Source organism: Chiloscyllium plagiosum, unplaced genomic scaffold (genome assembly GCF_037043375.1).
Source record: "Chiloscyllium plagiosum isolate Xiang-an unplaced genomic scaffold, Cpla_swu_hap1 HiC_scaffold_31, whole genome shotgun sequence".
Lineage (NCBI taxonomy): Eukaryota > Metazoa > Chordata > Chondrichthyes > Orectolobiformes > Hemiscylliidae > Chiloscyllium > Chiloscyllium plagiosum.
Window position 1 is genome coordinate 79,035,765 of NW_028270169.1, and position 72,089 is coordinate 79,107,853.

At 40.5% G+C, this 72,089-nt stretch overlaps 1 pseudogene; it reads right to left on the reverse strand.

Annotated features, from left to right (window-relative positions):
* Positions 1-24,627: 24,627 nt before the first annotated feature.
* Positions 24,628-27,212, reverse strand: LOC148142082 (putative G protein-coupled receptor 139; annotated as a pseudogene).
* Positions 27,213-72,089: the final 44,877 nt, after the last annotated feature.

Genomic DNA, 72,089 nt, shown 5'->3' on the forward strand with positions numbered 1-72,089 from the left:
TTAGTTAAAAATCTCTGTATGTTAATTTATTGAATCTGTACTGAAAGTGCTTATAAGCAACATCCATAAACATTCCACACCTCAATTTTCCACCTGGTTCCAAGGACTCTTCCCGCAAGAAATCGATGAAATTCAGCACTTCCGCTATCTCCGTCCCTGATCATCACGTGCAACGAGTGGGAATGTTTACGAGGATTCTTGCAAACTGGTGGAAGGCCAACGGGTTTGGAGGTATGAGCTGTGATTAGGTCAGTGTTTCAACTCCTGTCATTGTCTTCTTTGCCTCCCTGTGAAAGGGCAGATGCCAAGGTGTACATTCGGATATAAAATTGGAGATGCATTAAAACAATCAGTTCGAGTTTTGGTAACTTTCTGCAGTGTTGATTTATGAAGGCTATTTCTCTGAAATTTTTGGTATAATTTTGGTCAGAAATGGACAACTCATTACAATTCATTTTACAAATAGTATATTTCACTTGCATAATGAGCAAGCCTTATCGTTGTTTTCATCGTGTTCTCCAATATATCATCAAAGTAGCAGAGACAGCTAATTTTTAAGTCGTTATCTGCTTTGTCTAATGGTCGAGACTGCCTTTGCAGTTGAAACAAGTGGCATGATTCTCTTCAAATTTGGACACGGTTGGATGATAATCTGAAATACCGAATGGTTGAATTGGATAATGTGCTTGGATAACATTACATGTTCAAAGACTGAACGTACTATATAACTATGTTGTTGTAGCGGAGTGGTGCAGCTCAGAGACATCAATAGCTGAAAAGCCTCCTCAGGATTATATTATACTTTGAATTTACGATTGAATATTCCATACGAAGGTTCGTTCCAAACGTGCTAAGAGGGCGGCACGGTGGTACAGTGGTTAGCACTGCTGCCTAACAGCGCCAGAGAGCCGGGTTCAATTCCTGCCTCAGGCGACTGACTGTGTGGAGTTTGCACGTTCTCCCCGTGTCTGTGTGGGTTTCCTTCGGGTGCTCCGGTTTCCTCCCACAGTCCAAAGATGTGCAGGTCAGGTGAATTGGCCATGCTAAATTGTCCGTAGTGTTAGGTATGGGGTAAATGTAGGGGTATGGGTGGGTTGAGCTTCGGCGGGTCTGTGTGGACTTGTTGGGCCGAAGGGCCTGTTTCCACACTGTAATCTAATCTAATCTAAAAACGTCGAAGTAACTAATCACAGTTGTTAATTGCCTCACAGTTGCTAAAAGGAACACATACTGGGATCCATTTGATTTTCACAGTAAACATTTATTGCATGTTGTTTCCTCCCTTGGTACGTCACTTTTATTTCTGTCTCTGTTGTACGTTTGAACACGGACTCGCATTTCACGTAGCAAACACCACCGAGTCAGTTATCATGGATACTGGGCGTAGCATTCAATATTTGTCTTCAGGTCCAGCTACTTAATCTCTCCGCCCAGTCAACGTCAGAATTATTTTCTCCTCATGTTTAAATCCAGCTTCCCTAATTTTCTAAAATGTCCTGGTCCTGGACCAGCATTACGAATTTCGACGAAATACACATTTAACAAGTGAGAACAGCTGTTAGCGGTTCAGGCTGTTGAGCCTGCTTTCCCATTCCCTACGATTTTGGCCGAAATGGCGTACATCAGTTTCACGTCCTTGCCTTTCACCATGATCGAACAATCCCCTCCTGATTAACAATTTACAAAGCAGACTCCAATATACGAAATGGGACAGACCCCACAGCTGTCTTTAGCAAGGTGTTGCAAAAAGGCACAACACGCAATAACTCTGTTTTCTTGCCCTGATTTCCAAAGTTGTAACTTTGAATATTCGTACGTTTTCTGCGATAAAACAGTGCTACGTTTTCTTAGCAAAGAGGCTTCTTCAAATCTACAGATTGCATTCGATCGTGGGAGTTTTATGATGGCTATTTATCGGATATATGGAATATTCAATCGTAAAGTCAAAGTATCATATAATCCTGCGGAGGCTTTTCAGCTATTGAGTCTGTACTGCGAACAATGCGATAAGGCATAACCTAATCCACAATTACGACATTTCAAGACTCATGTATGTGTGTCTGTGCGCGCACACACACACTTGTATATGTTATATATATATGTATATATATACACACACACACATATATACACAGTTCTTCCAATCTATTCCAATGCATTTTATAATTAGATATATACATATATATTTTGATTATTCGACTAAATGTGGGAGGATTGTAAATTGCTTTCTATAAATTTTGCACACTCCTGTCAAGATCTAATGCAACCGAATAAGATATTCCCTCAACATTCTCTGCTCCAAATAAATAGCCAAACTTCTTTTCAGTGCTGAACATGCTCTAACTTCGGCAACGTCATGGTGAGTGTCCTTGGCAACCCATGAAGTGCAATCACATCTGTCCCGAAGGCCTTAAGATATAGGGACAGGAACGATATTGTTTGGTCCATCGAGTGTTCTCCACCATTAAATCCACGCTGAAAGATATTTCAAACCCATTTTCTGGCTACTCCCTGGAACCATTGATCCATTTGGCAATCACGAAATCTGTTTTTGCTTTAATTTTTCTTAATGACCTGGACTCCACAGACTTCTGTGGCTTTGAACTCGATTGATTCACCAGTTTATGGCGACAGATCTTTCTTCTTATCACTGTTCAAAAGGGCATTCCTTTACTCTTAGCCTGTGCTCTCGTGTCCTTATTTCTGTGTCAATGGGAACATCTTCCCAATGTCAACTCTGACCACATCGTTCAGTATTCTGTAAGTTTCAATCAGATTCCCCCTCATCCTTCTAAGACCATCAACATCAATAGCAGAGTCCTCAAATGTTACTCATATATTAAGCCTTTAACTCCTGACATCATTCTTGTGAAGCTCGACTGGATCAGATCTGGAACAAATCCATCTATCCTGAGTGTAGGGCTCAAGGTTATTCACAATATCTGAATGTGGATCGTCCATTGCCTTGGAGAAAGTGACGACTGCAGATGCTTGAGGTCAGAGCTGAAAAATGTGTTGCTGGAAAAGCGCAGCAGGTCAGGCAGCATTAAAGGAGCAGGAGAATCGACGTTTCGAACATAAGCCCTTCTTCAGGAATGAGGAGGGTGTGCCAAGTAGGCTAAGATAAAAGGTAGAGAGGAGGGACTTGGGGGAGGGGCGTTGGGAATGGGAGAGGTGGAAGGAGGTTAAGGTGAGAGTGATAGGCCGGAGAGGGGGTGGGGGCGGAGAGGTCAGGAAGAAGATTGCAGGTCAAGAAGGCGGTGCTGAGTCCGAGGATTGGGACTGAGATAAGGTGGGAGGAGGGGAAATGAGAAAGCTTGAGAAATCTGCATTGCCTTGTCAAGTCTGAGCAACATATCTTTTTTTTCCATCTTTTCGAGACAAATGGCAACATGGTATTTGCCCTCCTAACTATCGACTCCAACTTCAAGTTCAATTTAAGAGCAACCTGGACAAGGTTCCAATCCCATTTGAACGCCAGATTTCTGAATTCTTTTCCCCATTTAGAAAATAGTATATGTCCCTGTTCTTCCTATCAAAGTGCATAACATCATATTTCGAAACATTGCATTTCATCTGTGAATGACTGCATACTCTCCTAACCTATCTATATCTTTCTGCAGTCTTTCTCCAAATCAACACAATCTTTCACTCCACCTCCCTTTGCTTCAGCTGCTAACATGGCAAGAATACTCTCAGTTTCTTCATCTAGATCATGAATGGATGAAGCGAAAAATTTTGGATTCAAAACTGTTTCTTCTTTAACACCACTAATCACCACTTCCATCCTGAGAAGGACACTTTTTATCCCCCTTCTGCCTTCTGCAGATAGCCAATCTTCTATCCATACCAGTACGTTGTTCCTTTCACCATGGGCCTTGATCCATCTCCGCAGCCTCTCGCACCACCCCTTATCAAAGGCCTACTGGAAGTCGAGACGAATAACGTCCGTTGACTATCCTTGCTCTAAGCTGCTCGTTAACGTCTCAAAGAACTCTAACAGTTTTGTCAGGCATGACTTCCACTTGATTAAACGATGATAACTTTGTCTCATTGTACCACATATTTCCAAATATTCGGATATCTAATCTTTCCAAATAGAATGCAAAATTCTACCACCAATTTAGGTCAGGATAATCGGCATGTAAATTTCCATTCCCCCCTCCCTTGTTTCCTACTTAAACCTGGGGATACTTTAGCGATTCTACAGTCTTCTGCGACGCTGCCTCACTCTAGTGATACCTGAAAAATCACGATTAAAACATTCATTTTCTCGTCATATACTGCTTCAGAGCTCGAACCTATAGCAGATTGGGTTGATGTGAATTGTTTAATAGTGTGGTGATCAGAACTGCGCACTTCTCTGACGAAAAAAGTACAGTCTTCTTCAAAGATATCAACCCTCCTGTTGTAATCTATCTCTCGACTGTTCAAGGCAAGCATGCTATTTCGTGTAGATGGACACTTTATCGCCGCATCATTACTAGAATGGCAAACTCAAATTGGCTCTATAATACTTTCTATGTTGAGGATAATTCCTATGCATGCACTATGTTCAGATCAGCCCGACGACGGGAAACCAATGTCATATGACTGATCTCTACCCGCTAAAACATTACTTCCCACACGAATGCCTCAGGAAAAAGGAACAATCACGATGTTTCAAAAACACACCAGCTGTCAACACCCAATCAGCCAGAAACACAGCAGAACAGAATTGCCGCAGGATGCTCGGAGAAATAATGAATAATGCCAACAACCCACTCTAAAACTATGAAGAAGAACGGTCTGGGCAAGAAAATGTTCGTGACAGAACACCAGCGCTTCATCACTGGCTAACTGGTGATTTAACATAGCATGGTGCTGATACGTTTGAGAATAGATCTACCAGGTCAGCAAAGAAACTTACAGCCGGACTCTACATATACCCCTGGTAAAATCAATGACTGCAGATGCTGGAAATCACATTCTGGATTAATGGGGCTGGAAAAGCACAGCAGTTCAGGCAGCATCCGAGGAGCAGGAAAATCGACGTTTCGGGCAAAAACCCTTCATCAGGAATGCAGGCAGTGTCTGAAGCCTGGACAGATAAGTGAGAGGAGCGTGGGGGTGGGGAGAAAGTAGCATAGAGTACCAAGGGTGAGTGGGGAGGGGATGAAGGTGATTGGTCGGGGAGGGAGGGTGGAGTGGATAGGTGGAAAAGAAGATAGGCAGGTAGGGCAAGTCAGGACAAGTCATGGGGACAGTGCTGAGCTGGAAGTTTGGAACAAGCGTGAGGTGGGGGAAGGGGAAATGAGGAAACTGTAGAAATCCACATTCATGCCCTGGGGTTCGAGTTTGTTTCAGGACATGGTTGAAGAGCTTCATGGCAGAGGAAATGACCTGGCAGTTGCAGTGGGAGAGGGACTCCCTGAAATTCTAGTAGAGAGAGGAGGAAAACCTCTTCAAGGCAGGCATCCTTGCAAGAGTGTTCGCAATAGGGTTAAAAATCAACTAGGTAAAAACAATGACTGCAGATGCTGGAAACCAGATTCTGGATTAGTGGTGCTGGAAAAGCACAGCAGTTCAGGCAGCACCCGAGGAGCAGGGAAATCGACGTTTCAGAGAAAAGCCCTTCATCAGGAATACAGTCAGAGATCCTGAAGGTGGAGAGATAAGTGAGAGGAGGGTGGGGTGGGGTGACAGTGAACAGATTGAAACGGAACCAGCAGACAATGCTGGGATCCCCTGTGTCCGTTCCCTCATTAACAAACATATGATCTTGGACAGTGTTGAGGGTTTCGACCGAGCGGAGGCAAGTTAGAGTGGTGTGTTCACTGGCACTGAGCCTTACTGTGCGTTTCAGGAGGAAGGGATGAAGTAGGGTCGGACAGCGATCGTGACTGGAAATTCTGTGGTCCTGAAGGAAACTCCCAATGGCATGTTGCCTCCTCGGTGCTCGGGTCAGGAATGTCTCAGATCAAGTCTCCAGGAATGTTAAAGGGTAGGGTGAGCACGCAGAAGTCGTGGTACAACGATGTAGGTAGAAAAAAAGCATGAGGATCTGAAGTGAAAATTGTGGCAGTCAGGTTGTAAGGTCGGAGTTAGAACGAGCAGAGAAGCGATTCCAGGATTACTCCCGGTGCCAATAGCTAGTGACACAAGGAACAGAGAGTGGGTGCAGCTGAACACGTGGCTACAGTGATGGTGCAGGAGGGACAACTTTTGATATGTTTCGATATCATTGGGATATATAGGGGGAAGGTGGGATCTGTAAAAGGAAGACACCTTTCAACTCAACTGGAACGGTAACAATATCCTTGGTGGGGGATTTGCCAGAGGCCTTGGCAAGGGGTCAAATACTTTGGCAGGGGCATCGGAGCCGGAGCAATCACGCAGAAAAGACAAATAGTTGAGACGTTAAAGTTCCAGTCAGTGTGATAGGTTGAATTGTGCACATTCTGAGGCAAAAAAACTGCCAGAAATAAGGGTGAAGAACTTCGAGTATGGACCAGTAGTGAGAACTGCAACGTTGTGGCCATTCCAGAGATTTGGATATCACAAGGACAGGATGTTTGTTGGATGTGCCGGGGTTTAGCTATTTCAAAAGGAATAGAGAGAAAGATGAAAGAGGTGATAGAGTGGCTTTGCTAAATAAGTATAACATCACAGCAACATAAAGTGAGTTAATCGAGGAGGGTTTGTCGACTGAGTCAGTATGTTTGGAAGGCAGACACGGGAAAGGAGCAGTCATGAGATTCGGGGTTTTCTATAGAACAGCACGCCCACCCCCGCCCGCTCTCAATAACAACAGAGACTCGGAGGAGCAGATTGGGAGGCAGAGCTTGAAAATTTGCTGAAATGTAATGATTGTTGTCGTGGGTGACGTCAACCTCCCTCATAATCTTGGGACCTCTTGGGAGTCATCTACAGGCCCCCAAACAGTAGTCTGGATGTCGGATGTAAGTTAAATCAGGAACTGAAATTGGCCGGTCGCAAAGATATCACTACAGTTGTTATGGGGGATTTTAACATGCAGGGAGACTGGGAGAATCAGGATGGTATTGGGCCTCAAGAAAGAAACTTTGTGCAGTGCCGCAGAGATGGATTCTTAGAGCAGCTGGTGCTGGAGCCGACCAGGGAGAAGGCAATTCTGAATCTGGTATTGTGTAACGAACCAGCATTGGTCAGAGACCAATGCATGGAGGAACAATGGCGGATATTTCTGTGTATCATGCAGAAGTTGCAGGATCAGTTCATTCCTAAAAGGAAGAAAGATCCCAGGAGGAGGCATGGGCGGCCATGGCTGACGAGGGAAGTAAAGAAACATATAAAGTTAAAAGAGAAAAAGTATAACATAGCCAAGATAAGTGGGAAAACTGAGGACTGGAAAGCTTTTAAAGAGCAACAGAGGATTACCAAGAAGGAAATACGCAGAGGAAAAATGAGGTACGAAGGTAAACTGGCCAAGAATATTAAGGAGGATAGTAAAAGCTGTTTTAGCTATGTGCAAGGCAAAAAAATGGTTAGGACAAAAATTGGGTCCTTGAAGACAGAAACAGGGGAATATATTACTTGGAACAAAGAAATGGCAGAGGAATTAGATGGGTACTTCAGATCTGTGTTCACTGGGGAAGACACAAGCAATCTCCCTGAGGTAACAGTGGTTGAAGACATGAACTTAAGGGAATTTATATTTGCCAGGATTTGGTGTTGGAGAGACTGTTAGATCTGAAGGTTGATAAGTCTCCGGGGCCTGATGGTCTGCATCCCACGGTACTGAAGGAGGTGGCTCGGGAAATCGTGAATGCGTTGGTGATTATTTTCCAGAGTTCAATAGATTCAGGGTCGGCTTCTGAAGATTGGAGGGTGGCTGATGTTATACCACTTTTTAAGAAAGGTGGGCGAGAGAAAGCAGGAAATTATAGACTAGTTAGTCTGACGTCAGTGGTGGTAAAAATGCTGGAGTCTATTATAAAGCATGAAATTACTGCACATCTGGATAGTAGTAACAGGATAGGACAGAGTCATGGATTTATGAAGGGGAAATCATGCTTGACTAATGTTCTTGATTTTATTGAGGATGTAACTCTGAAGTTGGACGAGGGAGATCCAGTAGATGTAGTGTACCTGGACTTTCAGAAAGCTTTTGATAAAGTCCCACACAGGAGGTTAGTGAGTAAAATTAGGGCGCATGGTATTGGGGGCAAAGTACTAGATTGGATTGAAAATTGGTTGGCTAATAGGAAAGCTGGGTGGCAGGGTGAAATGTGATGAGGATGTTAGGAGATTACAGGGTGACCTGGACAAGTTAGGTGAGTGGGCAGATGCATGGCAGATGCAGTTTAATGTGGATAAATGTATGGTTATCCACTTTGGTAGCAAGAACAGAAAGGCAGACTACTACCTCAATGGAATCAATTTATGTAAAGGGGCAGTACAGAGAGATCTGGGTGTTCTTGTACACCAGCCAATGAAGGAAAGCATGCAGGTACAGCAGGTAGTGAAGAAGGCTAATAGCATGCTGGCCTTCATAACAAGAGGAATTGAGTATAAAAGCAAAGAGGTGCTTCTGCAGCTGTACAGGGCCCTGGTGAGACCATACCTGGAGTACTGTGTGCAGTTCTGGTCTCCAAATTTGAGAAAAGACATTCTGGCTATTGAGGGAGTGCAGCGTAGTTTCACGAGGTCAATTCCTGGAATGACAGGATTATCTTACACTGAAAGACTGAAGCGACTGGGCTTGTATACCCTTGAGTTTCGAAGATTGAGAGGGGATCTGATTGAAACGTATAAGATTATGAAAGGATTGGACACTTTGGCAGTAGGAAACATATTTCCGCTGATGGGTGAGTGCCGAACCAGAGGACACAGCTTAAAAATACGGGGTAGATCATTTAGGACAGAGGTCAGGAGAAACTTCTTCACCCAGAGAGTGGTGGCTGTGTGGAATGCTCTGCCCCAGAGGGCAGTGGAGGCCCAGTCTCTGGATTCATTTAAGAAAGAGTTGGATCGAGCTCTAAAAGATAGTGGAATCCGGGGTTATGGAGATAAGGCAGGAACAGGATACTGATTAGGAATGATCAGCCGTGATTATATTGAATGGCGGTGCAGGCTCGAAGGGCTGAATGGCCTACTCCTGCACCTATTGTCGATTGTCTATTGTCTAATCATTACAACCTCATTCGTGCAACTATTTTGAATGTGAATGACTTTGTTCAGTGCATCAGGAAAGATACTTGACTCCTAATGTAGTTATGCCATCGGGAGGGATGTCTTATTTGAATTGGTGCTTGGAAACGAGCAGGTCAGGGGTTAGATCTCTGATTGAGTCGTATTTCAGCGATAATGAACAAACTCTCTGATCTTTACGATAGTCATGGAGACTGATTGGTGCAGACGATGAGAGACTTACTTTTAATTTGGGGAGGGTGGTTACAATGCTATGAGATAGGAACTGTCATTCACAAAATGAGAACAGGCATTTTAATAGAAAGGCACGACCGAAATTTAGAGGTTTTTTATGGACTGCTGGCTACGAGTGTTGGATAGGTTTGTCAAGTGAGTTAAGGAAGAAATGGTAGGGTTAAGGAACCATTAATGACAAGAGATCTGTAACATGCAGTCAAGAGGATAAAGGAAGTTTACTTAAGATTTTGGAAGCAACGACCAGGGTGGTCTCGAGAGGGTTACAAGATATCCCGGAAGTAACTGAAGAATGGACTGAGGAAAGCAAGATGGAGACATGAAAAATAAACCTTGGATGGTAAGATTAGGGAATACTGCAAGGAGTTCCAGGTTTGTCAGAAAAAGAGAAGTATGTCCTGAGTGAGAATCGTGTCTATCAGTAACAGTGCACAACAAAGATTAACGAAAAATGAACAAAGAAAATTGCAGCACAGTAACAATTCATTTGGCCCTCCATGCTTGTTGCGATCCAAATTATTGATAAATTATTACTTACCTAAGTATGTTGCCTATTCTGCAAGACGATGTGTCCATTCGCGCCCTGCCCATTCATATATCTGTCTTGTTTCGTCTTCAATGACGATATCTTGGCGGCCTCTACCATCTCTGCTGCTAAAACATTCCAGACACCCACCGTTCTCTGCTTAAAAAAAACTTTCCCGGCATATTTCCATCAAATATTTTCCCCTCGCCTTGAACTCTTGACCTATAGTAATTGATTCCCCAAGTCTTGGAAAGAAAGCTTCTTACTTTCCACTCTGTCTATACCACTCATGTTTATGCCAACTCAAACCAATTCTCCTCCACCTCCGCCTTCCGAATGAAAACAATTCTAATCTACTCAATCTCTTTCATTGCGAGCGCCCTCCATATCAGGCAACATCCTGGTGAACCTCCTCTGCACCCTTGCCAAAGCATTGACATCCTTACTGTAATGTCGTGTCCAGAACTGTGAACTGTATTCTAAGTTTGGCCAATTTGGAATACGCAGTATTTCAAAGTCCTCTAGAACTGTAGCATGATCAGTCATATTGTGTACGCAATACCCCGTCTGATGAAGGAAAGCTCGCTGTCTGCCTCCTTGAATACTATTAAACCTGCATAGCCACCTTTAGGGTACAATGCACCTAAACAACCAAATCTCTATGTGTTCATCAATTTTATCTAGGAATTTCCCATTTACTCTATTGTTAGCGCTAAACTTTGGTCTTCTAAAATGCATCACCTCCTATATGGTCGGATTGAACTCCATCTGCCTGTTGTATGCCCAACTCTCCAATATATCTATGATCTGCTGCATTCTCTGGCTATCCACTTCAAGATCTGCTCATCTACCAATCTTACTGTCATCTACACACTTGCTAATCAGGCCACCTACGCCTTCCTCTGGATAATCTATGCATATCACAAACAACAGTGGTCCCAGAACTGATCCCTGTCGAATACCACTGGTCACCATCCTCCATTTTGACAAACTCCGTTCCACAACTACTCTCTGTTTACTGTTGCATAGCCAGTTCTCTATTCATCTAGCTAGTACACACTGAACCCGACGCAAGGTGACTTTTTCCACGAGCCAACCATGGGAAACATTTTCAAACACCTTCCTAATATCCATGTATATGACAACTACAGCACGTCCCTCGCCAATCAACCTTTTCACTTCCTCAAATAATCCAATAAAGTTATTAAGAAGTAACCTTCCCTGCACAAAAACATGCTGCCTAACACTGATAAGCCTACTTTCTTGGCAAACGCATATAGATTCTACCCCGAGTTCCTTCTTCACTAGCTTCGCTTTCATTCACATTAGATTCTCGTCTTTATAATTAACTGAATAAATTATTAATCATTTTACCATTATTGAAGAAGGATGCAACATTAACAAAACTTCTGTCCGCCGGAAACACACCCGTCTTCAAGGATTCTGCAAAGGCATTAGTTGAAGGCCCAAGTATTTCCTCTCTGGTTTCCCTCGGCATCCCATGCTGACTTGGAGACTTTTGAAAATAGGCAACACTTCCTCCCTACTTATATCATCTTGAATCTGAGTAATCAACAATTAATTCCGAACTCAACAGCTGTCATGTCCCTCTCGTTTGTAAAGAGTGACACAACGTATTTATTAAGAGTCGCACCTTTTTCTCTCACTCCACACTTATCTTCCCTCCTTTGTCGTGGAGAAGTCAACCCCTTTCCCTATTACTTTCCATTACTCTCTATTACTCTCTTCGTTCCCATATACGAATAAAAAACTTCATGATTTCCCTTAATTCTGTTTACTAAAAAAATTTCATTACTCATTCCTGATCCTTCAACTGATCTTTTCTGATTGGTCCTATTTTCCCAATGTTCTTCCAAATCTGCATGTGTCGCCTTAACCATATGAATGCTTCCTTTTTCCTGTTAGATGGTCTCACAATTTCAACTGTTATTCATCGTTCGCTAATGTCGCCTTTTGTATCCCTAATTTTCACTGGGGCATGTCTGTCCCGCGCTCTAATCAACATCTCTTTAAAAGCCACCCACATATGAAATGCGGATTTAACTTCAAAGAGCTGCTTCAAATCCAAATGCTCAAGCTCCTGCTGAATCATTTGCATATTTGGCCTTCCCCCAATTTAGCATTCTTCATTTTGGACCATTGCTGTCTGTTTCGATGAGATTTCTGATACTTAGGGAATTGTGATTATTATTGCCAAAGTATTTGGCTACTGAATCTTCAATGGCCGGCAGGGTACATTCCACAAATTCTGGTGCATAATGTCCCCTTCACGAGTATGACGTCGTATACTCGGCTCTATCAAATCCTCCTGGATGCTCCTTACAAATTCTGCTTCATTGAGATCTCGACCACTATATGAATCCCAGTCAATGTTGGGAAAAGTATGAAATTCCCATCACCATCACTCTATTGCCCCTACATCTTTCCATTATCTGTCAACATTTGTGTTCCAACATCTCATGATCGCTGTTACGAGGCCTATGCAACCCTAACATTCTGTTCTCACCATTCCTATTTCGGGACTCTACCCATATTCCCTCACTACTCTAGTCATCCAGAATGCTGTCCTTCAGCACAGCTGTGATATCCTCTCGAACCAGTAATGCAACTCGCCAAATCCTTTTTCCCACCTCTGTCTCTCCCAGGATGGAAATCTGTGCCTTTAGTCGCAGGAGATAGGCGAAGATCTCAATCCAAATGTTCCTTCTGTATTCACTAGTGAGGTGCTCTTGTCGTTTGTGAGGATAGTGGGAAATAGACAGATAAGCTACAACAGGTTCAGACCGACGAGAATCGAGAGTGCAGTGCTGGAAAAGCACAGCAGGTCAGTCAGTATCAGAGGAGCAGGAGAATCGACACTTAGGGTATGATTCCTTCATCATGAATGATGCTTGTGCACTGAGGGGAGCTGCGAGATAAATGGATGGGGTAGCACTGGAAGGATGGTAACTCAGAATTCAATAGATGAGTGAAGGTGGGGGAGAATGTCATGGATCGGCGAGGATCGTGCAGTGGATAGTTGGGAAGGACAAGGACAGGCCGCGTGGGTGTGACCCAGTTGTAGGCTTGAGACTGGGATAAGTTGGGGGAGGGGAAATGAGCAAACTGGTGAGATCCATTAATTCCGTGTGGTTGCAGGGTCCCAAGGTTGAAGATGATGTGTTCTCCTCCTGGCGCTGAGAGTGAGGGTTAGGCGATGGAGGTGCTCCCAGGCCTGCATGACCTGGGTCGAGTGGGAGGGAGAGTTGAAGTGTTCACCCTGGAGGTCAGAGGACAAACGTGGCACGTGCCACTGTGGCTGACCGCTCTGTAGTTCTGTGTTTAAATTCTAAGCTTTTTGAGTAGTGGTTTTGAGTCCAAACACTACAACACTCGTTGATGTAATATGTTACTTCACTTTCTTGACTCGAATCTCCAGCATTTACAGTCCTCATTTTCGCTATACTGATGTCTAACATCGGCAATCTCACTTTCTAGACTCTAATCTCCACCAATTTGCAATCATGACTTTCTCCTACACAATTCTTTTACGTTTACTTTAACACCGGAAATGGGTTAGTAGATACCGCAGGACAAGAGTTACATCGAGAGGAAAGGTAATTATGGGTGTGACTTAGGATGCACAGACTGGATAAGGCAACTTCTAGGGATGGGCATAATTGAAATGTGTGGGTTGTTCATGGAACAGCTTCTGCGTGCCCTTGATAATTATGTACATGTTAGGCAGGGAGGAGGTGATCGACTGATGGAGACGTGTTTTATGAAATAAGTTGAATCTCTTGTCAAAAGGATGAATGGAGCTTACGTAAAGAGGACATGTGAAGGCTCAGTGAGTGCAGTTGAGAATTACATGTTCGCCAACAAAGACGTAAAGAGAGAGCTAGGAAGAGCCAGAAGGGTCCATGGAAAGTCTTTGATAAGTAGGAGCAATGAAAAACCTAAAGTATGTCAGAACTAAGAGAATGACAAGAGAAAATTTAGGGTTAGTCAAGGACCCTAGTGGGAAGTTGTGCGTGGAGTGTGCGGAAGTTGAAAAGACACTGACTGAATGTGCATCGTCAGTTTTGCCACTGGAAAAATCTTATGTTGTGGAGGAGAATTTTGAGATTAAGGCTATTACACAAGACGGGATTGAGCTTGACAAGGAGATGATGTCAGCAATTGTGGAACGTGTAAGGATAGATAAATCCGCTGAGCTGGGAGTCAACCTGCTGCACTATGGGCAGCCAGAGTGGAGATTAGGGGAAGTTTGATGTTGCTTTTTATTCCGTCATTGTCTAGAGGGGTAATACCAGAAGACTGGAGAGAGGAAATGCTGTCACCTTGTTCAATAAGGTTAAATGAGACAACCCAGTTAACTATTGACCAGCGACCCTTACTTCAGTTGTGGCTGAAGTGTTGAAAAGGATCGTAAGAAACAAGACTTATAATAATCTCTAAACGGGTAATTGGATTGGGGATAGTCAACAATGTTTTGTGAAAGTTAGGTCGTTTCTCACAAATCTTCTTCAGTTCTTTCAGAAGGTGATTAAAGCGGTTGTTGTGGTGCATTTGGATTTTCGTAAACACTTCGATAAGGCTCCCGTGGAACTCTATTGCAGAAAGTACGGTGGTGTGGGACTGTGGGTAATGTAGCGGTTTGGATCAGTGATTGGTTGAAAGAAGACAGAGGGTGGTGGTTGATGGGAAATGTTCATCGTGTAGATCAGTTACTGGTGGCGTACCACAAGGCTCTGTTTTGCGGCCACTGACGTTTGTCATTCTTATATAAGATCTGGATGAGGGTATGAAAGGATGGACGAGTAAATTTGCGGATGACATTAAGGTCCATTGAGTTGTGGATAGTGCTGAAGGATATAATAGAGTTACAGAGACACATAGATAAGCTGCAGATTTGGGCAAAGAATGCAGATGCAGCTGAATGCGGAAAATTGCGAAGTGATTCACTTCAGAAGGAGTTACAGGAATACAGGGACCTCTGCTTATAGTAAGTTGCAGGGTAGTGTGGTTGAGCAGAGAGGTTTAGGCGTCCATGTACGTAGATACCTGAAATTTGCCACGCAGCGTGATAGGTTTATTACGAAGGCATAAGATTTGTAACTTTAAATTGGTCGATAGATTGAGTTTTGAACCATAAGGTCATGTTGCAGCTATACAAAGCTCTGATGCTGTCGCACGTAAATGTTGCGTCCAGTTCTGCTCACTGCATTATAGGATGGACGTGGAAACATTGAAAAGTGTGCAGAGGAGATTTACCAGTTAATATCTTATGAGGAAAGTCTAAGGGATTAGAGGCTGTTTTCGTTACAGAGAAGAAGTTTAAAGGTGACTTAATAGAGACATACCAGATGATCAGAACATTAGATAGGGTAAACAGTAGACAGCCTTTTTTCCTCGGTGATGTCTAGCACGAAGGGACAAAGCTTAAAAATGAGAGGGGCAGAGGCATGACAGATGTCAGAGGTATTTTCTTTACGCAGAGATTTAACTGCATGCAACACTCTGCCTGTAACAGCAAGAGAATCATTAAATTTACGAGCATTTAAATGATGATTGGATATACATAGGATGACAAGAAAATAATGTCGGTTCGATGAGCTTCGCATTTGTATCTCAGGTCGGCAGAACATCGAGTGCCGAAGGGCGTTATGACGTTCTATGTTTTGTCTTCTATGATTCATTTGTGAACGACCACTTTTGTTCCCAAAGCCATAGCAGTTTTGCTTCACTGAGTTTGATGCGTATCCCTCTGAAAATTTCCCTTTGCTTTAGTTATCCAATGTGAGCAAACGTTATAAATGTACCTGGACTCACTCCTTCCTCTAGTAGGTCAGTCCACGTCCATATGTTTGTGAAATAAAATTGCCTCTGTTTTTCATTAAAAATCTTCCTCGTCTGACCTTAAAATTACTCCTTGGACTTTTTAGGTCCACACGTAGGAAAATGTTCTTGTTAGTCACCTGGTCTTTGCCAAGAATCCTATCACAATTCTCCACGGGTGGTCTCACTCGCACTTTGCATTCTAATTATACAACCAGTTTCGTATAAGAATCAATATTCGTTTCACCTTACTGATTGCTTGCTTCACACGTGTTAGTTTTCATTGTTTCATGCGCGAGTGACCCGACATCCCGATGTGTTGCAAATTCCTGCATATTTCCACAATTAAATCATCATGATTTTACTCTTTTTATTTTTCCACCATGGTCAACATTTTTTCAAAGTACAGTCCCTTTGTCAACTTTATGCAATTTACATGAACAATCGAAATCACTGTGCAAACTTTCTTACCTTGCAACTTAAGGTTACAACTATTTTTTGCAGTCTGAAAATTTGACTACGGTGCGTTTACTTAATTCTTCCAATTGATTAATACATATTGCAAACAGTTTAGATTACGGAACCGTGTGGAATTCCACTGACTAAACGTTGACAATCCGAAAAAGAAGACCTCTTGTTCAGTTCCGGTTTCCCGCATGTCAAAGAATTGTCCAACCAGACTGAGATACTTCCTTCAACATTCCCAGACCTGATCTTAAGACTTCACCATGTAGGAACATGCTTTTAACCTGCACCCGTAATACTGCACGTCATTGCTTTCCAAGATTTGTTCAATTGCTTCTTCAGAGTTTCTGTTGACCCACCCTCGTACATTATTTCAGGTCCAAGATTTCCCTGTGCAAAACACTTACAACGTGAAATTCCGCCTTATTCAAATGTTCTCGTATCAATATTTATTTACATCTTTGCCCCATGAATTTTCTTCATAAATCTGTCAAAAGATGCATTGTGTGGAGCGTAGCAACTTGACAGGAGACGTTATTAAGGCTTATAAAATAATGATATGCATAGATAATGTGATTATCAATAGTTTTTATATTCACTCAGGTGGGGCAATTCGAAAGTATTCCGATTTTTTTTAATGGAGAGGAGAAAGAATTAAAACTGAAACAAAGCCTTTTTTGCAGAGAGTAGTTAGTATGTGGATTGAACTTTCAGACGAAGTGATGGATATGGTAGAGTTACAATGTTTAAAGTATTTTAGATAAGGACACCAATCAGAAACGTGTGGAGGGGTGAGGGCCAACCACAGTCAGTGGCATCTAACTTGGATTGGAATTATGGTTGGGCATGGAAGGGCTGGATCAAACGCTCTGTATCTGTGCCTTCTGACTCGATGATTCGATAATCATTTCAGGTTTCGAAACAATCTCTACATTTTTTGCACTCCTCTCACAGTTCTGAATATTTCAATTCGATCTCTCCTGTGACCCTTCTATTGTTCAAGGAGACAACTTGAGATTTCCCCATCTATTGCAGAAGTTCGAATTGTATAAACCTTGCTTCATTTTCTGAAAGCGCTTCTTAACCATGTCCAATACTTACTAATACTTAATTCTGGATACCAGAAAGTGATACGGTAATAAAGTATTGAGGAAATTTTGATGTAGGTACAGAATGATATGGATTACATTGGCACGTGTGATTCTGATCAAATAACTGGGGAAAGTAGGAAGTAATGTTTCTCTTCAATGCTCATGTCCTGAAATTCCTGCCAAGTTGATCTGATAATCAAGATAACCTGGCCATGGAGTGCTCAGTTATAATTCTTTCTTCAAATGCAAAACAATCTATGGAAGGCAATCTCATCTACATCACTTGTTGAAAGTGCTCCTGATTATTTCGCTTTAATGAGCAACTGCATGAGAGAAACTGAGGAGCAGGTGATTGAATTCAAGTTGCTTCATTTGATTGATCCAAGATTTCACATTCCCGAAATAGAATTCCATGACCCTCCTGTAGAACTGTCTATTCTTCAAAGTCACGAACTGTTTATGCAATTTTAGAGATGCTTGTGTGGGACTGGATATAACAAAGTTCAAGATCACATGACATCAGGTTTTTTGTTCAACGTGTCTTTTTGGAAGGACAAAGGAAGCGCTGCTCCTTCGTCATGTAGCTGTTGCAGTCGGATTATAGGATACAGAATTTTTAGCAAAATATCAATAATATCATACACTGATGCAATATATTGAACTAACCTGGATTGTTCTTCAGTCTTTCATATTTTCGAATGGACTGCAGGTTTCAATTAATCCATATATGAATCCCAGAACCTCTTTCACGCCATATGCCTGAGATTACTTAAAGTTTCATAAAAGGAAGACCACACCTTATTTCAGAAAATATATTAAAGGTGTGTTGTCAGAGTGTGCATATATTCCAATCCTGACTATTTCTAACGTAGGATTTTATAAAATGTCTCATGGCTTATAAAAAATGAACCTGACTGCATGCGGATTTTATGCATTTTCAACAAAGTTGAATGGTTTCTGCAAATGCAATTCATCCCATCGACTTACATGTGTGTGTCTGTGGTTGTGTGTGTGTGTGTGTGTGTGTGTGCATATGAGGGAGAGAAAAAGTGAGAAAATGTGTGTGGTAGCGTTTGTATGCATGCCAGATAGCGTCTTTGCGTGACAGTGATGGAGAATAAGACTGCAAGATTTTGTGTGTGTGTGTGTATCTGCCTGTGTGTCTGTGTGTGTGTGTGTGTGTGTATATATATATATATATATATATATGTGTGTGCCTAAGAGAGAACGTGCATATGAGGGAGGGTCTGCGTGAGTGTGTGAGTATGTACCAGTTTGTGGGTGAGTCTGTTTTTATTTGTGTGTAGATTATACTATGTATGCAGCTTAATTAACTTGGCAGAATAATCTCGGTTTCTTTACTTCAGAGCATAGAAATTTGAGTGAGGGACCTAAACCATTTATGGATCTATAAAGACCATGTATCAGATAAATAAAATAAAAGCGAGTTCTCTTAGCTGAAGGATGAAGACAAGGTGTCGCAATGGAAACGGGCCTTTCATACAAACAAATGTATCCACCAACACATCCCGCTGTCTATACCTGTAACCCTGCATTTTGCATGGCTGAGTCATCCATTGTTTCCCCTGAAACCATGGGTAGATCAGCTTGGCCATTCCAGCTAAATTCAGGGAGATTAAACTAATGCAACAGGGAGATGGACACTTCAATTGCAGTTCCATTTTACAGAAGGTTGAGAGTAGTGAGGTCAAAGACAGGTTTGCAGGATGTTGTGTAAATGTGTTGCAGGATGTTGTGTTAATTCCAGCAGCATCCAGAATAGGGTGCATGAACATGGGTTGGGACCTGACATTTCGAATTTGTGACCAATTCATAGACATGGCTCGAGGAGGGACAGGATTCGTTGTTGCAGAATCCAGGAATTAAATGTAACCACAATAACAGAGACGATGATAAACGATAAATTTTGCCATGTTAATCAAGTGTAGTATTATAGCAGCTGAGAAAATGGTTGAAGACTCGCCCACTGAGGTAGATTGGGCTCAGTTTAGAATCAGGAAAGATCAGGTCACCTGTTGTAAGGTTTCTACTGACCTCTGAATTGTTCCAGGGATGGAGAGGAGAGGATAGCAAAGATGATTTTCAAAGGAATGCTTGTAACAGAGTAGTTGTCGTGGGTTCTTTACCTTTACCATATTGAGTGGGAATAATATAGTTCAAGTTTTTTTACTTGGGTCAGTTTTTGTTGAATGTGTATTGGAGAGTTCTCTGACACAGCATGAGTTTTAGGCATCTAAGAAGGAAATCAGTTAAATGGAATTTAAAAGAAGCAAACAACGCAATGCCTTCATAAAGGCATTGAAAATCGACCAAGCATTTGACGCTTTTAGGCACTTATTTTGAAGCAGTTATAAAAATCAGTTTTTGAAGCAATTAAAACTCTTGTGAAGAGCAGACAATTAAGGCTTTAAGATTTGCAGTTGTACTGGAATATGATAAGGAGCTGTATCATAAATAAATTTGGTGTTCCAGCACCAATTTTGGGGAATATAAATTGGTGAAAAGAGAAATCCTCTGGTCTTAAAGGAAAAGCCGATCTCATTGAAGACAAGCTGAAAATTGGGAAAAAGAAAACTATGAGGCCCAATGGGTGGTAAGATATCTCGAGTGTTTTCACTGTAATAACGTAGACACATGAAATTGAAGCATTGAATGCTTCGAAGAAAACCAGGTGAGAGCCCGACAGGTTTATGCGAAAACATTACCTTTCGGTGTTGTGTGGTTTCTAACTTTGTCCAACACAGCCCAACACCGGTTCTTCCGCATCATAGAAAAATACACTGGGAAGACAAATGCTGGAAAACAGGATTAATTGCAGAGTTTTATTGAATTCGCAAAGAACAGTACATTGAAAGTTAAAAAGCTGCGAGAGAATATGCAAACTTATCAGGAAACTGGTGAGAATAAAGTGACAGATCTCTTTCCAGATTTCACTTCCGTAAGCAATGCTTACTCACTGGCATCAAATAAATAAGCATTTTTTTAAAAGTGCTATTACAATCAATCTTTGAAAGTGTGAGATAAGGAGACATGTAATTCGGAGGATATTTTGCTAAAATAATGTTGAGCTTTATGGAATTCATGGCGAGAAGAGCAGTATTCATGACGTGGAATGGAGTTCAAAGATATGCGTTTTAAAGTAAAAATGCGACAGCTACATTTCAAACATGGCCAGTAATGTCATTTCAGGATTACGCAGTTTTGTGGTGTGGTGTGCATCAACGATCTGGCAATTTTCAGTCACACGTGTAATAATTAACTGGAGCATCAATCAGAATTGGTACATTGATTTTGGGAGGTGTGTCTGGTTATAAAGATGCTGAGGAATGAGTCAGCACAAGTCCAGGTTACCTCCCTGACGATATAGTTGGACATGGATATATGACACCACGGGATGTGAGAAGAAACATAACTGGAGAGTTTCCAGGATCATTGATGAAGCGGAAAATACCACGATTTCTGGGAACGACTGATTTAATATCCGAAGTTTGGACTGAGGATTAGCTGTCTGGTTGTTCTACCGACCGACGGTTTGAAGAAGTGAGGAATGTGATAATGCATTCAAAGCTGTGAAAGCTACAGTTAACATTGACCCAATGTTAGCCACACTTAATTGCGCAAAGCCATTCAAATTTGCTATTCACATGAGTGATATTGGTGTCATGGCGATACCTCGAATGAGGATGATAAGAAGCTAGACCTACTGGATATTTTTTGAGGAAAATAAATCATCATTAAGAGAAATATTCTACAATTGAGAGGGACATCTTGAATTTTGTGTAGATGTTTCAACATTTCAAAATTTACTTCGCTAGTATTGTGTGGGAGACAATTACTGATTTATGACTGATTCTATCCCTTAACGTTTTGGTGAAAGAAACGGTAAATATACAAGGATATAAACTTGGAGCTTACAATTGTAAACATACAATTTGAAAATTATACAAACGGCAGGTTGAGAGAACAAAATTGCCAACGCATTGTCGTAATGTGGATGAACATAGACGATGATATTCAGGGGTGTTAGATACAATGGATTGACATGGACTGTAGTAGGTATAACTCGCATGCCTACCGTCAATATAATGTGCATGCATTGTCAGGTTCGAAAAATGGCAGACCGATTTTGCTTAGAAAGTGAAGCAATCTTTGTTTTCAACGAAGGAAGCATGGATGTACTATGGCTTTAAGCGCTGTATGTTTCTTAATAAAGCGTAGTTGAAAACATCGAGCACTCTGCTTCAAGTCAATTAATTCAGCAACCTGTGAGTGTTTGGTTCTTTATCCTTTCAAAACTGGAACAACTAAAGTAAGCTGAATGCATTCGACCATGCTTCGCGATCTTCAGGACTTTTAGGTTAGCTTCCAGTCGCAGCACTGGGCACTTGACGCTGGAAGTCGAAGCTCTGTTTCGACCAGCTAAAAGCTGGGGTTCTCATAATGTTGCTAGAGATATATTTGATGCGATCTGTTTTACTGACTGTGCCATGCAGAGGAATGTTACTATACTGGAGCAGATATTTAACAGCTGTTTAGTATTTTGTAAAATATTTCAGTAGATAATCCAATCCTTTTTGTTTCCTCTGGTTTTGTCTTTGCGTTAAAGGTAGGACATGAATAGCGCGTATTTTCCTTCATGCTTGATTGTTTTGCACAATCAAATTTCATGTCAACGCAACGCCTGGTACTTGACTTCAAGATTAGAAAACTAACTGTCTAAGGTATTCATTTGACATATTTTGAGTTGGGCTGTTCTCGTCTATTTCATTGTAATTACATTGTCTATTCCAGTACCTCCTGTAAGGTGTGCAAAGATATCAATGTCATTTTCGGTTTAATGTCATTTACAGTTTTTATTATTTAGTTTGGTGATGTGCACTGATTCTCTGAAACGAGAGTCAGGCGACATCTCTTGTAGTGTCAGTTAAATTCCATCAAATCGAAATACCTTCATCCATAAAGGTCCGTCTTCCCTCAGCATCACTGATCAGTCAGCACGAAGAATCTCTTTCAATGTTGGATGGTGTGCTTGGGCAGGACAAAATTACCAGGGAATAAATTATGACGGGTCGGACCATGGCTCGCACGAAAGAGCCGACAGACTCTGATATGCATGCATATAATTTTCTTAATGTATCAGGTAAGAAGACATATGGAGGTCTATCCTTTAATAGAGAGTTTAAGAGCCGAGAGGCAATTCCGCGAATGTACAAAATATTCGTTAGGCCATAATTAGAATATTATGTGTAGTCCCAGAATCTATGTTGCAGGATGTATGTGAGTGCACTGGAGACGACGTAAAGGATACTTTGAAAAATTATACCCAGGATGGATAGTTCCAGTTGTGAAGTGAAATTGGAAACACTGTTTTTGGTTCACACCAGAACAGGCAACAATGAAAAGGGGCACTATTGTGGTGAAGAAAATTTGGAGATGTAAAGATAGCGTGGAGATGACGAAATATGTCCGCCAAAGGATTAATGACAGAGATGCATAAATTTTACGAAAGCTGTTGCAAGTTTTTAGAAGATTTGAGGAAATACAATTTCATTTGAAGGGTGGTGGGCAACTTATTTAATGCTTGTATGGCTGCTGGGGGTAGAAAACCTCGCAACATTGAAGAAGTATTTAGAGCGTTATTTGCAGTGCCAAGGGGCTGAGAATTGCATTCGAGTCGTGTCGTAATTGCATTCCATCAGTGCAGACCTAATTGTCCATTTGTTTTACAGTGTTGAAGGTCTTTGGCCTCTATATCCAGATAAAGAAAGATATTAGTTCACGATGTGTTACTTTCTGCAGATTCTTAAGAAGTTGACAGTTCTAAGTGATTTGAAGGTTATTCCCTGCTTCATTTTTCTAAATCTCCCCCAACCTGTGGTCAGGATGAGAAGCATTCAAAGTGCTGTTTCTGTGTTTTGTGGATCTGTGACTCGCTGATACTTTTTGGAAGGAACTTCTTAGGTACCTGAGCTCACATGTCCACCAATTGTGAATATATTAAGCATTAAAGGACTCAAAAAATAACGGTGTCGAGTTAACTCAGGAACATTAAGGATCCGGCATAGTTGAAAGAAATGTGATGTTGAAGAGATGAGTTGTATCAAAGATAGAAGGTGGGTTGCATTGTCGGTGGATGTTACAAAGAGGAGGCAGGTAGGAGAAACTTAGGAGACGATTACATTGAATGAGAACATTGTTGTGTCCATGTAAGGTTTCATATGGAATGAGGATGTGCACTGTTTTACAAGATGAAAAAAAGGAAGGTTGGTTGATTGCAATGTATGACACAGAGAGACTCAGAGTTGCAAAGCCGTAAAAGATGACAGTCAGCAAACTGAGTGCAGCGACTGGAGCATGCAACAAAGAAACAGCGAGTGTTTTCGGGACACAATGAGATTTCAGAAATTTAGAGAGATACTGAGAAATCTATCGTGGTTTTTCAGAAATGGAGGCGAAAGTGAGCTGGAAGAGGTGAGATTGATTGGAAAGGGTACAGGTTCTGGAAGAGTAAGACAGATAGTGAAGGATATTAGGAGTCGATGAGACAACGGAATTTGTGGGCCAGCACAAGGTCTGGAGATGATAACGAAGCCTGGAGAATCTGCAGAAAGTGTCAATATTTTCTCTGGTGTTAGAGTCTTTGTGTGTCTTTTGATGTTGCAATATCCCTGAAAGCCATTTTTTGCAGGACTTTCTCATTGTTACTGCGACATATATTGTTAAGAGATGGACACGACTAAGAAACTGAAAGATTTGCATTACTTGAAGGTGTTAAATGAAACAGGAAACTGTCGGGGATATTGGAGGGGAGATTGTCAGTGCTGGAGGACGTAAATGTGGATTCCATTTTCGAAATGTCAGCTATACAGAGATGGAGAGTTTTGCAAGATCTGAAATGTCGGATGATGACTGGAAATCTTTCAGTTTTTTAAAATATTGCAAGACTTTGAGCGTTGCAAAGATTTGGTGTCGTAACAAAGGCTTTCAAGTCGACGATATCAGAGCACAGGGAGGAGAAAGTGTGAAACAGACTGAATGTAAAAGGATTAAATTCTTCAGTCCCCTGAGGCTGTTGCAAGCTGAGTGCAAAGGAAGGGCAGCACATGCGCGAAACCTCGACGGCGTTGCTGAGTGTTAAGGATAGTCATATTGTTCACCCTCAAGTGTATGAGTTTAGAATGTAGAAATCTCGTCACTCATACCTTTCCACCATTCAACTTTCTACGGTATTGCTGCATACGAAGCACGTCGTAATTATGAACCACGTTTCCACTAATTTCAATTGTGCTGTTTAGTGAGAAATTGAATTATTGTTGTACACAGATACTTCACTGCAATCTTGAGCTGTTCCCTGAACTTAGCCTGGGTCACTCCATAAATTACTGTATTTGTGCAGCAACTTAAATTTCTCAGCATCAATCCAATTTCTCCAAAGACATACGATGAACTGTTGTAATTCAAGGGATCAGTTCCTGTAATTCTGTAGCATATGAAATATATAACACGGTTTAGCCATAGAAGTATAAAGCTTCCCGATATAGTAAACAGTAAAATTGCTGATTTCTTTCGGCTTTCCATTTCTATGTCTCTTCCCTTGCCGTGACCCTTCAAACACTTGCGCACTCGACTAGACATTAAAATGTATCGGACTGTCAGAGCGTTAAGCAGGAGAATTAAAGTGAATGGGAGCAATGGCGTTAAAACTGTATCGAGCCAGTCAAATCCCAACCATGAAGGATCAGTGTAATAGCTTGGTTCCGTATGACATTACCATGGTACGTTGTCAATGATCATTCCAGGTTCATATGCAAAGTAGAATGGAACGTTTTTGGAACAAAGCAGAAGGCTGGTTTCAGCTAAAACCACGCCTGCAGTTTTGCTGGTGCAATCTTTTGTTTTCAGATTCTGGCAACAAATGAGGACAAATCGATCAAACGTAAAAGTCACAGTATACCAGACGGAACAATCGGCAGCTGCACGAGCCAAGAAATAGGTCACACTGCACACTGGAGTGATGTCGAGAAAACATAATGGGAAATAATAATACCTGAATTGCCTCAGCACTACTTCTGCAATGATGACCATTAGATCAGCTGCTGCCATGGCTACCAGGTAGCGAGTGGTGCAGGCTGAGAGGCCGCACCTTCCCCGGGATAGTATAGCAATTGCCACCAGGTTTACTGCAAAAAATAAAGAATTGGAATTGAAATGGTCTGTTTCCAAACTGTATGGATTCATTTCATACATTGCATGGAGATGTTGCTGAAAGAGGCAGGGAAAAAATGTGAGGGGATTTCTATTGATAGGCGAGAAGGAGATAGATACTCTGTGCATGCAGGTCTGAATTCATATTCTTAAATTGTCAAACCGAATATTAAGTACTCAAGGCTGTAATATAGATAGATGGAAGATGAGGGAGGAGGTTGATAGGCAAGCACTGCAACTGATGTGGGAAAGATCCACTTTGGGGTGCTGGATTGGTCTGAGGGTGTGAAGTCATGCGAGGTTAGGAGAAGGAGCACACACTCTCCTTAGCTTAGTTCTGAGTCAGTGTTACTGAATCAGAAACATTAACTGTGATTTGTCTGTACAGATTCTGCAAGACTTGCCGTGCTTTTCTGACGTTTTCTGTTTTGCGTGGTTTTGTTGCATCTCCTTCATGTTGATTTCCCATGTCCACACCATCATGTCTGCGTTTCAATGGCGTTTTTTTTTGGCAGACACAGTGGGCTATTTTCATATATTTACATATTTTTGCTGGTGGTCTCTTGGCTAATGGCAAGAAAATTGGATTAGAGGAGTGAGAAAGTTGTTGCTGGGGGGCACTGATATGTTGGGACAAATAGCCTTTTTATATGCGCTAGGTCTCCGTGACTGTACATCTGATTCTCGGCTCACGAATAAAACATTTTATTCCCGCTCCTCTTATCAGTAGTGCTTCTCTTTCTCTCTTTTTTTAACTTTTCTATTTAATTCTTTCAATTTCCCAAACCTGCACCAAGTAAACAGCATAAATCCAATTTCCACGTTGATTTATTTGCTCACACATGATTAACCTTAATACAGATGCAGCCAGACCTGTTCAGTGTGTCCATGAGATTATTTTATGTTGGTGTTGCTGGTGTCCTTTTGTTTTGACATCAAATTTCCATTGGGCATAGCTCCTCTTTGTGCTCTAGGTTATTGCACATTGATTTATGAAGGGATAAGCTTAGCTGAGCAGACATCTAAATGGACGAACGGAAAGTAGCCCATTCTGCAAAATGATCCACCATTCATAACATGGAACAGAATTAACCAATTGGTGAGATTATAAATACCCGAAATCAGAAAGTATAGACATTTTCTACGAATTACTCGACGGCCTGATCTGCAAATACATTTCTAACTATTGATCACCCAATGGAATGAATACTGAGAAGCCAATCAAGTCTTCTGAATTACAGAAATTACCTTTTGAACTTAAAACTTTAAATAATAATTCATAACCGGAGAAATATGTCTAATACCGTGGTGAAAGAGTGAAATCTGCATGCAGATCCCTCACACGCAAGTAATGAACATCACCAAAATCTCAAAATACCTTACGCCATTGCATTCAAAGATCACAAGTGGTTGCTTCAGCCTAATAGTACCAAACTTCAGTCAAGGGGAGAACTTGAGAATAAGGACTAACATGGCAAGTTTCATGGAACTGAACATTCGCTGTTGGCAGGAATGTGTACTGTAAATCAATTGTACAACTAACTGGGGGAAAAGAACCCTCAGATCTATAACATTGGAAAAGTTTACAATCACTTACTTGGAACACCAATGATAGCCAATATGGTGTAGTATATTTTTCTTATGTTGTCCATTGATCGATGCACTTTCTGAGTGAAGTCGCCTGCACCCTCGTGACAATCTCTCTGTATTGAACTGACGGAAAAATATGCTGGAGTCCACAAATCATTACTATCAAGTTTAGGAAGAGGAAGCATATCCAAAGCAAAACAGTAATTCCCTTTCCCACCCTAATGCAATTTCAGAACTGCTCGGTATTTCCAATGCTTTCTGATTTGAATTGCGTCCTCCAACACTCTGAAGAATGACAGTCACGAGCATTTAATTAGCAGACAAGCATGACCGCTGGGACACTTGGTGTCTCAAATGATTCCAAATGCTTATTTTATAACTATAATTGTTATACTGAATAATGTAAGCAAACATATGACGAAAGTACAGTGAAATCCCTTTTTCTATAACGTTTGCAAAGTTTGAGAAGTTCAATTGAGAAGCATATATTTAGATGGACACTTGGAATGCAAAGATGTGCAAGGCTGCAGAGTTGGTTTGGTGTATATTTTTCCCATCCTGACATTGTGGATCATGAGGCCTTTTTGGCTGTAGTATGGATTGTTTCGATTTTTTAATCTATATGTTTCCCATCAACTCCAGTTTAGCTCTCTGGTGTTGAATGCAAGCAATCTTATTGAACAAGGTCACACCCAACTTCATGGTGTACATTTCTGCACCCCCACGCAATGCCCATTTTCTACAGGGTAATTTCTGAGATAGGGACTTTACTTTTCATTCTTTAATTATTGCATATATATTCACAACCCTGGCTTGTTTGATTTGTTATTATAAATAAAATGTTAACTCGTTAAACCTTCAAACTTCACATGAAAATATATAAAGCACTGAGCATTGGCGAATAAAAGTTCTGATTGTTTCGTTTTAATCATGCATTTTCTAAGATGTCTCCTCTCAACTGTAATGATTCACTGCACATGTCATCAAGTCAATCTCTAGTTGGCACACAGAGTCGCTAATGTCTGTTGTCGAACTTAAAACGGTAGACAATAGTAATGTTCTTTAGCCCCACAATGTTGTGGCGAGCTTTAATCCTCGTCTGAGTTTAGACTAAATTAGTATGTTTCATTGTACTATCTTCTATGTACCTATCCAAGAGTTGCTTAAATGCCCTAAATGTATCTAATCTTACTACCACTGCTGACAGTGCATTCCACGCAGCCACCACTCTCTGTGAAACAAAACGTTGACATCCGACATCTCCCATAAATCTTCCTCCAATCACCTTAAATTTATATCCACTTTCAGTAGATATTTCCACCATAGTCAGGTCTCTGTCTATCCCCTCTGTCAATGTGCCTCATCATCTTGTATACCTCTATGAAGACATTACATATCCTTCTTCACTCCAATGAAAATAGCCCTAGATCCTTTAACTTTCTCAATAAGACCCGCCCTCCAGTCCCAGAACAAACTCGTAAACCTTCTCTGCACTTTCTTACTCAAGTTTCCACATTTTTAAGGCGGACAGAATTGAAAACAATAGTCCAAGCATAGTCTCATCGGGTTTTTTTAGAGCTGCAGCATAAATTCGCAGCTCTTCAACACAAGCCCACAGCTCATAAAAGCCAAAACATCATATGCCTGCTCAACAATAATGTTGCCTTGAGTGGTAATTTAAGGGATCTGTGGTCTCAGGCCCTAAGATCCCTCTGCCCCTCCTCACCGCAAGCATTCTGTCTTTAATCCTGTCTCTGCATTCAAATTAGAACATCCAAAGTGAAACATTTAGCAATTTTTCAGGTTGAATATCTTCTGCCTGTTATCAGCATTCTGCTAATGACCCGCTGCAACCGAGAGTAAAACTTCACACTGTACACAACTCCACACAACTCCACAAAACTTCGTGTCAACGGTAAATTTACTAACCCACCCTTCCACTTCCTTATCCAAATGTTTCCTAAAAGTCACAAAGAGTAGAGGTTCCAGAATTTCTCCCTGCGGAACACCGCTGGTCACCGAGTCTTAGTCTGAACGTATTCCATCCACACCAACCTCTGCCGTCTTTGGGTGAGCCAATCTGTATCCATGCTGCCTAACTTCACTGAAGCTCATGCCTCATTACTGTCTAAATAAGCATACAATGTGGAAACTTCGCAAATGACTTGCTAAAATTCATGTTTGCCACATCCACTGTTCCACCATAATCAATTATTTTTTTACATTATCGAAGTATTCAGTCAGGCATTTGAGGCATGACGTGCACCTCCCAAATTCAAACTGGCGATCTCGAACCAAATATGGTTTTCCAAGTAATCATAAATCCTCTCAAAATCGTCTCCAATACTTTGCCGAGCAGAGAGGTTATTAACCATAATGAATTATTTACCTTCATACACCCAACTCGTGTGTTTGCTTTTCTTGCCACCAAATTGCTTTGCAAATCGGTAAAAAGAAGTATGATAATGATTCCTAAAAGTTGCAGCTGTGAAGGTATTGCAGACACAGAATGGAATACAGACTCATCCCATGGCAGGTGCTGGAAATTTATACTCTGTGAAAAATATTGCGAGTCTTTTTAAACTAATACGTGTTCAGCAAGTAGTAGAGACGCTGAAAATGATTAAACCCATGAAATTAAGACAGATCCAGAACAAATGTATGCCACATTCCAATGCAAAATCATGAACCTAACACGGACCCTGTAACTCGCACAGGTCTGGGACAAATGAAAGCCCTGAAACGAGTAATAAACGTTCAAGTGATGCTTGCATTGATTCTGATAAAGGCCCTGATTCTAACAGAATATTGAAGACCAACAGACCCAACTTGTCTGTGTCAACCATGCTGCCATTGTAATAAAATCTAGTCTTGAATCATATGATCAACATTCCCCTATTCCCTGCCTCTTCAGGTTTGTATCCAGTTCTCACTTAACTGTTGTTACCTCATTTGCTTCTCTCAAGCACTCTGGTAGTGCATTTGAGGCAGCTAACATCTGCGTGAAAAATACACTACCTCACGCATCTCCTTTAGCATCTTCACCCCGGGCCTTTAGCTCAAAGCTACGACCCTTACCATTTGATATTTCCATCCTGGGGACCGGTTTCGACTACCCATTCGATCAATGCCTTGCATAATATTATGTACTTCTCTCAGATTGGCCCTCAACTTCCAATGCTCTAGCGAAAACAATCTCAGATTGTCCCAAACCTCCTGAAATGTGATAGAGTTCAATCCAACAGAATTCCTGAAACCACGTTAGTAAACTTTCCAAGGTCCATATCCTTCCTCCTACCGGGACCAGAAGCCCGCAGGACAAATGCAGCCGAACGGAAGTTTTATCCGGCTGCCAGCTTTCCAACATTTATACTCTATGCAACCACCAATGAAGGCGAGTATGTTTCCTTTACCACCTTGTCCAGTTGCGTTACCACTCTGGAGCCCAACATCCTTGTGTATTTCAATACTTCTAATGGTCCTGTGTTTAAGTTATACACACTTCTTCTAGTCCACTTCAAGATCCATCATTTAATATATTAACGGATTAACCACCATTTGACAGTGTTGCATCCAATATATCTATATTTCGCTGGAGCATTTGGTAGGGTTCGCCATTATGCAAAAATCCACCAATATTCTTATCTTTCTTCGATGATTAAGTTAATTTTGTTTTAATCATGCAAACGTTCCGTGGATCCCGTTTGACTTTACATTCTAGACCGCCCAAACATGAGAAACAGTGTCACAAATTTTAGGAAAGTTTATGTGGATAATATCTGTAGCTGTACACTTACCAAACACTTGTGTCTCTTCCGCATAAGCTGAACCAAATGTTTAAGACACCAGCTTCCCTGCACAAAGCCATACTGACATAAGTTACTTCTTTTCGAAGTGTAATTAAATGCAATCCCTGAATCTAATTCAGAATGTAATTTTCATACGGACCGTGAAACGAATACAGCCCGGGAAAAAACTGATGCAGAGTCCAAAAATAATTGAAATCAATAAAATACTGACGCTAAGACAGACCCTGAAACTGATAGAAATTTTTCAACTTGCATAAACCTTTACAGTGATCCAGATTCTGAAACCAGGGCCCAACACTAATTTAATAGAAACTCTGAAAATGATACAGATCCTAACAAAAACACTGACCCTTGAAATGATACAGAATCCACGCACCCTGAAGCAAATTCAGATTTTGACTGTTATAAGCATCATGATTTCAATCTAGATTCTGAATTTCTGAGAATTGACAGTCAATTTTGGAAAATCTGGACACGAAATTCTGATTCAAATTTTAAAACATGTGTAACTGGAGTTAGCGGTGAAAAGTATATATTTTGTATTACTGTATAATCACATTTGGGCTCATCGCTATGTCACAAATCACATCTATGACCATGTTTTCGCTGGCCCTGGAAGTAATTCCACACAAAGAAACGATCATACACTTAATTCATGGACACTCTGTGGAAATCATCGGACGTCACCACCAAAATATATCAAAAAAGATATGGTCTCACATGTTTCTCAAAATGGCAGTAACGAGGCCATCATGCGGAAGTCCACATGGCCAAAATTTGATTTCTAAGAGCGTACCTGTGGAAGATATTAAATGGAGCTGTTCCTCCAATTGGAAGTCGTTTTACGCCTGCAGTTCTGCTAACACTTTCAATGATATCAACAAATACAGACATAGGGATCTCTGAAATTGGCAGGACAAATCAACAAGTTATTTTATAAGGTAACCAGGATGCGGGCCTTCATCAGTTGTGTAATAGGTTGGCAGAACATGACAGAGCGTCATATAACAAGACGTGGTTTTACTAAAAAGGGTGTAATGCAGATTCAACAGGCTGTTACCGGGATGGGATGTTTCAGCCATGAAGAGAGGCTGCGTAATCTTAAATTGTTCTCTTTAATTCTGAACATTTGAGGGGCTTAGTGACCGAAGTCCAAACGATTCCGAGAGAGATAGTCTCGATGGATAGAAAGCAAATGTTGACATTTCTTGAATGATCAAGTCAGGTTTAATAACCCAGGAGATTTTCAGAAGATTTGAAAAAAAGAGATCTTACCACACGTGTGCTGGACGTCTGGGATGCACTGTCTGGAAGGATAGCTATAGAGTTATTGAATCGCAGAATCAAACAGCTTGGAAACAGACGGTTTTGTGTAACTAGTGCTTGACGAAAATAATTGTAAACTAAACTCGTCCGACTTGCCTGTCCCAAACCAGATTCCCACAAAACATTCCTATTCATGTACATATATAACTGTTTTTGTAAAGGTAATGTCGTAGAGAATTGTTGAGAACTGCTAGGAGACGAACAGTATTCTTCAAGAAGATAATATTTTATTTGCAAACAAAAGCTGTGACAACCAACAAGCTAACGCTTGATTGTCCACGAACCTCGGGGTGCGTTGATCTTGAGACATTTTTGTTATCATGTTTCCTTCTAGCTTATCAGCGTGTCCAACGGTGTTAGTTAGGGTTATCTCAGTAGACATATACAGGCTTAGTTCCCGTTAATTCTTTTTAGATTACAAAATTAGATTAGATTATTTACAGTGTGGAAACAGGCCCTTCAGCCCAACAAGTCCACACCGACCCGCAACACACCCAGACCCATTCCCCTACATTTAACCCGTCACCCAACACTACGGACAATTTAGCATGGCCAATTCACCTAACCCACATATTTTTGGAATGTGGAAGGAAACCGGAGCACCCAGAAGAAAACCAAGCAGACACGGGGAGATTGTGCAAACTCCACTCAGTCTCTTGTGGCGAGAATTGAACCCGGGTTTCTAGCACTGTGAGGCAGCAGTGCTAACAACTGTGCCACCCACCTCTCTACTTCCGCCACTATAATCTTTACTACATTAAACTTAATCTTATTCTAATCTGTCATGATAGATATTTGCTCTCACATTTACCAAAATGGTCTTTAATCTCAGGCTAACCCTGCTAGCTACTAATTCAGTAAGTGCTGTCACATTTTGACACAATGGTCTCCAGCAACCTGACATGCTGACCCTGCTAACGGCTGATTAAATATTTACAATTACGTCCTTCCAACGTTGATCTTCAGCAGGCGAGTCTACCTTCACTGATTGTTGCTATCTTATTCCGTCTCAATGATCTTTCAGCTTCAGCCTGACTCCGCTAATTGGTGTAGCCACATTCCACAGTCCCTTTGATGCATCATCTCGATTAGTGTAACATTTCACCGACTCCTTGCAATAGTTTACTAATGGTCTTTATGCTTTAGCCCTTCTCATGCTTTTATACTTGTTATTTCCCATAGGAACTGGTATAGCCGCAAATATCTCATCTCGCGGATGTTCCTTCAACATTGAAACCATCCTCTGTTGAAACTATTGCCTCACATTTTCTTATATCATCAGCCTTTCACAATAAACTGTGTCCCGAGTCTTGAAAGTCAATGCAAACAACACAACATTAATTCTATCCACACACATCTTGATTTTATAAGTCTCTATAAGCTCATATGTCCACTTCTTATATTCCAGTGAGAAATATCCCATTCTATCCAGCTTTTCAATGTAACTCAAACCTTCCACAGAGCAGCATCTTTGTCAATCTCATCTGAACTTTCTCGAGTTCAATAACAGGGCGAGCAAAACTGAACACAGTATTGCAGAAGATGTCTCAGCGATACTCTGTTCAATATTAACGTGACATCCTAACTCCTACTCTCAAAGAATTGAGAGGTGGGAAACCTCAGAGAATTTCCAGAGTACTACTTTGGCTATGGAAAATGTTGTATCATTCTGAGCTGCAGGGCTCCTACAGAAAACGTAGGCTTCCTTTTGGTTGCCTTATATATGCGGAAGAGAAGATAAAAATAGACTTCTTATGCTGGAAACAAAAACAGACAATCAGCCATGCAGCATCACGATGTGGAGAAGTCGATTTTCCAGATCTAACGCATCTTCAGGACTACGAGTAGGTACAGGGGAGCTGCAGACAATGGGGGTTGCAGGGATACGGTGGTGAAGTGGGGATAGGTAAAGTCATGTGGAGGGTACGAACTGTTTTGTCAAGGGGGAGGAATGAATCTGGTTGGTGGCAGGGAGGAGTGGATGGGAGGCGGCGCTGGGAAGGGAGTCCACGTATGGGAAAGGTGGTTATTTGAGATTGGATAATTCGATGTTGTCTGCTCTGAGATGTTGGCTGCCCAATCGGAAGATGAGGATTGGTTCCTTCAATTTGCAGTGTGGTTCGTTGGGAGGCCAAGAATGATCATGTCAGAATTCTACCAATTCCTGCACCTCCACTGCATTTGCTTGGACGAGGAGGCATTCCATTCGCGAGCATCCCAGATGTCCACCTATTTCGACCTGTAATGGAAAATTAACAAAATTAACATTTAATCTGATAACCAGATACTCTAACATTTGAAAAATGATGCTTTACTAAACTTAAAACTTTCTGATACTTCGCTGAGGTCTGCAGTCGAGGGATACCTTGTTTCTACGGAACTTTGTAAATATTCAACAAGAGAAAAATATAAGAACAGTATGTCCACAACAAGGAAATGAAAAGAATAACAACTAAAATCTTCACAGTCTTTGTCTTTGAGAGCGTGATAAGAAACAGTGTAAGACGAGTATATGAATTAGGCTCAGGGCCCTTGAACAAGGCATTTTTGTCAAGTGCATATGGTCCCTCTGCAATGCAGCGGTTAAAATTATTAAAGCTCATTTTGATTGCTCTTGTGAATAGTTGAGTCGAGTCAATTTAATTTCAACAACAGTAAACTTGGGGTTCGCCCAGCGCCCCATCACGGATTAAGATTCTGAAGATTCCCAGGAGATGCAGGCGGCAGCGCCTTGAAGGTCTTTTACTTCATCTCGATCGCTAAATTGGCCCCACTGCGTGAGAGGTCTGGGAATCTGTGGATCGTCCCGGCGCCGGGGTCTGGACTGAATCGGGTCGGGGTAAGAGTCGTGGCTTAAGTAATCCTATACAGAGACACATTCTAAGCGAATAAATGAATCATGAAAACGGTTCAGTAAACTCTCACGCGGCATTCGATCAAAACTAAAGAGAAAGGATTGCCGTCTCGAGAATGTTTGAGAGACAGCAATTTAAGGGCGGTTTTCGAACTGGAACAAACACTGACTTAGTTGGAGTCTCCAAAAACGTGCCAGGTACGTGGTTTCGTTGTTTATTAAAACCAAAGAGTTGAAGCGGACCCGCCCAATGCGAGAGGAGATCATTGGAGGTAAAAAGCAAGTCAAAGGGAAAAGGATAACAGTACCGTAAGTGAAATAGAGAGAGCTGAACGCTTTTTCAGTAACACTGAAAATGGGCTCCGACAAGAGCAAACAAAAAGAGGGTACACAGAGGAATTTGAATGGCCAACCAAAAGTTTATTACGTGATAAATAATTATGGCCCAGAGTCTCTAAAGCAGTTAGAATTAATGATCAAGGAATGTGGTTTTCCGGAGGGGGGATATTTTACTAAAAGACAGTTGGAAATTGAGGTTGGAGGAGAGAGAGAAGGAGAAATGGAAGGGAAAAATAGAATCTGCGAATTTGATGCTTATAACGTGTAGAAGGCTGAGGCTAATATCAGAGAAAGGAAGCCTCAAGTAAACTATGGATCAAATATGCGTACAAACACTCGTGCACACGCAGATATGCCCGGTAAATAACCGAACAATGCTGTACAGTCTCTAAAGTCTGTTCAAGTCCCTGACCTTGATGACTGCCCTCGAAGACCTGCAGCCCCCCTACGAGAACCACCTGGCGAAGGTTCCAGCCAGCAGACTCCACCTCAGGGTCTGCTAAAAAATCGATAACAAATCGTGCGTGCAACCAACTGAAGCAAGAAGCCCCAAATGATAATGGCCACTCCAAGACAGAAAGTCATCCAGGGCCTGCTCGCAATGTCCCCAGGTTGGATGATGAGTCAGACGATGAGTGGTTTCGCGTATGATCATCTTACCAGGTCGTTCTGCAAGCCCAAACGGTTGAAGTTGCAGTCCAGAAGGGTGCACAGTGCTTTTCCACAGACCATGGACCATGAAGGATTTGGAAAGTGCCAATGGGCAGTTGCCTGACCCACGCGTGGTTGGAGGTAATAAGTTCGCTGAAGAAGTGACAAAGGTCTGTACCGAGTTCTGTCTCACGTCACGTGAGACGAGACCACTCCTGGGACGAAAACTGAACGTGGATGTCACCAAAATCAAGGATACATGGCCAGCCGTAAACGTCCATACCAGATGAACCGACCCGCAAGCAGGAGAGAATGGACACTTTAATGCTTTTGTTGCAGCACTGGCTAACGCTTGTAGGGAGGCATTCCCAGTGCAAATGGAAATGACCAAAGTAACAATATGAAAACAACGAGAAGGTGAGACAGTGTCCCACTACCTTATTGGCCTCACTGAAGTCCATAACGCCATAGTGGACTGAGACCACCTGAAGACATAACGGCTGCAGAAATCACGCTGTATGAAGCACACCTGCGGAACAGCTTCATCAAAGGAATGGAGGGAGAAAGAACGATAAAGGATTAAGACACATGTACTACCTGGGAAACAGGAAAGCTGAATTTGATAGAACAACATGTGTTACATGCTGAAAAATTGCTTTCCCAAGAGAAGGATAAGTGGAAACTAAAGATTGAACAGCAAATACATAAAGCTCAGCTTATTATGATGCTGATGGTCGCCTAGCCGTTGGAGGGAGGTGCTACAGAAAAAGAGTGCAGAAGAGGCGCTGGCAGAAGGAGATCTGGCGAGTGCTTTGTTTTTGGAGCAATGGCCACTGGGCGTGACAGTGCCCTCGCAGACAGCCATAATTGGCCCTGGAGGCTGGACAGCAGGGTGCCTGATGAGGAAGGCTGATGTGGAGGTGGGCAGTCCACAAGGTAAAGGTAAGCCTCTTTCGCTTTTGCTTGGAAATGAAGACTCGCTAATGTTAATCTCTTCTCCTAACCTTACGGGCACTCTAACATGCCCCAGCCCCATACTGAGCGGTGAGATTTGAGAGCGTGGACTATATGTTCAGTACAATAATGATAAGTATACGTCAATGCCTACCTCTATCATATGTGTGGAAGGTACCCCAGTTATCGTTTTTGGTAGATACAGGGGCATCCCTGAAAGGCTTAGTAGTGACAATGGAACACCAATTGTCAATAATGCCTTACAGCAAAATCAGTGATTATTTGGGAATAAACATGAGACAACACTGTGTCTACCACCCAGCGAGCGGTGGGGCAGTGGAAAAAGAAAATGCTACCTTAAAAAATAAATTGACAAAATGTTGTGAGGAATTAGGGATGGCATGGACAAAGGCATTTCCAATTGTGCTGATGTACATGAGATCTAGGAGGAGAGGAAGGGCTAATCTTACGCCTTTTGAAATTTTGATCGGTAGGTCGCTTAACACAGGAATTGGCCCGAGACCAAAGGTAAGACAGATAACAGGCCACTGTGAGGATGAGATGTTGTTTTACTGTATGAAACTCTCTACACTTTTGTTCGAAATGCAGAATCAAGTGAAAGCAGCACTACCCCAACCAACAGAAGGGAAGCTGCACGATCTAGAACCTGGAGACTGTATAGTGGTGAAAGACTTCAGGAGGAAAAACTAGAAAGCGAAGAGTTTAATGTAGCGTCTAAAATGCTCCTTACAATACAGGCAGCTGTTAAGATCGCTGGCTTTTAGCTATCTGGCTCTGTAGATTTTTTTTAAAATCTGACGCTATGTTTTGTTGTCCTGGTTGTCATAAAATGACAAGGAGGGGGAAAATGTAATAGAAAATTAATAAAATTAACAATTACTCTGAAATCCAGTTCCGCTAAAATTTGAAAGACAATGCTTTACGAAATTTAAACTTTCTGACATTTTGCTGAAGTCTCAATCGAAGGATAGCTTGTCTCTGCAGAACTTTGTAAACATTAAACATGAGAAAAATATAAGAACAGTATGTCCACAACAAGGGAATGAAAAGAGTAACAAATATAGCCTCCACAGTCTTTGTCCTTGAGAGCGTGTTAAGAAACAGTATATGACGAATATATGAGTTATGCTCATGGCTCTTGCGCAAGGCATTTTGTCAAGTGCATGTGGTCCCTCTGCAATGCAGAGGTTAAAATTATTAAAGCTCATTTTGGTTGCTCTTGTTAATAGTTGAGTCGAGTCAATTTAATTTTCCCGACAGACCAAAGTGCTTTTCCTCCCTCTGTAATTCAAATAGCGCTCCACTGCACCATCTGCTTTCCCGTTCCAATGCTCTAACGTCGCCCTCCCAATGCAATAAATCAGTTCCCCCCTTGCCCTCATATCCCACTCCATCAGTCTCCGCATCGAACGCATCATCATGGAACACTCCCGCCAACTCCAGCTGGACCTCATCACAAAGCACATCTTTCCCTCCACACGCCTCTTTTGCCTTCTGCGTGGACTGTTCCCTTCAACAGTTCTTGGTTTGCGTCAGTCTTGAAACCAACCCCCGTGAACCCCAACAAACCTTTCCCTGCAACCGGAAAAGATGCAAAATCTGTTCGTACACCACTCCTCTCACCTCCGTCCAGTATCCCCCAAAAAGTATTTCCAGGTGAGACAGAGATTCCCCTGCCTTTCCTCCAACCTAGTTTACTGCATCAGGTGCATCTCTACATCGGGGAAACTGAACGTAACATAGGGATCGGTTGAGTGAGAATTGTATCCAGGACCACAAACGTCTTCAAAACCTCCTAGACACTGTCCATTGCTATTCCGTTTCCCACATGACCATCCTTGGCCTCCTCCATTGCCTCAACGTGACCACCGTAAGTTGGAGGAATGACATCTTCTGCCTGGACAGCTTACAGCCTCGAGGGTCCAAAATTAAGATATCTAACTTAAGATAGCCTTATTCCCATCCCCCGACTCCCTCCACCTTCGCCATCCCTTCCATTGCTTCCTGCCACCAAACGGATAATTCCTCCCATTGACCAACAAGGTCGTACCCTCTACTTGTCTTCACATGTCCCCATTTCAAAACGCTGCCCCCTCCACCTCCATGATCTGCAGCTTCGCCACACCAGCAGACGTGAAGGTTCACACCCGAAACGTCGAATTCTGCACGTCCTGATCCAACCTGGCTTGTTGTGTTCTTCCAGCCTCCTGACTGTGTATTATATATTTGGCAGAACAGACTTGATGGGCAGAAGGGGTTCTTCTCTCCTGTGCGATTTTACTATTCTATTTAATCACATTTTATCATAATGCTAAAATACATTATAACCAACATGCCATTATGAGCTGGGATGTTTCTGTGAGAGAGAATGCTCCTTTCACTTATTGAGAATTTCCCAAGATGATTTAATTCGTGATCTTCTTGCTTCAGTTGTAAGGGCAAAATGCAAGTTTTGTGTTCGAACATCAGTGTAAGAACAGTAGTTGCCTCATTTTCAGCTGATACGCAGCTAATGACAATGTAATATTTGCAGCAGAAAATTCCAGTACAATTAGAATTCTAATCGATGGTATCTTTTCAGATGGAAATGACCTTGGGACTTTCAACTTTAACGGCTGATCGCATGAAAGCCAATAATTCTATCACATAAAACACAACACAAAATTGAGGTGTTTTACAAGGCTGACATTTCAACGTGATATTAAGATTGTACAACATCGTCAATGGAACTGTCCAATGAAAACAAAATTGAGACAGCATCTTGTGAGAGTCGCTCTGCAAGCAGCTGTTTTTCCAAGGTACAATAATTACAAGACAACTAACAGCCCTTAGAACTCAACATCGAGTTCACCAAAGTCTGAATACATTTTTGCCAGCCTATTACTTAGCATGACATGGCCAGAACATTTCCGCAGGTAGCTTGCCTTCAGTAAATAAACACATTTTCAATTCTTCATTTCTTTTTCACATTACCGCATATCTAGCTGTTTTTGTTTTATGGCTCGCTCGAAATAGGCCCTTTGGTTGCCTGCCATTTTCTCTCCCTCCTTCTGGGCTCCATCCCCATGCAGTAGATTAATCATTCCAACCAAACCACTCAAAAAGGTCTTCAGAACAACTGTCACATTTGCTTATCAGTTGCCAGTTATGGAAACCTTATCTCGCCTCACAGTATTCTCTTTATTTGTGTACACAGATACTGTTATTCCTGCTGATTTTCTCCAGTAATTTTGCATTTTTTGCTTCTGTTAGTTATCCTTGAAGATTCTTTGTTTTGGAGCCCCCGACTAAACATGTGAGTGCATCTGCATCAAAAGAGGTGCTTTTAAGAAGACAGCTCAGTGGATCTCCTCAGATCACTTTTAAGAACAACCACGATATTCTCCAGTGTTACATGACTTTGGTTAGGTTGCAGCTGGAGTACGAGAACACATCCCTCTCTGCATCAAATATGCTGAAGTGGAGATGGTCGACAGCGTCAGGTTTGAGGCAGGGATAATGAACAGCAAACTGTCCTAGTCCGTCCACTTTAACGTTACAGTCAAGAAAGAAAAGCAACACTTCTTCTTCAGCAGCGAAAGGAAATTCGGCATGTCCATAGAGTTTCCATTCAATGTTTTATAAAAATAGCACAGAAAACATCCGATTGGGATGCATCACAGTGTGGCAACGCAACTGCTTTTCCCAAGATGAAAGAAACTCCAGAGAATTGTGAATCTACACCATTTCATACTGCAAATCAACCTTCCATTCATTGACTCCATCTACACTTCTCACTGCCTCCAGAAAGCAACCGATATTATCAACGACACTGCCAACCTCTTTTCGTCCTCTCTACCATCCTCTTCCATCGGACAGAATATAAATACGTTTGCATACACGGAAGAACAGATTCAAGAACAATTTCTTCTCCGCTGTTACTAGACTTTTGAACTGACCTCTTTATCGTTCATGCTGATCGCTCTTTGCAACTTATCGCCAGCTGTAACATGTATGGTGAACTCTGTTCGAAGATGTTGGTGCACTTATATAGTATGAACAGCCTGAAGAGCTCATAAGACAATATATTTTCAAAGTATCTCAGTATAAGAGATAGTAGACATAAAAGTAACAATATCACACCATTTATCTTGGTCACTTTAAGCAATGCACATGACGATGTGTGGTTACTCTGCTTTCTGTCCACTGATGCAGCTAAACCAGCTGCAATTGCAGTTAAACCTACTTTCGCCATATAATTTCTGAAACACCTCCATTGTACATATGTATATTTCGAGGCAATGTTTTGATCTTCTGCCATGGAATATACAAACATAGAGGTCTACAGCTCAGAAACAAAACAAATACTTCCGTAGATGCTGTCTGCACTACTAATTATAGCAGAAAACTCGACCCGTTCTGATTCTATTTTACGGGAATTCACTCATCGCCATGTATATCTTGGCATTATGAGTACACATATAATTCAATTTTACGTCTTCTGAGGGTCTCTGATTCAAAAACCGCAACAAGCAGTGAATTCCAGAATTGTCTCATTCGTTGTTCGTTTGTTTTCATTCTTCTTCCCTCTGAACCTCTAGCTCCTCATTTACCTAACTAATATATGTACCTCTCCGTCTCCACAGCGTTGTACCTCCCATATTTCCCTCAGGTTCAACTAAATCATTCAATTCGCTCTCATGACAGAAACGCACTGTTGTCTAGTTGAACTATGATGACTTCATATTTTTCCTGTCCACAGTATACACTCCAACGTCAAATCTCCTAATCTATTGTTCAAAGCAAAGGTTACATTCATATATGCACAAGAGAGACACCCTGTTCAAATTGCAATTTAATTACTGAATGTTTACATATAGGTGATGGACACTGAACAAAATACAAGCTGAGCAAGAAAGCGTTTGTTTCCCAAACAAAGTTATTCAGAGTTAGGTACAAAGACATATATGCGTATTTATTCCCAAAGTTAACAGTGGAATGGCTGAGTGGTTTGCGGTGCTGCCTTTCACTGTCAGGGACTTGAGCCCTCTTTCAACTTTCGGAGTTTCTGTGGAGTTTGCAATTACTCTGGTCTGTGTAGTTCTACTTGGCACGCTGGGTTCTTCCCACAGGCAAAAGAGTTACAGGATAGTCATCATAAATGAAAGGTTTTGGGAATTGAATGAGAGGAATGGATATGGGTGAGATGCTCTTCGGAGAGTCATTACAGACTGAATTACTCAAATGGCCTTGTTCTGCACTATCAGGATTCTATGAGTTCATTCAAATATCGGAAAAGACTCGAGAGGACGGAAGCCATACTCCTGTTCACATATTGCTAATGGCACATTTTATGTTTGTGTGGGCATAATTATTCCTGGCAAAACGCACCTTCTCATTTTTTTTTCCATAAGAATTATTATGGTAACTGAACCGTTAATCTCAGTGGCGAATATGATTTATCAGTTGCGTGATTTTACCTCTTGGAGTTAGTTTCATCTTCATTATCAAAAATTAAGATTGAGTCTTTGTATCCCCAAGGTGATTGCACAGGATGTAAAGGAAATATTTCCAACTTTGATGCAGACACATTCAATAAATGAGGGGTCAGAAGATAGTAATAATGAAAATGCATCTTCGAATTCAACATGTTTTGAAGATATATTACATGAATCCTGCTTCTAGTAGACTTGCTGCTAAGTGATTGCAACCATTAATTAGATATGGAATTGTTAAGGAACCGCCCTCTTGGTTGAGATTGTGATGTTGCACAAATACTTGTCCAACGTAGAATTCATCATTTCACTTATTTTTAGTATTTTCTGCAGTCACCCGATTGTCACTGAACGTCAAAACTCCCCTGAATTATCAAGATTATAGATTTAGAAGACTATTATGTGAACAGGCCACAGAGAAGAGGGCACTAACTCACAGAATGGAGTCTTGAAAGGTAGATCGAGGTAATGCACGTTAACAATTTGCTACTTCGCAGAGTCAAAGTCTCCCGTTCATCTGTCAGGGAAGTGTGAGGATTCAGAGTTTAACTTATTCGGGCATTGCCTTTCATTAATGGTCTTCCAAAAAACGCAACTATCATTAGTAATCAAAATGGACATTTTCTGCTCGTCAGCCGTCATTTCCTAACAATCATTACCACCGTTCTATGCTGTTGGTGTACCCCATATTTTGGTTACTCCTACACTTGGCCTGATGAAAACAACAGGAATAGTTGGAATTGAACGTTTTTTCTGAGCAGCACCAAATGTTTGTTTTTAAGGAAAATTTGTCTGCAATGCGCTCAATGTGTTTTATCTTACCACGTTTAATTATGTTTCGTTTGATTTTGGGTGCAATAGATTGAAAATGCATTTGGTTTCTGAATTGAAATGTTCAAAAGTGACTGTGTGAAGTGAAAAGTATTGGTGTTTCTCTAATTTTGCTCAATAGAAATAGACATGCACTTTTTCATGTAATCTTTACTTTGTGGAAACAGGTCATTTGGCCCAAAATGTTCAGACCAACCTTCCATCAAATAATACATCCAGATCCATTCTCCTACTCTGTGGGAGGAAAAGCAGCAAAGCCAAAGGATACCAACGCAAACATGGGGAGAATCTGCAATCTCCACATAGATAGTCAACCGAGGCTGGAAGCGAACTCGGTGTGATGCAGAGCCGTTAACTACTGAGCGAACATAGAGTGCAATAAGCCAGGTGCTGGCAAATGAGATTGGGATAGTTCATCAGTCGTTGTTCACCCACAGACAAAGTGGGCCAAGGACCGTTAATAGTAGACAGTTCATTTACTTGGCAGGATCGGTTGCTTTGCAATATAAGACACATTGCCTGATTTTTCCATGAAATTATTTACTTCGCGAAATTTGCCCTTCATCTGACATGTATTGATCATCTGGATAAAGTCAGCAGTCTTCATCTGTTTCTCGCTGTGGAAAGAGCCGTCATCGTTCTGTTGTTAATTTAACAACTTCAATTTAGTGTTAATTACTCAAACTGAGTTCACTATGCGGGATCATCAAGCTCTGTTTCATGGCTTATTTCCTTCCTTCGGGGGCAAGTTTCAGTGACAAAGAGAGATTGAATCGACTGAGCTGGTTTTCCTCAAAAGAGATAGATTGAGGGAAATAGTGCATAAGATAGTGCATTTTATCATACATTATTGGAGGGATCAATGATCAGCCAGATTAAACTCAACGTAAGGGGCAGCATGTTTAGAGGAGATGTGAGCAAAACATATTTTCTCCAATTGGGTGGCAACAAAATAACGTAATCACTTACAAGGGTGACAAGGCGGGAAGTTTCATAACATTTTAAAAGTACTTAACAGTGCACTGAGAATACTGAGATACGGGCTATGAGACGAGAAAGCATCGAGGTTAGTAAGTATGAGGCGTTATCGATTGTAGAAGCTGTGAAAGTACATAGGTCCCCTGGCGAGAGGGGATTTATACAAGAATTGCTGTGGTTCTGTTCGCCGAGCTGGAAGTTTTTGTTGCAAACGTTTCGTCCCCTGTCTAGGTGACATCCGCAATGCTTGGGAGCCTCCTGTGAAGCGCTTCTGTGGTGTTTCCTCCGGCATCTATAGTGGCCTGTCCCTGCCGCTTCCGGTTGTCAGTTTCAGCTGTCCACAGAAGCGCTTCACAGGAGGCTCCCAAGCACTGAGGATGTCACCTAGACAGGGGACGAAACGTTTGCAACAAAAACTTCCAGCTCGGCGAACAGAACCACAGCAACGAGCACCCGAGCTACAAATCTTCTCACAAACTTTATACAAGGATTATCCGGCAAACGAGGGAGAAGATGGTGGAACCGTTGGCCTTGAGTTTTGAGTGGTCATTGTCTGAAGGTTTAGGAACAGAGGACTGGAGGTTTGCAAAAGCTGTGCCCTTTTGTAAGAAGGGCATTCCAGATTACCCAGGTAATTATAGACCAATGAGCTTTACGTCGGTTGGAAGAAAAGGTTTGAAAAGGATTGTAAGTGGTCGGATTTATAATCATCGAGCAAGTAACAATTTGATTGGAGATAGTCAACATGATTTCGTCACGGGCAGACAGCACTGAATATTTTGAGGAAGTGACCAAGCATGTGGATGAGGGTAGGGAACTTGGCGTGGTGTACATGGACATCAGTAAAGCCTTTGAAAAGGTTCCACAACCTAAGATTTTGAAGAACACGCAGAGGTATGGTATTGAGAGTGATTTCGCAATTTAGATTCTAAATTCGCTTTCTGTAACAAGAAATGAAATGGTGGTTGATGGAAAATATTCAACCTGATGTACAGTTACTCGTGGTGTGTCACAACCAAGTGTTTTGGGACAATATCGTTTGTCATTTTTACAAATGACTTTGACGCCAGCGTATGTGAATGGCTCAGTAAGTTTGTAGATAATGCTAAAGTCGAATAAGTAATGGACAGTGTGGAAGAATTTTGTAGGTTGCAGGGAAATTGGGATAAATAACAGAATTGGGCGAGAGTTGGCAAGTGGAGTTCAATGCAGATACATATGAGGTGATATACTTTGGGAAGAATAACAGGAAGGCCGAATACTTGGTGTATGGAAAGGCTCTTGATGGTGTGGACGTGCAGGGGGAACTTGGTATTCATGTGCATCGATCCCTGAAAGTTGCCACACAGATCGATAGTGCTGTTAAGAGGGCATATGGTTTGTTAGTGTGTATTGGAAGTGGAATTGAGTCCCGGAGCTATGATGTCATGCTGCAAATGTGCAAAACACTAGTGCGACCTCACATGGGATATTTCGTATAGTTCTGGTCGCCCCATTACAGGAAGGATGTGGAAGCACTGGTAATGGTAAAGAGGAGATTTACGAGTATTTTGCCTGGTCTGGAGCGAAGGTCTTTTGAGGAAAAGTTGAGGGACATTGGTCTATTCTCGTTGGGGAGCACGTGTCTAAGAGGAGACGTACAAGAAGATCAGAGGATTAGATAAGGTGGACAATGAGAGTCGTTTTCCTGGGATGATGACGTCGTCTTGTAAGAGAGGTCCCAGCTGCAATTTGATTGGTGACAGATTTAAGATAGATGTCAGAGGCAGGTTCCTTATTCAGAGAGTGGTAAAGGCGTGGAGTTCGCTGCCTGCCAATGTAGTTAACTCAGCCACATTGGGAGCATTTAAGCAGTGAGGAGAAAGTGAGGTCTGCAGATGCTGGAGATCAGAGATGGAAATGTGTTGCTGGAAAAGCGCAGCAGGTCAGGCAGCATCTCGGGAACAGGAGAATCCTGAAGAAGGGCTAATGCCCGAAACGTCGATTCTCCTGTTCCCTAGATGCTGCCTGACCTGCTGCGCTTTTCCAGCAACACATTTCCATCTCATCAGCATTTAAGCAGTCCTTGGATGACAATAAACATTATGATGAGATAGTATAGGAGAGGGGTTTACATTAGTTCGCATTAGAATTATTCTCTTATGCCTTTTCTTTCTGATGTCCCGATTCACTCATTTTCTTTTTTTTTCTTTAGTTCACATTCACTTATATTCTTATTCATAATATTCTTATTCTCGTATGTTCTTATTACCTTGCGTCCATTTTTGTCTCAGGTCGTAACCTCTTATGTCTTTTTCTCTTATGTTCTTATTCTATTTTTTCTTAAATTCTTCACCTCTTATGTTGTTGTTCTCCATTGTTCTTATGTGCTTATTCTCCTGTGTTCTTAATCTGTTCTGTTCTCTTACTCTTATGTTTTTATTCTCTTATGGATCACTCATGTCATGATGGTCTTAATATCTTCTGTTCTTAAACTGTTATAGTATAATTTTGTTATGCTCCTATTCTCGTGTCGAATGTTCGTATTTTATTATTTTCTTATAATCTTACAATTTTATTTTCTCATGCTCTGATTAATCTCACTTCACATTCTCTGATGTTGGTTATCTTTGACGTACTCATTCGTTTATTCTAATCTGTTGTTATCTTATGTTCTTATTCTCTTAAATGGTCATTCTTTTCTGCTCTTATTTTCTTATGTTCGCAATCTCCTATTCATTTCCATTCTCTTATTTTATTAGTCTCTTATGATCTCATTTTCTTATACGGTTGCGTTGATGTACTCTTACCTTCATGTTCTCTTATTCTCTTCTCGTTTAATTCATAGTTTATTAGTTTCATAGATTCATAGTAATAGAGCAAGAGTGGGCCTTTTAGTCCGTCAAGCTGCTCCGACATTGGTTAAGATCATGGCTGATTTATCCATCGTCTGTGCTCCTCATACCTATAATTACCCAACCATGAATATTTCTAGTGAAGGTGCCTCTGCCACCTCATAGAAGCAGACGATTCCTTAGGTTCATACCTCTCTGAGGAAAGCGGTTCCTCCTCATCTCTGTCCTAAAACTGCTCCTGCTAATCTTGAGGACATCTTAGTCCGAGTCTCATCCATTGACGGAAATAGCTTGACTTCCTCTACGTTATCTATGTATTTCATATGTTTATGTGAAATTGTGAAGGGCTTATGACCGAAACGTCGACTGTCCCACTTCTCAGATGCAGCCTGACATGCAGCACCACACTCTCGACATTATTGACTGCCTTCTTGAAATCCAAGTACATATCATCCACCTGTTCCCCTCCATCCATCGTGCTTGCTTCATCCTCAATGAATTCCAGAAAATATAACAAACACAAGGCTCTCTTCCTGAATTCATACTGCGTCTGTCTGAATGGAACCCTTTACACTAGATGTCTCACTCTTTCTTCATTCATGATTTCCTCCAGCATTTCCCCGACTACAGATATTAAGCTAACTGGCCTGTAGTTACTTCTTTTTCGCCTTCACCCTTTTTACAGACATTGGCGTGAAATTCGCCGTCTTCCAGTATGACATGTCCTGCCCGCAGTCCAGTGAATTCTGGTAAATTATCATGAACGCATCGAATGTAACTTTTACCATTTCTTTGAGCACCCTGGGATGTATTCCATCAGGATCAGGCGACATAACTACATTTAGAATCTCTAGCTTGTTCAAAAATAAAACCTTTAATGAGAAAAATTGAATTAAGGTCCTCACGGTCTATCGTGTCCTCAAAATTATTCCTTGGCAAGTTAGGCATATCTTCCACTGTGAAGACGGACAGAAAGTAGTTATTCAGCGCCTCAGCCGTTTCATCATGAACCAGTATCATTTCACCTTTCTCATCCTGCAAGGCAGTTACATCCACTTCAGTAACCATTTTCTGGTTCAAATATTTATAAAAATCACAGTTTTCCTGCATCTGTTTATATTCTGTGTTTGGTTTACATTTAAAATCTAGCTTTCCTTTCTTTGTTGCTTGCTTAATGTTTTTTTTTTAAATTCGCAATCTTCCTGTTTCCCAGAAATCTTGGCTTCTTTGTAAACCTGGGCATTTCATTGGATCGCTTCTATTATTTCCTTGATTGGCCAAGGCTGGCTCTTCGTACCACTGTTATCTTTCTTTTAGACCAGAATGTGCTATCGATGAACATTGTAAAATATCTATTTTAAAGTCCTCCAGTGTTCCTCAGATATTTCGCCATACAACTTGTTTTCGTCGTCTAATTTCGCCAGCTCCTTCTTCATTCCATAGCTTCCCGTGATTTAGCATAATACACTGATTTTACATGACATCACTTCACCCTCCATTGCTGTCTGAAAATCGATTTTGCTGCTATCTCTCTTTCCGAGAGGCTCTTCAACGACGGTAAGTTCTATTATGTTTGACTTCTGTTATATTATTATTATCTTATAGTCTTATATTCTCCTCTTGCTATTATTCTGTATTGTTCTTATTCTCTTACTCTCATTTTCCTAATTACTTCTCTTCTTCAGTTCTTATTCCCTCCAATTATTTTCCCTTATCTTCTTATTCTACAATGCATTTCTCTTCTTATCATTTTTTTTTATTATGCTCTTATGCTTTGACATTCTTTTTCGCTTATTCATTACTGTTCATTCATGAATGTTCTTATTCTTTTATTACATGTTAGTGTTCGTTTCGGATTCCCTTATATTCTTCCTCTCTAATGCTGTTATTTTATTGTGGTCCTATTTTCTAATTCTGTTATGTACTTGCATAATTATTCTGTTTGGTTGGGTATAGGTTTGCTCGCTGATCTGGAAGGTTCGTTATCAGACGTTTCATCATCATACCAGGTTACGACTTCAGTGAATCTTCGAAAGAATTACTGGTGGCGTAGCCCATTTTCTTTTTCGATGTTTGAGTTTCCTCGAATTGGTAATGGAATTTCCTGAAGTGACGTCAGTTCCTATGGTGAAATCATTTCTTGTTTTTTTTTTCTCCGGGCGTGGTAAATGGGATCCAAGTCTATGTGATTGTTGACAGAGTTCCGGTTGGAAAGGCATGCTTCCAGTAATTCCCATGCATGCCTATGTTTGGCTTGTACTAGGACGTATGTGTTGTCCCAGACGAAGTGGTGTCCTTCCTCATCCGTGTGTAAGGATATTTGTGAGAGTGGATAATTTAGTTTTGTGGTGAGTTGATGTTCATGTTTCCTGGTGGCTAGATTTCTGCCTGCTTGTCCAATGTAGCTTGGGGCAACACAGTAGCTCAGTGGTTTGCATTGCTGCCTCATATTACCAGAGTCCCAGGTTCGATTCCCGCGCCGGGCGACTGTCTGTGTGGAGTTTGCATCTTCTCCCCATTTCTGCCTGCTTTTCCTTCCGGTCCTCCCGTTTCCTCCCACAGTTCGAAGATGTGCAGGTCAGGTGAATTGGCAATGCTAAAATTGTGCATAGGTCAGATGCGTTAGTCAGAGGGAAATGAGTGGGTAAGTTAATCTTCAGAGGATCGGTGTGGACTTGTTGGGCCGAAGGGCCTGTTTCCACAATTTAGGGCATCTCATCTAATGTTAATCACAGTTCTTGCAAGGCATTTTGTAAAATATATTGGTTTTACTTGTTGTCTGTATCTCATCTCTCAATTTCATGCTCCCATGTCCTTGTCCAGTTCTGTCCTTACAACTTTATGCTCATATAATCTGCCACAGTTACGTTCTTATTCACCTCAGTTGATTTCCCTTACGTTTTATGATTTTATTCTCTTACGTTCATCTTTCAAATCATGAATGTTCTTAGTTACCTATTCACTTAAGTTCTTATTCTTTCATTCTCTAATTCTCATATGTAAACCATTTATTCTATGTTGCTCTTAAGTTGTTATTCTCGTATGTTCTTTCTCTCTTATAATCCTGTGGCCCTGGTCTCTTTATGGTCTTTTTCACTTGCATTGAAAACTATTTATTTCTTATGACATTATTTTATGTGTTTCTTTCCTTATTCGCAAATGCTCTTTGTTTTGTCCTCTTATGATTTTCTTGTCTTACTCTTCTATGTTCTTATGCGTTTAGCCTTTTCAATCTCCAATGTGTTTATTATTTAACATCTTGTTCCTTTGTGTTTTTATTCGCATATTCTCTTTGTTCTGCTTCTCATTCGCTCTTGTTTTCGTATTCTGTTATGTAATTATGACCTGACTATCTTATGTTTTTATTCTGTGCTCTTTTTATTTTCGTATATTCGCATGTTCTTATTCTCTGTTGTTCCTATTGTCTCATTCCTTAATGTTATTTCTCACTCATATTCTTATTGTAACATTATTCTTTTAGATTCTCATTATCTTATTCTCTTTTTCTCTCATGATATGATCATATTAATGTCTTACATTCTTATTATCGTATTCTCTTCTGTACTTACCATTGGCTGGTCTTATTCTCTAGTAATCTTATGTTCTTACTCCCGAATATTCTTTTTGTTTTATTCTATTATGTTCCCATTGGATCATGTTGTATTCTCATTTACTCTTATTCGGTTATTCACTTACTGATGTCTTATTTTTTAGATTATCATTGCCTTATGTTCTTATGATACCTATTTCTCATGTTCTTATTCTCTCGTTCTCTTTGGCTTGCACTCTTATTCTCTTCATTTTTATTTACTTATGTTTTTATTCTTTTGTTCTTTAATTTTATTATTCGTGTTCTCATTCTTTAATGCTCTTATCTTCTTGATCCAATATGTTCTTATTCTCTTGTGTTCTTAGTCACTTACGTTCCTATGTTCTTACCCGTTATGTTCTTATTAACTTGTGCTGTTTTTCTCTGTGAATCTTATGTTTCACTCTTCTGTGTTCTTATTTTCAGATCCATAAATGCTTCTATCTTCTTATTCCCCTATTCTCATATGTTAGTATGCTTTTATGACGTTATTATCTCAGGTTCGCATTATCTTACCAACCTATTGTCGTACCTTCTTGTTCACCTAATCACTTGTGCTCAAATTCTCTTACCTTCTTATGACCTTGCCTTCCAATTCTATTATAGTCTCATTCACAACGTTCTGGATCTCCTAAGTTTCTATTAACATATATTTGCATTTTCTTATTTTCTCATTCGCATATTCATATATATGTTCTGATTCACTTGTGTTCTGATGTTCTCATTCGCATTTGTTTCCTGTCCTCACGCTCTTGTGTTCTTAATCAATGATGTTTTATGACCGTATTTTCTTTGTACTTGTTCTGTCACGTTGTCGTTATCGTTTGTTTTTATTTAGTTCGGTTTTTATTTTCGCATGTTCTCATGTTCTTTCTTTCTTATATTCTCAAATTCTATTCGTCCATTATGGCCTTGTTCCTTCATGGTATTGCTCACTTGTGTTCTAATTATTTTGTTCTCGAATTCTGTTATTCATGTTTATTTTTACTCTCTGAAGCTCTTATTTTCTTGTTCTACGTTCTTATTCTCTTTTGTTCCTATTCTATTATATTAATTTGCTCCGACAATCTTTCAGTCATATTCACTTAAGTTGTTTTTTACTTGTTCTTTTCTTTTCTAATCTTATGTTCTGATGTTCATATTCATCAAACATCTTATGTCTTAATTATCTTATTCTCATCTGTTCTTAGGGTCTTATTGTGTTAGTCTGTTATGTACTTATTATATCATCTTTGCTTTCACTTATGTCCTCAATCGCATATTCACTAAGGATGCGATTCTTTTATGTTTTTGTTGTCTTACATTCGTATTCTCTGATGTTCTGAATCACTTCTGTGCCTACGCTCTCATGTTTCCATGATGTTTCATTTTTAATCTATTCTGTTACTATTATTTGACTGTTATATACAATCTTAATTCTTTTGTTATCATGTTCTCAATCCCTTATGTCCTTACTCAGTTATATTTTTATTATCCTATTCACTTATGTACACATTCCCTAATATTCTCATTGTCTTATTCTGTTACAGTCTTCGAGCCTTGTTCTCTTTATCTCGCACATTCGTAGACTATTATGATTTTATTTTCTTATCTTAGATTCTTAGTTGTGTCTTGTTCTATTATGTTTTGATGATCTTCATTTCTCATGGTCTAATTCTCTTATTCTCCAACGTTCCTATTTTCGTCTATTCTTGTTCACTTATGTTCTCTGTGTTTTATTCATTTCTTCCACTGTTCATGTACTCGCATTCTCTTCTGTTCTGATCCTCTTACGTTCTTAGGTTTTTAGTCTAAAAGATAAATTGTGTTTTTCAAGCTCTTATTATCTTATGTTCTTACTACCTTCTGTTTCTACAATTCGCTTCACATATATTCTTTATCACCTTTGTTCATGTATCTGCAGTGTTTTGATTCTGTTTCCTTATTGTTGTGATTCTGTTCGCCGAGCTGGGAATTTGTGTTGCAGTTGTTTCGTCCCCTGTCTAGGTGACATCCTCAGTGCATGGGAGCCTCCTGTGAAGCGCTTCTGTGATGTTTCGTCCGGCATGTATAGCGATGACAACATAGACGCGCTTCACAGGAGGCTCCCAAGCACTGAGGATGTCACCTGGACAGGGGACGAAACGTCTGCAACACAAATCCCCAGCTTGGCGAACAGAACCACAACAATGAGCACCCGAGCTACAAATCATCTCCCAAACTCTGTTTCCTGATATTCTTCTTTTCATGATCATAAATCGTCTTATGGTCTTCTTAACTTATGTTCTTATTATCTTGTCCTCTCGAGCTCATATTTAATGCTTTGTTCTCTTATGATATTATGTTGTTTTGTCTTATTATTTTTCTCTGTATTCTTTATGAGGATGTGGGCATCGCTGGTGAGGCAGCATTTATTGCCCATCCCGAATAGCCCAGCAAGTAGCTGATTGTCAGGCACTTTGTTACTGAGCTGGAGTCACATGTAGGCCAGACCAGTTAAGTATTGACAAGTTCCTTCACTAAAGGGCATTAGTGAGACAGATGGAGCTTTTAGTTCGAGCAGAGGCAATGTATATAGAGCAGTCATTAGATTTTTGATTTCAAATATTTGTTGAAATCAAATTCCACATTTTGTCATGGTTCGCTGGATTTACAGACACTGACTGTACAATTAAGCCATCACATACCCATCACATTTTATGAGCATGCTCTCTTATGTTATTCTGTTCCTCCTCACATACGTAGTTCTTCACTGATTATGATTTCTATTAAATTCTTATGATTTTAATTTCTGCATTTATTTTGTTATTCATAAATGCTCTGACGTCTCATTTATCTGAAGGTCTAATCCTATTACTCTCCTATGCTATTCTCCTCCTACATTTTAAACTCGAATGTGTTTCTTATTTTAAATTCATGTACCCTTACGTTATTATTCGCATATTCACTTACGTTCTACTTCCTTTATGTTCTTATTTTCTCATTTAATTATGTGCTTTTTTCTCTGGAGTGCTCATTATGTTAAGAGATAATTATTTTCTATTTTTATTCTCGCATTTTTCTTAATCTCTTTTGGATTTATATTCTCACTTTCTTAAGCTCTTATATTCTTATTAAATTATTACCACATGCACTTATTATCTGATGTTCTCAATCCCTTATTTGGTCATTGTGCATTCTGTTCTTACTCTTTTCTTACCCTTTAATATTCTCTTATTCATAATCTCGAAAATTCTTATTCTCTTATTCGCTTGCTTCTGTATGTGCTTATTCTATTATTTTCACATTGGGTCAAGTTAGTATTACGCAACACCAGTTTGTAGGTGAACAGATTTCCCTGGAAGCATTATCTTTCGAAGCGCTGCTGCGTCATTAAGTGGTTGTGGACCAGAATCACAAGACACAGAATTTAACGCAACAAGATTGCAGTGACATGGAATTAAATATTAAACAAAATTAGCTTTAGTCTTGTATCATTTTGAATGATCATGTTATTTTCAGGTCATTCATATGTAAATCCCAGATTTTTTAAAAGTTATATGATGAACATAATTTTAAAAATAGAAGCCATTTCAGATCAAATAATGGCTGAAGGTGTAAGGTTAAAGTCTGTGTCCCAATGTTCATTCAGACGGATTGCATTTCTAAAATGGGATTTTCAGAATCTTAAATGAATAATGCAGTTTTCGCGCAAAATAAAATGTTGTGCAGCAAGTACAAATTCATACAAAAAACTTTATATATGTGTGAGTGCAGGGGAGACCAAGTGAGTGTGTGCATGTGAGTGTGTATGTGGGCACGTGAGTGTCCATGAGAGCGTGTGTGTATGTGCGTGTAATGGGGTATACGTTATTGAAAGGGCGCGTGTGTGGGTTTGAGTGTGGGGATATATGTGTGCGCGCATGTGGGAGTGCTTTTGTGTGAGAGAGAGTTTGTGTGAGTGTCCAGTTCTGTGGCTCTGTGTGTGTGTGTGTATGTGTGTTTGTGCGCACGCCCCTATGTGTTTACGTGCACGTGTGCGCTTGTGCGTGCACTTGTGTGCATGTTTGTGAGAGAAATCTCAGCATAGTGAGGTCACCTGTAGTGTGACATGAACCCAAGTTTACGCTTGACGCCATCCCCATGAGTACCAAACTTGGCTGGCAGCCTCTGCTCGGCCGCTTTGCATTTTTGCCGAGCTCACATTCAGTCTTGGAGGATGGACAACCGAAGATTCAAGGCCGAATGCCCTGGACCACGAAAGAGCTCCCCAACTGCGAGAGAACACTCTTGGTTGGTGATTGTTTCCGGTTCGACTCAGCCTTTGTTGTTGCCTCTGCTCTTTATCGCCAAAAACACGGATATCAGTGCATCATGGTTGATGTTGCATTCTCATTCTATTATTGTCTTTTTCACGTTTCATTCTGCTCGGTTGTTATTGTCTTATATTTTTATGATATTCAGTTCTCATGTTCTTATTGTCTCGTTCTCTTACTGCTATACCTTTCCTCTGTTTTGTTTTTATTCTCTCATGTTCTCATGCTTTTAATCTTCTGCTCTTATTGTATTATTTGCTTACGTCATAACTGTCATGATCTTATTCATTCATGTTTCTATGTTCTGATCCTGTTATTCACGGTCTTCTTCTCAAATGTTCTTATTTGATTAGATTAGATTACAGTGTGGAAACAGGCCCTTCGGCCCAACAAGTCCACACCAACCCGCCGAAGCGCAACCCACCCACACCCCTACACTACGTGCAATTTAGCGTAGCCAATTCACCTGACCTGCACAGCTTTGGACTGTGGGAGGAAACCGGAGCACCCGGAGGAATCCCACGCAGACATGGGGAGAACGTGCAGACTCCACACAGTCAATCACCTGAGGCAGGAATTGAACCCGGGTCTCTCGTGCTGCGAGGCAGCAGTGCAAACCACTGTGCCACCGTGCCGCCCACTCGTCTCTTATGTTTCTATGTTTCTACTCGGTTATGTTCTTATTCACTTATATTATTTTTCACTTCAGTTCTAAAATGTTTATATCTTTAGCGTTTATGTCCATGATCATAAATGTTATTATGTTCTTATTCCCTTATTCTCGTATGTTTTAACTCGTCATTCACTTTGGTTCTTATTTACTCACCATGCTATTCTCTATGTTCTAATTCGTATATTGATGTATGTTCGAATTCACCTATGTTCTTTTTATCTAACCTTCACATTCCCTTATGTCTGTATTCGGATATTCACTTATGTTGTGTTGCCTTCGTGTATTCTAATTCACTTTTGTTCTTGTGGTCACACTCACCTGTGTTCTTATTCAACTATTTTCTTATTTTCTGTTTAACTTTTGTTCACATTATATTATATTCTTATTCAGTCCTATTCGTATTCTCTTATGTCTTTATGTTATTTGTCTCTTATTTTCCCCTTCATTCTTCCCCATGATTTTATGGGCGTATTTTACCAATCACTTATGTTCTTATTCCTTTGCACTTGAAATATTTTAGAGATGTTCTTGTTCTCTTCTGCTCGTCTGTTCTTGTCTTTGCGTGTTTTTATTCTCTTGTATTTTACTCTATTCTCTTCATATGTTCCTGCTCTCTTATGTCTGCTCTAACGTCTGTATTTTTTTCTATTCTTGTCTTGTGCTGTTTTTCTCTCGTGTTATCATTTTAGTGTTATCAAATGCTATTTTGTTCTTATTTTCTTATTCCCGTATGATCTTATGCTCTGATCTTGTTATTCACTAATGCTTATCCTGTCTTATCTTCGTGTTCTTTTATTGTTCTTATTCACCTAGACACTTATTTTCTAAATCGCTGTTTTTGTGTTCTTCCTCTCTGATATTCTGTTTTCTGTTCTACCCTTATATCCTTATTGTATTATTTTATCAGTCAGTGTTATTCTTATTGTTTTCGTCTTGAATTTGAGTATTCATGTTCGGAATCGCTTGTGCTCTGATGTTCTTGTTCTCCTGTGCGCTTATCCTCTTGTGTTCTTTTTTCTAAAATGTTCATATATTCCTGATATGTTATGTTGGTCTTTAGATATGTTGTTTTTCTCTTTTATGTTTTTGAATTTTCATTCTCTTACGTTCTTACCTGAATATTTGCACATGTTCTTATGGTCTTATTCTGTTGTGTTATATTTCACCTATGATATTATTATTTTACCTTCCTATTCCCTTATGTTTTATTTGCATATTTACTTATGTTCTGATTTGCTTCATAACTTATTCTCCTTCTTTATTAACTACGTTTTTATTTTGTTGTTTTCTTATTCTCCAATGTTAATGTACTTATTCTCTTTTGTTGTCTTTTTTTTCATTCCCTTATTTTCTTCCTAATTTATTGTCTTATTATTTTATTCTCATGTGTTGTCATTCTCTTATGTCCTCATTCTCTTCTTCTGTTATTCACTTGTAGTGTTATTGTCTTCATCTCTAAATTCCTTATTCACTTAAATTTTATGCTGTTACTTATTATTGCCTTATGTTGTATTCTCACGTATTCCTATTCTCGTCAATTCGTTTTCTCCTCCGTTAAAATTCTCTTATTCTCTTTTTCTACTATTCTTATTCTACACGAATCTTTTGCTTTCATTGTTTTATATAAATTCTCTTATTCTCTTTTTGTAATATTCATATTCTATACGAATCTTTTGTTTTCATTCTTTTATGTTCATATGCCATTAAACATATTCTTAATTTGTCTGTTTCAAATTCTTACGTTCATACGATTATCCGTGTTATTCTCTCTTGCGTTCTTATTGCTTGACGTTCCTACGTTCTGCTCACTCACGTTCTCTTCAATTACATTGAATTCTATTTTAATCTCCCAATTTTAGTCTCTTATGTTCTTCTTTTCCTAATCATAAATAATCATATTTACTTATTCACTTAAATTCTTATTCTGCTGTTCTCTCATTTGGATATTTTTATTCTCTTATGATCTTGTGAGATTTTCTTATGCTCTTTTTCTTTTATTTTCCTATGTTGCTGCTCTCTTATGTTCTTATTCACATCGCTTGATTTCTTTTCCGTTCTTATTATTTTATCTTAGAACTCCTTTTTTTGTTCATAAAAGCACTTTGGTTTTGTTTTCTGATGGTCTTATTCTCGTAACATCGTACGTTCTTATACACTTACATTTTCAACTCTACTGTACTTTGTATGTCCTCTATATTTATATTCCAATTCACTTATTTTCGTATTTTCCATTTATGTAATTCTCTGATTCATGTGCTTATTCTCTAATGCTCTTCCGTTTCTGTTCTCCTGTTTAATTATTCCACTGTGATCCTATACTGTTATGGTCCTATTTTTGTACTCACTTATGTTGTTTTTTCGATTTAGCCCTCATGTTTTTTTAATTCTATATTCATATTCGCATATTCATAAATGTTCTTATTTTCTTATTCTCTTAAACTCGTATATTGTCATTCTTTTATCTTATTATTCGCATAGGTTCTGCTTACTTTATCACCTTCTTCCCTTTTGTTCTTATTCGCATATATAACTGCTCAAATTTTCTAACATTATCATTGTCTTACCTTCCCATTCCTTTATGTTCTTATTCATATATTGACTTATAGTCTAATGTTTTTGTTCCCTAATGTTTTTGTTCACTGTTGATCTCTCCGTCTCACGCTCTTATTTGCTTACTCGCTTGTGTTTTGTTTTCGTATTTGCATCTGTACATATTCCCTTATGCTGTTCGTAACTCTCTTTTTCGTTTCGTTCTGGTCTTATTTTCTTATGTTCTCCATCTCTTACATTCTCATATTCTCTTCTTCCGTTATATCCCTCTTCACATATTTATTACTCATTTATGTTCTTATTCTTTTGATCTCCAACTCTGTCACTGTTTTTTATATACACTTCTGTTCTTGTTCTCCCATGTTCTTACGCCCTTGTGTTCTTGTTCTGTTAAATTCATATGTTCCTCCTCTCTTATGTTCATATTCACTTATGTTGTTTTTCTCCTTTGTTTTGTGTTTATATTCTCTTCTATTCTGAGTTTAATATTCATACAATGTCTTGCGTACTTATTCTACTCCTTCTGTGTGTCATATGCTCTTATCATGTTGTCTCTGACGCTCTTATTATCTTAGATTCCTGTTCTGTAATGCTCTTATTTTCATGTTCACTTATGTTCTGATTCGCATAATACTTAATGTTGTCATTATTTTACTATGTTAATCTGTCCAGTTCTAATTCACTTTTGTTCTTATATTCTTTATCATAGTTTTATTAAGTTCTCATTCCCTAATGTCTTACTCGTTCATATGTTATTGTCTCATTGTCTTTTGGGCTCATTCTCCTTTGTACTCATGCTCTTATTCTGTTATTCCATCAGAGAAATATACTCTTAATCTCTGAGTTTCTCATTAGAACTCAGAACATAGAACATTACAGCACAGTATAGACCATTCGAAACTCGATGTTGCCCTGCTCAAGTCGTCCATGTCTGAAGTCCATCTATCATACACTTTTTATTTTCATCCCCATGTCAAACGAAACAAGTGGAGTATTACCTACCCTCCTGATTATTGCATTATAGGAAGGACAGGGTTCAGAGGAGATTTGCAAGGATTTTGCCTGGTGCAGCGTGAAGGTCTCATGAGGAAAGGCTGAGGGATTTGAGGCAGCTTCGTTCGAGAGAAGAACATTGTAGGTGACTTAATAGAGACATGCAAGCTAACCTGAGGATGACATAGTGTAGACAGTGAGATTTTTTTTTCTCTGATGCTGATGACTAACACGAGAGGAAATAGGTTTAAATTGAGGGGTGGTAGATGAAGGACACATGTGAGAGATAGTTTTATTTCTCAGATGGTAGTAGGAGCGTGGAACGCACTCTCTGCAGCAGTTTTAGATTCCTCAAATTTAAGAGCATTCAAATGGTCTTTCGTTAGTAACAAAATCTGACACACCGCATGCCCTCTTATCAAAACTAACAACCTGAATGGCAACTTTCAGGTACACTGAGACCCATCTCTCTCTGTTCACCTGCACTACGAAGAATCTTAGCATTATCCGAATACTCTTTATTCCTGTTGCTCCTTCTACTTTTCCGCATTAAATTCCATTTTCCACGTCTTAGCCCAGCTCTGCAGCGTATCTGTGCCCCTTTGTAACCTATAACATTCTTCAGCACTATCCCCAACTCCACCGACTTTGGTGTCATCCACAAACTCAATGACCTTCCCTTCTGCGTCTTCCTCTTTGTAAAAAAAGAAAAACAGCAGTGACCCCCAAAACAGATCATTGCTCGACATTACTAATAATTGATCTCCGCCATGAACATTTCTCTCTAACCAGCACCAGCTGCCACCAGTCAGCTTCCAGCCAGCCAAATCCTGGTCCATAACCGCTAAATCACCCTCAATCTCATGCCTCCATATTTTGTGCAATCGCTGACCGTCTGGAACCTTATCAAACTCCTTAATGAAATCAATATACACCACATCAATCGTTTCAATCTCATCCACGCGTTTGGTCACCATCTCAAGAACTCAGTAAGGTTTCTGACGCATGGCTACACTTTAGAAAACTGTATTGATGATACTGAATCAACTTATTCCTCTGCAGATGGTAATAAATCCTGTCTCTTCTATCCTTTTCCAATACTTTACCCATAAGCCAAGAAATGCGCACTTACCAGGGTTGCCTCTACTCCACTTATTGAACAATGGAATAACATTTGCAACCCTCCAGTCGTCTCACACGATTCCCTTGACAAAGATCAAAATTAAGGCTCTGTATTCTCCTCGCTGGCTCCAAGCCAATCCTTGGATAAATCCCATCTGTCACAGCGGTTTCATCTATTTTCGCACTTTGCACAACTGCGAACACTTCCTACTTACAAACGTCAATCCCATTTAGTTTAGTTGCATTTATCTCAGTGTGTTCCTCGACATTATCTTATATTCCTTAGATTTTGATTTCTCTTGTTTTATTCTCTTATTCTGTTGTGCTCTAATTCTCTTCAGTTCTTTTTCTCATACCTTCTCATGATCTTACTCTCTTATCGGATTACTCCTGTACACTTATTTTCTTCAGATCTTTCCTCTTCTATGTCTTTTGTTTGGAATCGTAATCTCCATTTGTCTTTTCCACTTCTCTTATTCTATTATGCTGTTCTGTTCTTGATCTCATCTATTCTCACTCACTTCTGTTCCTGTGTTATGCCTCAGGTATTTTCTTATTTACCAATGTTGATTTCTCTTTAGTTCTAATGATTTTATTACGGTATGTTTGCAGAAATGTAATAGTGGCTTGACGTGGCTTTAATTAGGGCGTTATTTGCATCAGTATATTATTTTGGGTTTCAAGGCAGCTAATGTTAAGAGAATGTGGTTTAGAGTTAAAATTGTTTGTTGTCTAATGATGAATTTTAGAGTTAAGAAACAAATTGTTTTTTTAACAGTGGAAATTAGGAGTTTTCTGTCACTCCTACTTTACCAGTTTATGAAGTGAAATGAGATTTTTTGGGTGATTTCTTTATTCCGCAGAAGTGCTCACTGCCGTGTCGAAACAGTTTGGGGCTCGAGTCCATGATTTCGACAGTTCTAGACAAATCCAATCTGGATTTGGAGAAGATTGAGTTGATGTTTGGTTGGAAAGGTCCAAAAAAATGTAAACACGTGCCAATTAGTGGCCCACATCTTTAAAACAAAATGAAGGTGAGATTTTAATTTCAGTTACTTGTGTTCGGTTAAATGGAAAGTGAGGTAAATGGCTCTTAATATTGCAAACATCGTTCTGGGATTTGAAGACTATTCCCAAATTTGTTGGTAAAGTTCAGAAAGACAAAAACACGGCACAAATTTTAAATTAGCAAAGAGGTTAGAATGTGGTTTAACCAAGGACAAATGTCAAACTGAAAGTGCGAGGAAGTTAATCAAGCAGGTGGGTGTATCAGAGAAGCAAACAAGTGCAGCAGAGTTAGAAAAAACACTTAAATTACATGTTCGGAAAATGGAGTTAGAAGAGAAAGATAAGGTAAGAGAGACACAAAGAGAGAGAGAGATAAAAGATAGAAAGATGGGAAAAGAGACAGAAAGAGTGAGAGAAGGGAAAAGCAATAAATAGAAGGTGCTGAGCAGAACAAGGAGACATCGAAGACAGGGATAAAGGAAGAGCGAGAAAATAAAGAGAAAATGAGAGAGAATTTAATCTTCAGAATTTGCACCATATCCAGGAAAGTCAAGTTAACCATGTGGATATGAAGAGAGAAGACTGTGATACATACAAATATGTTACAACGCTTCCACATTTTGATGAGAATGATTTAGAAGCTTTCTTTATTTCATTTGAAAAATTGACTCGGCATTTGGAGTGTTGAAATTGTGGGAAATGTTCGTTCAAACTAGGTTGGTAGGCAGAGCGAGTGAGGTATTTACAGTGCGGTCAGTTGAGGGGTCAAGTGATTATGAAGATGTCAAGCAGTCTGGTTTTGATTCCTTATGAGTTCGTACCAGAGACGTATCGACAGCCCTTTAGAAAAGTAAGGAAGGAACAAGATCAGACCTATGTTGAGTTCGATAGAATTAAAAATCGTAATTTTGATAGATGGGTGCCGTAGTTAAAATAGCCAAGGCCGACGTGGCTGTCAGAGAGATTAATCTTCTGGAGGAGTTTTGAAGAAGTCACTTCCAGAGATGACAAGAATTTGTGTGGATGAACAATAACCAATAAGCGAGAATAGCAGCAGAGATGGCAGATGAATATGCACTGGTGCACAAGGCAACGTTCAGCTTTTGACAAGAAATTCATCCTGTAAGGACAGAAATTTGAAGAAGTACAGATCTCACTCTACAAAACAAAGTTAAGAGCACGTTGGCACTAGTCTACAACAGGTTAACAAAGAATCCCAAGAGGAGGAACAGGAAGTGATATCCGGCAGGTGTTTCCACTGTGATAAAGGAGGACACATGAAGTCACTGTACTGGTCATTAACTTAAGCCACTGTGGGAAAAGATGTGATGGAAGAGGCTAAGCCATTGGCATTCGTGAATATAGTAAAAGAAACCCCAAATAAAATCGAGGCTCTACTGGTTAGTGCACAGCTTATGTACGGGCTGGGTATGGAGTGAGTCCCTGATCTTAAAAATAATCCATCGCTGTGGTTAAAGTTTACTCAGAAAGAACACAGAGAGAAGGGAACTATGTTACCATTTGCAGAGATACAGGATCTGGAGGTGAATGTTTTTGCACATTTTCTGACATGTTACCCGAGAGAACGGAAATTTGTGGGATGGTTGGGCTGGAATTTAGAGTATATTGTAAGATCAGTTAGGAAAGCAAACTCAAGACAAGTTGGAGTAGTGATCGAATGTGAGTTCCAGGAATACAGTTTTTTCTTGGGATCTATTGATCAGTATCCAAGGTGGGAGTGCCACCAGTGTTGTGGAGACACCAAGGGAGACCAGGGAATTGAAGAGTCAAAAGGTAAGTAACCTGGCATGTTTTCAGACAGTGTAGTAAAACGATCCCGCTATCATAGGTCACTGCACGAAACAGAATGTGAAGAGAAAGACGAAGAAATTGAGATTCAATTAGCGGGCACACTGCTTGATGTAATAGTTCAGGAAAACTGGAACTGACAGGGGGTCAGGCAGAAGTGATTAAACGGAAGGCTAATGGACTTACAACTGAAAGACGAGACAATAACAGATATATATGTTGACGTATACTCAGAACATTAGTCTGAGTGTATTCCTGATGGTCATTATTTTAACATGGACACCATGCAGAAGAGTGCAGAGGAGAACTGGGCCGAAATGTACAAGCTTGTGTTGCAAATAGCAATAAAGGAAGTATTATGGGTAATACATGAACTACCAGTACGAAGTCAACTGTGTGGAAATACGATTCAGGCTGAGGTACGGAAGCATTCGTATTGGCCTCGAATGCAATTAGGATGTAAATAACGTTTGCCATACATGTCATATGTTCCAAATGCTACGTAAGCCACAGCAGTAATAAAAACAGCAACTTTATTGCCAATTAACACATTGGATGAACCTTTCATGCAGGTGATAACTAACTCTGCACATCCCCTCCCCAAATTAGATACGAGAAGCAGTGCTTGTTAACCATAATGGAAATGGCAAACAGATTTGCGGAGACAATTCCATTACGGAGGAAGAGAAAAAAAATTAAGGTCGAGGAATTAATAGCTTTCTTCACATGGTATGGGCCACCCAGAAATATTCAATCAAACTAAGGACAAATGTTACTACTCGGCTATCTGATGAAGTGGTGGATGGCTTAGGAATACAGCACTTTAAAACAAGTGCGTTCCATCCTGAATCCCAGGGAGCTTTAGAAAGGAGGCATCAGACGCTGAATACCGTGTTAAGAGGGTAGTGCCTGGGCATCGGGAATGGTTGAGATAAAAGTATCCTATTTGCATTGTTTGCCATTGGGCATACCCCAAAACAAATCTCCTAAATGTCTGCCCTTTGACGTAATATTCGGTCATGGAGTGAGAGGCCCTTTGAAAATAATTACGGAGAAATTCATAGGGCCAATGTAGGAGATCACGCGGTTGGATTATGTATCGGAGGTGATGCAGGGATAAAATCGGGTAGGTGAGTTAGTTAAACAGCACCTGAAGTGGCACAGTGTAGAAAGGTAAGGGGGCAGATAAAATCTCTGAAATTCGGAAGTTTTCCCGTGGGGGCGTCGTATAACCAGTTGTAACATTCACTCAATAGCCAGCTTTAGTGATCTCTATAAAATTAAGAAGAAAAGTTGAGTCCGTAAAAACTGTCACATAAAGATGCTGGAATCAGTGTTGGGGTCCCAGCTTCACTTTATATATAAATGATCTGGAATAAAAGGCTGGTGGCACACTAGCGAAGTTCGTCGATGATACAAAGTTAGGTGAACAGGCAGATAGTTCTGAGGGGTTGGGGAGGCTACAGAAAGGCTTGGACAGTTTAGGAGTAAGGTACAAGATATAACTGATGACATTTAATGAGAGAGAATGTGAGGTCTTGCACTTTGGAAAAAAGAACACAGGCAAAGACTACTTTATGAACGGTGAGAAATTCATAAAGCCAAGGCACAATGGGATCTGGGAGTGCTAATACACGATTCATTGCGGAGTGACTTGCAGGTTGAGTACGTGGTTAAGAAAACAAATGCATTCTCGTCATGTCTCTCGAGAGGGTTGGATTGTAAAAGCAGTGAGTTGCTGCGAAGACGTTATAAAGCTTTGGTTAAGCCCCATTCAGAATACTGAGTCCTGTTGTGGACCCAACCTCAGGAATGACATACTGGCAGGAGAGCTTCTCCAGCGTAGATTCACACGGATGATCGCTGGAATGGTATGTCTCACAAACGATGAATCGTTGAGGATACTGGGATTGTATTGTTTCGAGTTCAGACGATTGAGGGGAGATCTAATAGAAACTTACAAGATGCCTTGGAAAAGGTGGACGCTCAGAAATTGTTTCTGTCTAGTGTGGATACTGGGACTCGTGGGCCCAGCGTTAGACTTAGAGGGTGTCAACTTAAAAAGGAAATGAGGAAACATTTCGTCAGCCAGAGAATGGCGGGCCTGTGGAATTCACTACCACGGAGCACAATGGAGGCGATGGCATTAAATGTCTTCAATACAGAGATTGATAAATTCTCAATCTCACAGGGAATTAAGGGATACGAGTAGATGGCGTTGAAATGCCCATCAGCCATGATTGAATGATGGAGAGAACTCGATTGACCAAATTACCTTACTTCCACTCTTATTTCATCTGGTCTAATGGTCTTATGCGGATAGGAGAAAACCGTGACGGGCATGTAATATGAATATGTTGAAACCTTGTTACAACAGAGAGAGGGCACTGAAAAAAAAGAGAGTTAATTACTGCCCCACAGAATGAGAAAACAAATTCAGATGATGGGGATTTTGATGGACCGCAAATTAAACAATGAGGAAGTCCCTGAGTACGTGATGCGTCAATGAGCTGTCTCAGGAGAAAAAAAAACGCAGTTGAAAGATAGCAGCAGTATGACGACAGTTGCAGGAATAACACGGGGAGGACTAATGCCATTGTGCATGGGGTGGAAGTAGGGAATGCTGTTCTGATGAAACAACACCCCTATAGGATTAATCCTTTCAAAGCCACATTAGTGTGGAAGGAGTTGAATGGGAACTCAATGTAAATATCACCGAACCGAGTCAGACTTTATCGAGAAATTTAGATAAGTCAGTTACATTAGGAAGTGAGAACTACTGCGTAGTGATGGGCAGATACCTTATTCAGAGAAATACAAAAAGGTTTGTGACCCCGAATAAGTTATATCAATTCAAACTGATGAACTTCGGAATGAAAAATGCACCAGCCACATTCCAAAGACTCATGACCTTATGGCTTATGGCTGCGTTAATAAATTGTGCAGTCCATCCAGATGATGTAGTGATCGTCAGTGAGTCAAGGGGAGTCATATGCTGCAGTTGGCAGAGGTCTTTGAACGATTAAGAGAAGCAAAACTAGTAATAAACTGAAAGAAATCAACATTCACAAAAGCAGAGGAGAGGTTCTTGTTACATCGTATCGGTCATGCAATTTAGACACCAACAACATACGCGTTGGAGCTGTACAGCTGTTCGAAGATCATGATGGAATTGAACGCCAGTTGTTTACTGCACACTAAACTCCACACCCCACCAGAGAAAACACTCTACCATCGAAAAAAAGAATTATTGAGTTTCGTACTGGCCTTCTAACAGTTTAATGTTTATGTGACAAACGATATGTCAGATCAAAACGAATAAAAGAGAAGAATATGAGTTTTATCCGTTGTAGTCTTTTGAGGCAGACTCTTAATGTAGACATTGTACATGTTATGGCTCATAAGAATTTGGTTATAGATGCGTTATTGCTGCTTTAACAGAAAAACTACAGATAAGATTGAACGGATAACAATGTTTTATATATATATATATATAAGTGCGTGTGAGTGTGTGTGTATGAGCGCTCGCGCACGCGCGCAGGAATTAATATGAAATTACACTAAGGCCCTACGCATTTCCTTGTAATGGTGGTTAAAACCTGAAAAAAAAGCATCTTTTCACTGTAATGGTTCATATCTTTTTCGTAAGTGGGGAGATGTTATAAAGTTGTGGGTGTCAAATGTACCTTCAAAAGCGAGTGAAGACTGATTTGCAATGCGAGCTTGCAGGTACCAATCAAGTGAATGACTAGCAGTATCAGAGTGTACTGGACATTTGAGAAAAAAAAACACATTTTATTGTGAAACAAAGACCCAAATTTCGGTTGTTATTTTTCCAATGATTCAAATTTATAAAAAAAATCTGTTTAAAATATGCCCCAGCAAATTAAAACTGATTATTTTGAATTTATTGTTTTGTAAATATCATACCACTGAAACGATCCAGTGCTTGGACATTAAAGAATCGGACATTTTGACAGTTAGGCAGGGTGAGACTAAATGTCATCGATAGAGTAAATTGTCCGCAAATTATTCCCGGTCAAAGTTCCTTTTTCATACGAAACATCCTTGCACGAAAATATCGACGATGACCCAGGGAAACCTATAGCCAGAGGGAGATGGAAACTGACACTGAAAGCCGTTGTGTGGTTTTGAAATTAAGTTGATGTAATTTTAATTCATGGTTATTGGGAAAGTATGTTGCTGTACAGTTGAAGGCCGATAACAATTAGTTAAGAGAAACTGGGCTTAAAGTTGTTAATCGTTTTGCCAAATGTTCACTTTTAGAGTTAAAGAATAAATTGAGTTTTTAAAATGTACTGGAATTTAGGAGTTCTTTGTCACTCATACTGCGACAAATTCTGAGGCGAGGCCAGTTTCCTGGGTGTTTGGTTTGTTCAGCAGGAGGGTTTTCCACGTTGTCGACGCAGTGTCAAGCAAAACAAAGCTGACACAACCAGTGACAGCAAAATATCCTGAAAAGTTAACAGAAAATTCTCAGTGATTCCTATGGGCAGGGAATACTGAACTGCCTTGCCATGCTTCATGTGCAACAACGACATCATAGTTGTTTTTTGTCACTGCCTCTGAGAGTTTGTGGTGGAAGTTGCACGAGAGGATTAAAGTTGTCAGCATTCCAATGTTATGTTTTCGTTAGTTATTGTTTATCTGCAGCTGATATACTATCCTCTGAAAAATATACATTCTTGTTTAATATAGAAATGAAATCGCTGCATTCTGTATGTGTTTCTATGTTTGAAAACACACACACACACACACACACACACACACACACACACACACACACACACACACACACACACACACACACACACACACACACACACACACACACACACACACACACACACACACACACACACACACACACACACACACACACACACACACACACACACACACCCAGATCTGATTACCATTGCAGTAATCACCGAGGCTAATTGGATTTGTGTTAGCCATGTGAATTGGAAAATATGTGAGCTTAGGAACAGGCAACTGCAGTTCTGCTGACGACAATAAGACAATAACTATCCGAAATTTCAGAATGTTTCACGACGAGCAAAAGAGCATTGGCATAGTCGGGTCTGGGCACAACATAGAGTAATCGAGTTACAGAGATGTACAACATGGAAACAGACCCTTCGGTCCAACCTTTCCCTGGCGACCGGGTATCCCAACCCAATCTAGTCCCACCTGTCAGCACCCAGCCCATATCCCTCCAAATCCTTCCTAATCATATACCTATCCAAATGCCTCGTAAATGTCGCAATTGTACCAGCCTCTACCACATTCTCTGACAGCTCATTCCACAGATGTACCACCCTCTGCGTGAAAAAGTTGCCCCTTAGGTCTCTTTTATATCTGTGCCCTCTCACTCTAAATCTTTGCCCTCTAGTTCTGGACTCCCCGATCTCAGGGAAGGTCACCCCTCAGCCTCTGACGCTCCAGGGAAAACAGCCCCAGCCTTTTCAACCTCCACTTATTGCTCAAATCCTCCAACCGTGGCAACATCCTTGTAACTCTTTTCTGAACCCTGCCAATTTTCACAACATTTTTCCGATAGCAAGGAGACCAGAATTGCACGCAATATTCCAACAGTGGCCTGACCAATGTCTTGTACAGCCGCAACATAACCTCCCTACTCCTGTACTCAATGTAATCAATAAAGGAAAGCATACCAAACGCCTTCTTCACTATCCTATCTATCTGTGATTCCACTTTCAAGGAGCTATGAACCTGCACTCCAAGGTCTCTTTGATCAGCAGCACTCCCTTGTACCTTACCATTGAGTGTATAAGTCCTGATAAGATTTGCATTACCAAAATACAGGACCACCCATTTATCTGAATTAAACTCCATCTGCCACTTCTCAGCCCATTGGTACATCTGGTCAATATACTGCTATAATCTGAGGTAACCCTCTTCGCTGTCCACTGCACCTCCAATTTTGGTGTCATCTGCAAACTTACTAACTGTACCTCTTATGTTCGCGTCCAAATCATTTATATGAATGACAAGAGGTTGAGGACACAGCACTGATCATTGTGGCACTCCACTGGTCACAGGCCTCCAGTCTGAAAAGCAACCCTCCAACATCACTCTCTGTCTTCTACCTTCGAGCTGGTTCTGAATCCAAATGTTTGGATCTCCTCAACTTGCTAACTAGTCTCCCATGGTGAATATTGTCGACCTCCCTTACTGAAGGACACATAGATCCCGTTAATCACTCTGCCCTCATCAATTCTCTTTGTTAATTCTTCAAAAAAGAATTAATTCAATTTAACGAGACATAATTTCCCAACGCAACACGCCATTGCTGACTATCCATAATCAAGCTTGCCTTTCAAAATCATGTCTCTCAGGATTGCTTCCACAACTTACCAACCGCCGACGTCAGACTCACAGGTCTATAGTTGCCTAGCCTTTCCTTACCTCCTTTCTTAATTAGTGGTATCATGTTAGCCAGCCGAGTCTTATTGCACCTCACCTGTGATTATCGATGACACAATTTTCCGCAAGTGACCCAGAAATCACTTGCCTCACTTTTCACAGAGTTCTGTGGTGTGACCTGATCACGTCACGGGGATTTATTAACTTTTCTCCGGTCCAATACATCTGGCACTTCCTCCTCTGTAACACAGTTTTTGTTTTCAAGACAACATCTATTTCCCCACAGACTACATCTTTCATGCCACAGGTGAAACGTTATCGATGGGGCAAGGGCAATTATAATGTGATTAGGCAAAGTTAAGATGCATGGAATGGGGTAGCAAAATGCGAGGGATGCAGACAATGGAAATGTGGAGCTGGTTTAAGGAACATATATTGCGTTTCCTCGATAGGTATGTCTCGGTCAGGCAGGGAAGAATTGAAAAGGTAAGTGAACCATGGTTTATTACAGAAATTGCATCTCTTGTGAAGAAGAAGATTGAGGCTTATGTGTTGAGAGACAAGGTGGTTCAGATGATGCGATGGAGTGTTACCGATTAGCTGGGAAGGATTTAAGGGAATGTTCAGAAGCGCACAGAAGGGACACGAGCATTCATCAGCAAATAGAATAAAGGAGAAACCTAAAGCCTTCTGTAGGTATGTGAGGATTAAAATGATGACTAGGGTAGGAATAGGGCCAGTCAAAGACAGAAGTGGGATGTTGAGTGGGGACCCTGTGGAGATGGGAGAAGTACTAAACGAGCATTTCTCCTCAGTTTCCACTCAGGTAAAGGAGAATAATGTCGGGGAGAAGAATGAAATAAGCGATATTAGAATAGAAAGGATCGATGTTAGTTACGAAGAGGTGTTATCAATTCCAGAAGGAGTGAAAGTAGACCAGTCCCCTGTACTGGTTGGGATTTGTCCGAGGATTTTCTGGGAACCGAGGGAGGAGATAGCAGAGCATTTGGCTTTTATATTTGAGTCGTCATTGTCTACACGTTTAGTATTAGAGGACTGGTGGATCGCAAACGTTGTGCCCTTGTTCCAGAAGGACAGCAGAGATGACTCAGGTAATTATATATCAGTGAGCCATATTTCTGATGTCGGAAACGTTTTGGAAAGGATTATAAAAGGTAAGATGTATAATCATCTGGAAAGCAATAATTTGATTTCAGATAGTCAACATGGTTTCGTCAAGGGCAGGTACTGTCTCACAAACCTCATTGAGTTTTTTTTTGATAATGTGACCAAGCATGTAGATGAGGGTAGAGCAGTTGACGTGGTATACATGGATTTCAGTAAATCCTCTGTTAAGGTTCCATGTGATAGGCTGTTTGAGAAAATGCAGAGGCATGGGATTGAGGGTGATTTAGCAATTTGGATTAGAAACTGGCTTCATGAAAGAAGGCAGCGAGTGGTGATTGATGGAAAATATACAACCCGGAGTCCAGTTACACGTGGTGTGTCACAAGGATCTGTTCTGGTACTTTGTTATTTTTATAAATAACTTAGACGCATCATAGGTGTATGTATGAGTCAATTTGCAGATGACACTGAAGTCGGTGGAGTAGTGGACAGTTTGGAAATATGTTACAGGTTGCAGGGCGACTTGGATAGACTGCAGAATTGGGTTGAGAGCTGGCAAATGGAGTTCAATTCAGTTAAATCTGAGGTGACGCACTTTGGGAAGAATAACAGGAAGGTAGAGTATTGGGTCAATGAAAAGATTGTTGGTAGTGTGGATGTGAAGAGGGATCTTACAGTCCATGTGCATAGATCCTTGAAAGTTGCCACCCTGGTTGAGAGTGCTGTTAAGAAGGAATACTGTGTGTTAGGTTTCATTTGTAGCGGGATTGAGTTCTGGAGCCACAATATCATGCTGCAAATATACAAAACGCTAGTGCGGATGTATGTCGGGAAGAATGTGAAAGCATTGGAAAAAAGTGCAGAGGAGATTTAGATTGGATTGCCTACAGTGCGGAAACAGACCCTTCAGCCCAACAAGTCCACATCGACCCTCCCAACATAAACCCACCCAGACCCATTCTCCTATATTTGCCCCAGTTAATGCACCTGGCAATACAGGCAATTGAGCATTGCCAATTCATCTGAACTGAATATTTTAGGACTGTGGGAGCAAACCGGAGCAAACCCACGCAGACACAGGGAGAAGGTGCAAACGCCACACAAACCGTTGCCCGAGTCTGGAATTGTAACCGGGTCCCTGGCGCTATGAGGCATCAGTGCTAACCACTGAACCACCATGATACCTGGTCTGGAGGGAAGGCCTAATGAGTAAAGGCTGAGAAACTTGGGGCTGTTCTCATCGGAAAGAAAAAGGATCAGAGGGGATTTGATAGAGACAGACAAGACGATCAGAGGATGAGATAGGTAGACATGAAA